At 44.8% G+C, this 54,559-nt stretch overlaps 2 protein-coding genes across 2 annotated transcripts; one reads left to right on the top strand and one right to left on the bottom strand.

The window, feature by feature from the left end:
* The first annotated feature begins 1,940 nt into the window (after positions 1-1,940).
* Positions 1,941-23,860, top strand: setd1ba (SET domain containing 1B, histone lysine methyltransferase a). The gene is made up of 18 exons (XM_076283845.1): positions 1,941-4,393; positions 4,551-4,702; positions 5,101-5,199; positions 5,683-5,953; positions 6,946-7,067; positions 8,762-9,862; positions 12,139-12,909; positions 14,627-14,806; positions 15,740-15,833; positions 16,145-16,350; positions 16,546-16,630; positions 17,533-17,991; positions 18,468-19,961; positions 20,443-20,615; positions 21,464-21,589; positions 22,210-22,329; positions 22,781-22,918; positions 23,156-23,860. The coding sequence occupies exons 1-18, from the start codon at positions 4,342-4,344 to the stop codon at positions 23,327-23,329; spliced, it is 5,817 nt and encodes a 1,938-aa protein (XP_076139960.1). The 5' UTR covers positions 1,941-4,341; the 3' UTR covers positions 23,330-23,860.
* Positions 23,861-28,011: 4,151 nt separating this feature from the next.
* Positions 28,012-44,130, bottom strand: car15 (carbonic anhydrase 15). Its single transcript, XM_076283195.1, has 8 exons — positions 43,998-44,130; positions 36,095-36,121; positions 35,637-35,813; positions 34,269-34,414; positions 32,653-32,745; positions 32,489-32,555; positions 29,029-29,189; positions 28,012-28,534 (listed from the first exon to the last, which is right to left on the bottom strand). Exons 1-8 carry the CDS (start codon positions 44,068-44,070, stop codon positions 28,307-28,309), a joined length of 972 nt encoding a protein of 323 aa, XP_076139310.1. The 5' UTR covers positions 44,071-44,130; the 3' UTR covers positions 28,012-28,306.
* Between the last annotated feature and the right edge of the window lie 10,429 nt (positions 44,131-54,559).

Consider the following 54,559-nt stretch of genomic DNA (forward strand, 5'->3'; position numbering starts at 1 on the left):
TTCCATCGGGTTATCTATTAACAATAAAGCTTTATTTCAAAAGAACCATTAATGCTTATTTTCCTATCAAAAAATAGTAATGGAACGTGAATACAAGTGATCATACAAAAAACACATATTGTAAGTTTATTTTGTACGGGGGATTCAGCTATTTACTCACGATTACCGACTGAAAAGGTTGTGACTAACACTGCAGCAATTCAATCTTGTTTCTTGACCAGAGAGATCCAGTTCCCCTTTTCTCCTGACAGCAGCAGCAGCACGTCTAGGCACACTAGTCTTTTCCTGTTAGACTTGCGCAGCGTGTTTGCCATGTCTCCGGCTCAGCTAGCTAAAAACAAGAGATACAGAAAAAGACTGCGTGGCGGTCACGATCCCAACCCCTTTCTGATGGATGAGTTAAGTTATCCCAGCAAAATATGTCGCCTATAAGTAACAGTTTCGCTCATAAAACAGTAGTTTACACTACGGCTCCACAAAAGCGGCCTTACGACCCGCTTCAAAGGCAGCGGGAGGCAGAGACGAGTCGCTCATTCTGCATGGAGAGAGTGGGGAAGTGGAAAAGGCAGGTAAACATGTCTGTGTGATACTGTTGGCACAGGTTTGAACCCAACTACACGTAGATTACACCGTCTGTTGGGTCCAATCATTACAATAGGACACGTTCACACTTTCCTTTGAGATATTCGCTGAAGAACGGGTTTTGGACCATGACCTTTTGTCCCATGCAGTTGTCTAGGTTAATATTTACCGGGAGCTACTGTGCGCCTAAGTCTGCACTGAACAAAGCTACAATGAATACATGATGGTTCTGGTCATTATGGCCTTGTGGAATGCTCTTACCCTTGCTTCTAATGGAGAGCTGGGAAGCCAAGGTCAGTTTAGCAGATCACAGTTGCCAATGTTTCACGTATGTACGGCAGGCAGCAATGAACACACCGGCCCTCCCTAATCTCAATGAATGAATTCTATTGCGTGCAAAAGAAACAGACAAACAAGCTGCTGGTATGAACACGACGCTGTCCACAACACACACACGGTAGCTGTCTAACAGTAACCAAGGGAGATCACCTGAGTGCTGTTTTACGTAAGCCCCACATTGCACAAGCCTCCATCCATCTGTCTCCTTTTTCCCTACAAAATGGATTTTCTTGCTTGTCAGATAACAATCTTCTGTACATGGCGAAAGCCTTGAATTACTGCACCGACTCATCTTGAAGGGGAAATGAGAAAACACAAGAGAAGCCCGTATCCCCTTTGTGTTAGCTGATTGAAATGCTGCACTGTGTTCGAAATTGTTTTCCCGACCTTATATGGCTACGTGGGTGCAGTCGTCTCCAACGCATGGCACGCAGCCAACCTCCCCAGCTCACAACGACTCTCCGCCAGAATGAATTTAGATCTGCCAGACCCATACAACTATGCAAGAGGATTCTGCCAGCCTATGGTTTCTCCTCCTATAACGTTTTCAGATATTACACACGAAGCCATCTTGATCTTCATTGACATATTTCCTTCTACTCTGAATGAAAGAGTCTGGGTAGGGGGTGAATTAGCTCTTGTTTTCGAACGTGTAAACCTCGCCCAGCCATGGCGCAGCATTATTTTCGAGCACATAATGATCTCCTTTGTGTATGTGTGTGTGAAGAAGCCATTTTGAAAAGAGAACAGCAGAGAAGCCATTTAACGACAGTTCATATCAAAGGTCGCTATGGACATGGGGCGACAGGGAGAAAATTCTAGAAGATTAACTTAGCCCTTAGTTGTTGTTGGGTTTTTTTATTTTTATTTTCTTCTTTATTTACATAACCTACTCATTCCCCACGAGGATTACAGTTATTTTAATTGCCAGTAAGTTTGAAAAACGGTGCTTTGCTTCATTCCAGATTATTATTATTTTTTTTTATTTCCTGACTGTTTTGTAATGTAGCCTGTTTTTCAAACGCCAACAACTACAAAAAACTAAACCACATGGATTGAACCTCACATAAAACATGTTTTAGTTAAACTTGTAAAAATAGTCAGTTGTGGAATCTATAAACTGTTACCTTAGAATTGTAAAGATTCCCGTGTCAGATGCTGAACAGTTTTCCTTCTTCTAAATGAAGAGCGTTCGCATTTTACAGCTGTCCTGTTTCCAGGAAGAGGGAGAGGGTTTGCATAATGTGCACTGAAACTGCTTCAAGATGCTCAGTATTTTGACTCGTTGGTCAGTGAGATCCTACGTACTTTAAATAACAAATTAATTCAAGAAATAGTTACACAGCACTTGTTTTCTTCCTTTTAGGCGTTGCATCCCCACCCCTTCATAAAAACAGTTAGAGGATCCGAAGATGGCAATGAAAACGTTCCTTTTCCATCAGCGTGTAGGCCTGATAAGTGTATTTCATCAAAATGTTAAGGTAAATATTTTATCAGAGTTCTTTTCAATGTATAGTTTTGTGTCAAGAGTGTCATGTGCACCCTTAAAAAAACAACTAAGAAGAAATGAGTAGGTTGTTGTTAAGCTGGAATTATTTAAAGAGAAAATGCCCTTGGTTCAAGGTCACAGAGCTTTACTTACATGTGATTAGAGGAAATGCCTCTGGAAGAAAAGAGTACATGTCAATATTTATTACAAAAAAAAAAAATCAAACAATTTCTTTTCTTTTTAAAAAAAACATTTCATCAGGTTAAGGGATACCATATGCTGTCCCTTATTATAACCTGACAGATGTCCAATGTGAAATGTGACTGGTAACAATGAAGCTATGTGAAAAACATTGATAGGGGGTTAAGGGTAGGCTATCTACAACCACATTAACCAGTCACACCAGTGATTCAGCATTTTCTGCCAGGGCCAATTGTTTCCTTCTGGCCTGCTTTGCCTGCTGCAATAGGAGAGGCAATATCGCCAAAGCCCCCAATGGATATTTTTAAACAAATGCATGCATCTGTCTAGAACATTTGAAATGCCAAGCATTCTAATTATTCAATCATATCAAAGTATGGCTCTCCAGCATATAAACTACCACATAAGACTGGCATTTTAACAATACACATTTAATGTAGCCTACTACATTTGAGCAGTAATCACTAAAACAACTCACTTAGCTGTATTCTTACTTGGCCATGTATTGTACAATACCTTTAAAAGCTTTAAAAGTGTTTTATATCAATGCACATTTAATAAAACTAAACTGTTTATTCACTATAACTTTCTTAAGAAAGAAAAAGGTTGTTGTATGGGTGTGCCATGACCTATAGGACAAAAATGGATTCCAGGAAGAGAGCAAAAAAGCTTTTAAAAATGTCAAAGGGATAACATCCAACCATTTTCTTCCATCTTCTCAGCTCCTGCAAACAGAAACATTGTAATATATTATGTAGTCCAACAAGAGTTGATGAAGTGAAGTATAAGATCCCCTTTGGAAACAAAGGAAACCCATTTGGCCATTGAGTTCCACTGCAGGAAAGATGGCTGCCGGAGCTCTCAGCCCCCTCTCGGCTCTCTGGTAGGGAAGTAGTCGACTGTGCTTCTAATAGCAGGAGCTAAAATGGTGCTTCAATCTGATTGGCCAGAACGGGTAGTGCTGTTAACCAGCCAATTGCCCAAGCACTGCAAAATCAAACTGTTCAATACTTTGCCTTTTCAAAAACGCGTAATTCAAGAGTCCTATTTGGAAATGTGAGAAGTGTCTAAGATACACTAGGATTTCAAACCACAAGTTTGTTATAAATCTGATAGACAACATTGTCCCTTCAGACATTTTGTATAAGGCAAGAACCATCAACATGCCTAAACCTCTGTTTTAGACTGTTCAAAAAAATCACATGAACATTATCCTAAATCAAACGTTGTCTAAATTAGGTCGGATTTTCCGAAATTATTGTTTTCAGCAATGTCACGGCGCATTTCAGTTCAGTCCTCCAGTACTCCTTTATCGGCTGCTTCCAATGTCCATCTTGTATTTGCTGCTACCGTAAATCCACGCGGCAGATTCAGCGCGTTTTTGAAAGCCTTGTTTATTCGCGCAAAGTCGCTGTTATTTTGAATTTGAGATTTGCGTAATAAATAATTGTAGCGTTAATGATTTAATATTGGGGTATTTTATAATTTGCTTGCCATCAGAGTTTTAATAAGGCCGAGTCAAACGAACTTCGTAACGAATGTGCTGGAGCAGGGGAAGGTTGGTGAAGCCTATAGTGGTGTATTGTGGGAGAGACAGAAACCCCAGACCAGAGGCACACAATATGTGTTGGCTCGCAAAAAGGAGGCAGTATCCTTTAAATCATGTAATGTAAGCAGTAAGAGGTTACATATCTCGTCGTTTGGTACTGAAATATTCGATCGGATACATCATGTCCAGACTCGGGGATATAAATGAAGATCACGGTAGAAGGCAGAGTTCAAGTAAGCTTGGTCTTTTTCTTCCTCTGAAATGTCTGTTTCGGTAACTGGGATCCGCGTCTAACCCCCCATTTCCCTCATTGTGCGATATGTATGCAGAAACATATGTGTTATGTCGATATAACATCGTTTAATACCCTTTCTCTTCTTAATCTCACAGGTTTGGCGAACGGCATGGAGAGAAACCATCCCGTTTGCAGTTCGGGGGAGAAACGAAGTCATTGGAGAAGTTACAAGTTGATTATTGACCCAGCGTTAAAAAAGGGACCGCACAAACTGTACCGCTATGATGGACAACATTTTAGCATGCCTGTGAGTAAAGTTACCAGCGCATTGTGAGCACTAATTATTATTGCAAGCAATCGATACATTTGTAGCAGACTGTAGCCTACAGTAACGCTGCATGTTACAATGTAGCATACACAGTAAACACGCTTGCCTCGTCGTCACAGCACCTGACACAGTACATCAAAGTGTCATTGTTGGACACCACTCTTAACAATGTCAGGATATTTTAAAATAATAGTAGTCTAACATTGAATGATCTCTTCGCCCTTTTGAGCGAAATCGAAGAATAATAGAAAGCACTCTGAAATGTTGTGAGCGACGCGCATGCCGCCGCTGTCTGTTTGGGCTACCGGAGCTCTGTCAGACTGGACTTTCTATGGATGTAGACTGACTCATTGTTGTTTTTCTTAACATTTTCTCAGGATTCCGGGATGCCACCCGTGGACATGGTCAGGGATCCGAGAATCGGACGCCACTGGGCCAAGTACAAGGAGACCGATCTCCCGGTTCCAATATTTAAGGTTGTCACACCCCCCTCATTGATCTGCACATAGGCTATATACCAGGGGTCGGTCAGATTCATTACACTTGAATGTGTTGGTAGGCTACAGTTTAATTTTTAGCGCAGCATGTGTATCTTGTAGGATAGGCTGTGCATATAATTTTATCTGTTGGCGAGTATCGACTTAAACAATTTGACAGTAGTTATAGCCTGTTTATTTCCATGCCGCATGCTTCCACAGCTTGCATAAGGATATATTAGTACTTGTCGATTTAGTAATATCATTAAGCCTGTATTTAGACGAGGCCTATAGGCTACTACTTTTTTCCACTCCAAACTTTTTTTTTTACAGATTTAGTAGAACTGCAACATGCGGTTCAATAGGCTAGGTCGTCACGACTTCGTGATAGCTCGAACCCTTCTTAGAATACCAAACATATCGACGATAATTTCGTGTGCATTAGCAATATTTTAAATAAAGGACGCTGTTTGTTTTCCTCAGATTGACGACTGCTACATTGGCCCTGTGCCTCCAAAGGAGGTGACATTCGCCAGGCTAAACGATAACATAAGGGAGGGTTTTCTGACCGACATGTGCAAGAAATTTGGAGACATTGAAGAAGTGGAAATATTGTACAATCCGAAGAACAAGAAACACTTGGGGATCGCTAAAGTCGTATTCGGAGCTGTAAAAGCAGCGAAGGATGCGGTACATAATCTCCATAACACGTCTGTGATGGGCAACATCATCCACGTGGAGCTAGACCCAAAAGGTAAACTGTTTTACGCAAATAGCCTATCTACATTAGGCTACATGTGCTTGTACTGTTCTTTGACTTTAGATATTTCTGTGACACGGTCTTCCTGAATAGTCAAGGACTGCTCCTTTGCACTGTTGCTATGATCTTGTTGGGGTTGTCGATTTAATGTCAAGACACGTGCTTTAATTTACATGGGTTGCTTAGTAACCGGGGTAATTGCATCCCCTTGTGAATTTTTCTTCTAGCTGAAGGTAGTAACCTTAACAACATTTAGAGATTTTATTAAGATGCTTTAAAACATGACTTCTTTAAGAAACGCTATTTAACTTTACACTGAATAAAATGTAGGCTATTCCGTTTTAGTTTCACAGTCTTGGCCTATGTTATGTTGCCTGTTATGTTAAAAAGAAGCATTGACCTTTGGGCAAATTGAAACATTTTTCACTTTTGGTGTGCAGTCGTCTACTTTGAGTATATTTCAGTTAGCTTGTATGTTAAACCAATTCTCTGTTTGATGAACGGAAAACCGCTTTATCATGGCTTTGGCTTGCTTGAATGGAATCGTATTTACAACCCCAACGCGCTTTCGTCTCTCTTAAAGAGACAGTGACAACACATCATGTATCGTGCGTGGGATGACAGTGGTCTGTCTAAAGATGCAACACACTTATTGTAAACATTACATTACGAACTGTTTTTAAGCGCCGATTAATTTAGTTTTAAGTAAGATTAGATTTGAAGCCTATTTCACATGTGATGTTCACTTTTATTTGTTGACCATTTTGTTCACCAAGTTGTGCAAACGTTTCTGAATGACCTTCTTATTTACTATTGTAGTAAGACCTAGTAAATCATAGTTTTGTCAGATGTCTTTGAAAGAACAGTTTCACCTGTGCACATCTTCACAATCCTCAGTCAAAGGCATGACGTGTTGTCCTTTGCAGAGTTGGCTACAACCTTTGCAAGCCTCTTGTATTTCTCTCTTACCCTTCTGTCTTGTCCAGGCGAGAATCGCCAGCGGTACCTCCAGCTCCTGATCAATGGCACTTACACTCCTCGGACTCTGCCCGTGGGTGGCGAGGAGGCTCGTGGGGTGTCCCCCCACACAATCGCAGAGGCGCTGCTGGTGAGTCCCGACACGTACGCTCCGCAGCAACATCACTCCAGGGTCAGAGACGGGTCACTAGGTGATATTGCTGTTGCCGCCGCAGCAGCAGCTGTAGCTGCTGCTGCCGCCGCCTCAGCATAGTAGTCTGGGCCGGTTGGAAGTCACTGGGGTTGTAAGACATTGTGATTTACAGCCAGTGATTTTGTGTGATGCAAAAGTAAAATGAATACTGGCAAATAGTCCCCACCCCACCCCATGGCTAGTCAAAACGAATTGCGTTCAATAGAAACAGTGCTGTGCATGTGAAGTGTTTCCTCAGTGTGCATAGGGCATTTAAGCTTATTGTTTTCAATTGCAATGTTTTTCCTGATTATAAATCAGCACGTTATGTACTATGATGATTATGATGATGATGATGATGGTGAAGTTTGTGATTCATTGGGAGGTCTAAGCCTCCAAGTCTAATGGCTCTCCATCTTGCCACTGAAATGCTATTCTGGATATTTTGCTCAAGACTTCCATATGAGTTTAGTTCACAGTAATGTAAAATCTCATATCCAATGATACAAACAATATATATATATACACAGTATATACATATATAAAGTATATATTATTGACCTAATCCCAATAGTTGTGCATGTCTTTGTCTGAGTTTGTCTGACCTGCATGTAGCAGAGGAGCAGAGGAGAGGTGGTGGGGTGTCTGTATTGTAGTGGGTAATTACTCTAGCTGTACTGTGTGTGTGTGTGTGTGTGTGTGTGTGTGTGTGTGTGTGTGTGTGTGTGTGTGTGGGGACAGTGTTCGTTAGTGAGTGAGCCAGCCGGGGAGAGCCTGAGCCCGTGTCCAGAGCCCTTATCTCTAATCCAGTTTATCAGTGCAGCAGGTGGCAATACCGGGCCCTGTGTGGAATGTGTCGCTCTGCTGTGGGACTCACTCACACACTCACTCACTCATTCACTCATTCACTCATTCACTCACACACTCAGTCACTCACTCACACACTCACTCAGTCATTCATTCATGCACTCACTCAGTCACTCACTCACACACACACTCACACACACACTCAGTCATTCATGCACTCACTCATTCACTCAAACACTCACTCACTCACTCACTCCACTGCTGCTAGTAGACACTCAGCGAACAAACTGTCGCAACCTGCCCTTTGCCTCACCCCCCCCCCCCCCCCCCCGACAGCTGCGGCTGTAAAGCCTATCTGGGCCACAGCTGGCCCAGACTTCCATGGCAGCATTCCGGGGCAGCCCTCTCCCAAAAGAGTGCTCTGTGTTTTTGTCCTGGGCACATAAAGCATGTGTTTGTGTAGCGCTGGTACAGGTGAACGTGATGAATAGTTTCTCATGTTGTGATGTTCACACTACTCCCCTGTGTATGTAGCAGTTAGAATGTCAGAGTGGTTCAAAGTTAAGATTCAAAGCTGTCACAACTCCACACATCAGGTTGTGATTGTGTGTGTGTGTGTGTGTGTGTGTGTGTGTGTTTAGTTTAATTGTCAGGTCTAATCTCATCAATTCAGTTTTGTGTGTGTGGTGTTACGTGTGACCTGTTGTAACTGCCATCGCTGATGCAGCAGATGAAATATGCTCTGGATACTAGTACTTAATGTGTGTGTGTGTGTGTGTGTGTGTGTGTGTGTGTGTGTGTGTGTGTGTGTGTGTGTGTGTGTGTGTGTGTGTGTGTGTGTGTAGGAGCCTATCAGGAGGCTGTCCGAGAGCAGTTCATCGGTGGTGGGCGGAACGTCCACACCAGGCACGGGCACCCCCCTCTCCCAGGACACGGCCTACTTCAGCCTGAGGCAGGAGACGCCGCAGTCGCAGAACACGCCCCTCGGCACGCCACGGCCCTCGGGCACGCCCTTCTCTCAGGACTCCTCCTACTCCAGCCGACAGGCCACGCCCACCCACCAGCCGGGCCGTGCCGACGGACCAGGGGCCGGCTACAAGCACCGGCGGCACGAGTCCAAGTTCCAGGACGCCTACAACCGGCGCACGGAGCGCCACTACGTGCACCAGCAGCCGCCCTTCCCCTTCAAGCAGCAGCACCAGCCGGCGCCGCCCGAGCCCCCCATGCCCTTCGCCCACACCCCCCCGCCCCCGGCCAGCGCCTTCAAGTCGGCCTTCTCGCCGTACCAGCAGGCGCCGCCCATGCCCCCCGCCTACCCTCCGGCCGAGCCGCCGTACCCCCAGCCCGTCCAGCGGGAAGGGGACTACCGGCGCGCCCCGCCGCTGCCCTCCACGCCCGAGTTCGCCGCGGGCCGCGACAGACCCGAGACCCCCCCGATGCCGGAGCCGCCGCCGGTGCCTACGGTCGGACCGACGACGCCCCCGCTGGCCCGCACCCCATCGCCCGGCGCCTCGCCCGGCGCCTCGCCGCCCCTGGAGTCGGAGCGCCACAGCCTGGACTCGCGCATCGAGATGCTGCTGAAGGAGAAGCGCACCAAGCTGCCCTTCCTGAACGAGCGCGGCGGCGGCGGCGGTGGTGGTGGCGGCGACTCGGAACCGGACGTGCGCATGGAGGGCAGCCCCATCTCCTCCTCATCCTCGCAGCTCTCGCCCATACCCCCCTCGTCCGCGCAGCTGTCCCGGCAGCCCTCGCGGCCGTCCAGCACGGGCCTGGAGGACATCAGCCCCACGCCCCTGCCCGACTCGGACGACGAGGAGCCCGTGCCGGGCACCGCCGCGCTGCTGCTTAACTCCAGGGCCAGCTCGCCCACCAGCTCCCTGGCCAAGAGTGCCTCTGCGGTGGACCTCAAGGACCGGCAGCACACGCCCACGGACAAAATGGACACGGTGAGAAGCACGCCTCTTAACTTTCCCTTATCGGTTGCAAAGGTAGACATCTCGGGTTCAGAAAGTAAAAGTCCTGCCATGCTGCAGATTAGTTAACCAGCCGATCTTAATTCCCACAATTCTTCAGCCAGGTAGGTCAGATAATTAGCTGTGATAAATCACCTGTGTCACAGGTAGAAGCAATACATGGCAGGACTTACTCTCTGAACCCGGGATGTCCACCTCTGGTCAGATGTCCGTCAGAGTTGACCAGAGATGCTTAAGAGTGAAGGTGTTCTGTGGCCTCAGCTCAAGACTGAATGGGTCTGTGTTTAGGGTTTTGGGTAATGCCCAAGCACTCCAGCATGTGCCAGAAGTGATGTCATTTCCTCTTTCACGTTAGGCCACTTGGATGTTATTTCACCTGGTCATGCACATCCTTATGGTGGGGGATAAGATGATTTTGTTGTCACTGTTGACCAAAGAGTGAACTATGCACATACTTGAATGATTTTTTTTGCCATGCTTGGATTACATGTGATCTCAGACTTCTTTACAGTTACCAGCAGTCTCAACTGGAGTGCTCTCTTTACTAGTCAGTAAAGACTGTTAAAAGAAATGGTCTGTGTAGTCGAAAGGGCTATGGATTTCTAGGCAGCCATCTCTGTTTTGGTATATCTATGTGTCTGTGTGTGGTCTGCCGTCTGAGATTGACTGACACGTACGTCTGTTTTGCTGTGAGCATGTCACCCACATGTTCCCTTAAGTCTGGTGGGCTGGAGGACCCAGGGGGAGCTGGCAGCACAGGAAGCTTGGCTGCACGGTGGCAGTGAAAGTGGGCCCCTGCTCAGGCTACTCTGACTTTCATGCCTCTCTCTTAACTCGTCTAACACAAAAGGAAATGGCGTATTCCGCTCTGACAAACTGTGTGTGTGTGTGTGTGTGTATAACCTAATGTCAGTGTAATTGGGCTGAATGTTGGCCTTGTACGCCATAGATTAATTTGACCATGTTGCTGTATCTGCTTACAAGAAAGTACCACCACAAGCATGAGTGATGATGCTTAAAACAATGAAAATAATTGGCCTGTAACTACTGCTGCTTCAATTCACAAAACCTACACTTCTGGTTGATTTCATGAATGGTACATTTATAATGAGTGCTAGGAAGTGTTATGTTACTCATTAGCCTTAAACCTGTTTGGTGAAGCCTCTGGGTGTGTTTTTGTTTTGTTTTTGTTGCCTCTGTGTGTGTGTGGTTGAATAGAGCTAGGCTTTGTAGGGCTTGTCTTTTGTTGGAGTAAATGGACCTTGAGCTAGGTTTCATTTACACGGTCAACGCCAAGCACAGAGAGGCGAGTCCTCAGCCCTGAGGGGTTGGGCCACCCCGAGCCTCACCGCGTCGCGGGGCACTTTCACTTCCTCCTGCTGCCTGTGCCAGCCTGGCCGTTACGACCTCACTTCCTGCTTCTGCAGGGCTGGAAGAACAACATTGTTGAGGGGCAACATTTTCTTTTTACACGACATGTTGTTATTACCTCATTAACCGTCAAATGTTTTCACCCCACATGTCACCATCTCATTAACTGTCAGCTGTAACTGAGTTTGTGTTGAGTACACACACACACACACACACACACACACACTTGCATTTACGGTCGGCAGCAGAGAGAGATTAATCTTGCCCACAGAGCTGTTTATAATAATACCAGGGCAAATATTTCCATACAGACTGCAGCAGCAGTGTGGCCAAATACACTTAACATTCATTTATAAACAAAGCAGCGAGAAGAAGAAGGCCCATCTGCTAACATGACTCACCCTGCTAACTTGCAGGCCCATGCTCTCTAGCATTGCAACAAGGCAGGCTCTTTCTCTCTCTCTCACACTCACACTCACACACACACACACACACACACACACACCATTACAGGGGCCCTCCTTAATGCCACTGTTAGTTAGTGTTGGTGTGGCCCAGTGCATTAGTGCGTATGGCTATGTACTGTATGTCTTAACATTACGAGCTCTGAAAAGAAATGATCTATGTAAGTGATGCAGATCCAAGCACATTTGGGGATTATTTGGTGATTTTAGAAAGCTATTAAGATTGCTGAAGCTACTGATATGAATAAATTGGAAAACTGCATGTTGCTGTTTTTATTGTAGCCTATCTGATAAAACCAGAGAGTAAGAATAAGGATAGGACTTAAAAGTGTTTCAGTAAGGTTGGGCATACAGACCGATCGGAAGAGGTGGAGAGATGAAGAGCGAAATAAACGGCTTTGTTTTTACTCTCAGGTCAACAACTCCTCGGGTGAGGACATGGAGATCTCGGACGACGAGATGCCTGGCACACCATCGTCCGGCGACAAGGGCATCGTTATCAACTCCTCTGTGTCCCCCATGCACCCGCAAACCATTTCTCTGGGCTATCCCCCTCTGCCCCCCCACCAGCCGGGCTTCCCCCTGCCTCCGCCTCCCCCCTTGCCCCCACACTCCACCGTGCCACACCTACCCGGCCCTCCTGGCGTGCCACCGCCCATGCTGCCCCCGATGCCCCCCTACCCGCCGGGCATGATGCATATGATGCCAGTGGACCTGGTGAGCTGCCTGCCGCAGTGGGGCAGCGTGAGCATGTCCTTCCAGATGCAGCAGCAGATGCTGAGCCGCATGGTGCAGAGCCAGCGGCACTACCCGTACCCCCACTACATGAGTGGCGCGGGGGCCGGGGCTGCCGCCGCTGCTGCTGCTGCCGCCGCCGCCGCCGGGACCATGGCGTTCGGGGGGCCCTACGCGCCCCTCTCCATGGCCAGCACGCCCTCGGGGAGCGTGAGCCACGGGCAGCCTTGGTCCTTCCCCAGCATGCCCAAGTTCAACCCGGCTGTGCCGCCGCCGGGGTATGAGCCCAAGAAGGAGGATCCGCACAAGGCCACGGTGGAGGGGGTGCTCATGGTGATCGTCAAGGAGCTGAAGGCCATCATGAAGAGGGACCTGAACCGCAAGATGGTGGAGGTGGTGGCCTTCAGGGCCTTTGACGAGTGGTGGGAGAGGAAGGAGCGCTCAGCTAAGGTGAGCCCTCCCCCTACTGGCAAGAATGGTTACTGCGGACGCCTGAAGGGATTTCAGAAAAACCTATTACATAGGAGATGAGGAGAATATTATATCTGTTCATTTCTTTGTTTGGATTATTATATATTTTAAATTATACATATTTTTTTAGATTTGGAGATAATTAACATGGTATTATTCGTATAGTTTCTCATTCATCTACAACAACGTAGTACTCTGTTATGGACATAACGTGTCTGTTACCAAGTTATGTCACTGTTGCGTTCGGAAAAATGCTACATTTGAATCAAAGCTCTGTTCTAGAATCTTTGATTTGAATCGTTTCAGTCTGCAATGGAATTTTGAAACTTTCAAGACATCATATAATTTAATTTAATTTCAGTATGGATGATAACAGTGACAATATGGTAAGATCAGTTGATAAAAATGGTATCTGATGACTAAGTAATTATTATAATTTCGCTAAATAATTTGATTTCCCTCATGTTAAATGTCAGGCTAACCGTTCTTCGTCAGTAAAATTAGCTAGCAGCACACTTCAATTAATGTCTCGATTAATTAGTTAAAGTAACTTAAAATGTAAAGTGACTTAAAATAACTAGTAAGTAAGCTTTTATTTCTAAATTGTCTCTCGTTTATAAATGCTTTTTAGGCCTATGTTAGCAAACGCAACCGGGTTTAGCTGAAGGTGTTCTGAACATTAGCAAGCTATCGCGAGTTGCCTGGTCCTTTGAATCGCGCACGACTTTTATCGTTGTCAGGGACCTGTGATGGGCAGTAGTTTAACTAGGCTACTTGTAGCGAAGCTTTCTATTCAATAAATCTGAAAAACGTGGCCCGTTTCTTCAATGAAAGCTGAAAATAGACGGGCATTGGTCCTTTATTGCACTGGGAAACATAAACTTCTGAAACTAATTTTTCATGGCAGAGCTGAAGCGAAGTGAAATTGTGCTTTGTTGGTGCCAGAGTGGTTGTAGTTGTAGCATTAGAATAACATTTAAGCATTTTAACATTTAATCTACAGAGCTAGTTGCAACATTAAAATAACATTAAGCATTTTAACATTTAATCTACAGAGCTAGTTGCAACATTAGAATAACAGTTAAGCATTTGAACAATTAAGCAACTACAGAAGGACAGCTACAGCAATAGAATAACATTTAAGGTACAGTGCAGAGGAGACTATTGCTAGGAATTACCACTGCATCTGTCAATACTAGTACTAGAGGATAGGAGTGACTACTAAGTACTAGTACTAGAGGATAGGAATGACTACTAAGTACTAGTACTAGAGGATGGAAGTGACTACATACTAAGTACTAGTACTAGAAGATGGGAGTGACTACATACTAAGTACTAGTCAAAGTATGGTAGAAGAGGAGCTAGAGGAGGGAAAAGTTTGGTAAGTGTGTATTAGACCTGTGTCCGAGGTTGTCAGAAACGCTAGGAGACGAGGTATTCTTGGAAGAGTTGTGTCTTAAAACGTTTTTTAAAGATAGAGAGGTCACTCCCGCTATGTGGAGCCTTTTTTCCAAAAAATGATTTTGGAGCAGTAACTAGTCGCTTAGCTAACTACATTTTCTAAGTAGCTTGCCCATCACTGTCAGGCACTGTCTGTTATTTGCTAAAAGCACAAAATGGACTCCGACCAGATGAGATATGCATACGCCTACAACTGAAGCGATGGCTAAACTGTTGTGTTTTTCCACGTCCCCAGGCCTCCCTTACGCCGGTGAAGGCAGGAGAAGGTAAAGAGGAGGAGAAGGAGAAGCCGAAGCCAAAAGAGACAATAGCGTCCAGCTTGCTGGAGAACTGGAACAAGGGCGAAGGCCTGGGCTACGAGGGCATGGGCTTGGGCATCGGCCTGCGTGGCGCCATACGCCTGCCCTCCTTCAAGGTAGGCCACTAACATCACTTCAAACGGTCATGTGATGGTGGAAACGTGTATAGGTAGGGACTTTCTAATGAGGAGACACAACACTCAAAGAATCCTCCGTTGAAATGCATGGGGTTAGTTTGTAACGCCAATATGGTACTCTCAGTACTCTCTACACATATCCCGCCCCTTCCTGTATTCCTCCCCATTCACTTGAATAGGAACATAGCTGCCCCATAACTGCCCAAAGAGCACTGCAAGATGGCCACAGAGTGGGGGGGACTTCAAACACAGTCACACAGAAACGTGTACAGGGGAAGTTTTTAGCGTTTGACTGTGAGTCACATGACACTTCTCTGGTGTGTGAGAACTCTGGTTCAGTGGCTCTTAAACTGGGAGTCGAGCCCCCCAGATTTGCAGTCTGAATTTAGACCAACATGTTTTAAAAACTGGGGTATTCAGTAGCCCTAGATATGTAGGCTTACAATTCACAGTGTTTGCGTAATACTCCTTCAAAAGTGGATGCTCTGTTTATGCAAATTTCAAATCTCTACTTGTGCCTCTTGCAATGATGAGCTCAAAGATGCTGTACGTAAGCTTACCAGAGACTGAACACTATCAGCCTTTTTTTCCACAGGAGTGCCAGTTATACATTGGATGAGTGCTAGTTATCCTTTGGAAAATAATATATCAGATTGTCAAAGGCTGCCATTTACATTAATGCCTTTGGTGTTGACATAGCCTACCTAAGAGAGATTCTCTGAGAGAAGACCGTTTCTGCCTCTGCCTTCAGTGCATATTTCTAAAGTGAAACCAAATTTCATCTGTTGAAGAGAAGGGGGTCGTGAGACTTGGCCAATGTTTTTGGGGGGTCGCCAGACAAAAAGTTTGTGTGTGTGTGTGTGAGAAGTGCAGGTAAAAGCATCACTAATGTGATGCTCCTTGTGTGTTCAGGTGAAGAGGAAGGAGCCGCCTGATGCTGCTTCCACCGCAGACTCCAAGAGAGTACGGCCGTCGACGCCAGTCGATGACGAGATGGAGGATGAAGGTGAGGTTATGACTCACTCTATCTCTGTCTCTCTCTGTCTCACACACACACACACACACACACACAATACTGCTGCAAGGCAGAGTCCTAACAATCCTAACTCAGATGCTCTACTGTCGTAATGTGAAATCCTCATGGCCCGATATGCTGTCCACAAATGACTTCTCCCGTATGTCCACACACAGTATACAGAACAGAGCTTTTGTCACTTCCATCTGTAAACAGTTTTACAGAGAACGACATCTGTCAACCATCTTGTTTGGTCCAGTGTGCAGAGTCTGGGGATCCCAACTGACTCATGTGTGTTTCAGAGTCCGAGCGGGCCGATCTCCCGTCGGACGGTTCCAGGCAGGACGGAGATGGGTCTTCAGCCCGGCGACGTCCGGTTCGGCCACTGGACAGCGAGGGAGAGGAGGAGGAGGAAGAGGAAGAGGAGACTTCTGGGAAGGATGGAGAGTCGTCGGACAGAGAGGAGGACCGGGACGAAGAGGTCTCTGAGAGGCTCTCGTCAGAAAAGGTGAGAAAGGTGTTGTGGGGTTGTGTCCATCTGACCGCGTTCCTCATATACGAAGACTTGAGGCAAACAGATGCCTTTCCATTATAGGTCCATGCAGTGGCATGTCTAAACCCTGATTTGCGTGTGTGAATATAGTTCTTAGCAGACCCTTAGCTTTGTAACTGTAAGCTGATCAAATGTTGTTGTTTTCTTTAGGAGGTTGATGATGAGGAAGAGGAGGATGAGGAGGACAGAGAATCTGACTCCAGCGACAGTGAATCCTCTGATTCTTCTGATGAAGGTAAAATCAAATCAAATAAATGCAATGTCTTGTACACCTGGGCTGTTTTTTTTTGATGACGGTGTCACGTGACCGCGGTAATGCGGTTACCATCCCAGCCCTATGTACACCCTCATGCACATCGCCGCTATGCATTCAGTGGCACTGGCACGCTGTATTCTGTTACATACCTGCACTTCCCAAACCCTCACATATTGGAAATGTACTCTTAAGATGTAGATTTTGAAACCTTCAGATGCATCTGATGAGGGCAAATGCCTTATAAGTAAGGCTGCAGGATTTGGGGAAAATATCTATATTGCGATTTAGGATATGATTTTTGAATGTCAGTGAATTGTCAGTGAATCTCTTACATTTGTGCCACCCCTGATTGGTGAGCACGCCCAGTGCACAAGAGGCACAGCACCCGCGACCGACCGTAAAGCTCACCAATCAGAATTTCTGTGCCACAAATGGCATAGTCAGTGAGGATGAAATTAATATAAAAGTCATATTCATATTACGATTATGATTGTGATTGGGTAACAGTGTTGGTTCATATTACGATTATGATTGCGATTGGGTAATGGCGTTGGTTTATATCGTCATTATGATTGCGATTGGGTAACAGCGTTGGTTAATTTTGCGATTATGATTGGAATTGTGATAATTGTGCAACCCTACGTAAGCATGCATTAATCTCTTCCTCGTTTGTTTAAAATGTCTCATGCTCTGGCGCAGCATACTCAAGCCTGCACTAAGCACTAGGCAGGGATACAGGAATGGGCAGGGCTGATTCCATTGGAAATGAATATAAATATATGATACCTTAGAGCATGTGTGGTGACTATCTTCCTTGCTTGAATCCCTGCTGAAGAAGTGTGAACTCTGAGGTCTCTGAAACTGTTGCATTGTGTTTGTAGAAGCTGCCAGCTCTGCTTCGTCCAAAGCTTCGTCAGACTCCTCGTCCGGCAGCGACTCTTCATCCGACTACGAGTCCAGCTCAGAGGAAGAGGAAGACGAGGAGAAGGACGCTCAGGTGGAGGTGGAGGAGGACGAGGACAAGGTTCGCAGCTCGTCCTCCTCCTCGTCTTCGTCGTCGTCCTCTGAGGAGGAGGGGGAGGCGGTGGAGGAGGAGGAAGAGGAGGACGCGGCGGCGGCGGCCGTGGCGGCCGTGCTGGAGCCCAAGGGGCCGCGTTCGCCCCCCCTGCCGCAGGACGAGCCGAGGGACGAGGCCCTGGAGCTGGCCACGCTGGAGAAGCAGAGGCTACGCATGGACCCCGAGGCCCAGCAGAGGGCCATCCGCGAGGCCGAGGAGGCCGTGGGGTCACTCCGGTCCGGCATGGACGACCTGCGGCCGCCCTCGCCCAAAGGAGTGCCAGGTACACACACACATGCATGTACACACCCAAGCGTACACACATACGCATTACACACGCTCACACACACTTCAGGTCAGCGGTGGACGTGTTCTCTCATGTGTGTGTTCTCTCATGTGTGTGTTTTCTCTGTGTGTGTTCTCTCGTGTGTGTGTTCTCTCATGTGTGTGTTCTCTCATGTGTGTGTTCTCTCATGTGTGTGTTTTCTCTGTGTGTGTTTTCTCTGTGTGTGTTTTCTCTGTGTGTGTTTTCTCTGTGTGTGTTTTCTCTGTGTGTGTTTTCTCTGTGTGTTTTCTCATGTGTGTGTTTTCTCATGTGTGTGTTTTATCATGTGTGTGTTTGCTGATCATGTGTGTGTTTTATCATGTGTGTGTTTGCTGATCATGTGTGTGTGTTCCAGATGTTCTTGAATTTCCCCTTGGGGATCAATAATATCTATCTATCTATCTATCTATCTATCTATCTATCTATCTATCCAGATGAGGAGCCAGAGAGTGACCTTGAGGTCCCGCTGCCGAAGGAGCCCATGGAGGAGGAGGGAGTCCTGCGACCCCCGACGCCCACCGGCTCTCTGGCCGACAGCGACCACGAGGTACGCCCCAAGATCCGCCCCGAGCCCGAGGAGGTGCCCCGCACGCCTGGACGTGAGCATCATCACCACCATCATCATCATCCTGCTGCCCTGGACTCGGACGGTAGCGGCCCCCCACTGCCCGCGCTGCATCTCCTGCTGCCCCCGCTCCCTCCGCTCCCGCCTGGACCGGACGCGCGCTCCTCTCTGCAGCCGCCCGCCCCTCCCTCCTCCCTTCCCGAGCTCGTCCTGCCCGCGCGCCCGAGGCTGCCCACCGACGAGGAGCTGCCCCGCACGCCGGGCCGAGACCTCCCGGAGCGCCCGCGCGGGCATCTGGGCAAGAGCCAGAGCGCTGACGGGGTTCCGGTGACGCCGGGCAGCGAGGCGTCGCTAGCGGGCGGCATCGGCGGCCTGGTCCTGGGCTCTCCGCACGTGCCCGGCAGCCCCTTCTCCTACCCGGCGCAGTCGCCCGTGCTCTCAGCGGGCATCCCGCGCACGCCCGGCCGCGACCTCAGCTTCGGCCCGGTGTTCGGGACCGTCGTGGACCCGGCGGCGCTCGCTGCCGCCGGCGGCTCCCTCGTCCATCGCAAGACGTCGGCCTCGTCGGACACCTCGGGAGGAGAGGAGAGGGGAGTCTTCAAGGAGCCCGTCGTCTCCCTGCCTGACCGACTCGCACCATCGCCCTTTCCAGGCGCGCCACAAGATGGCGCTCTCGCCCACGCGCCAGCCCTCGGCTCCTACCCCACGCCTGCCGACGCCGCCCTCGCCGGACTGCCCAAAGACGCGCCGGCGGTGCCCGTACCGCCGGACGCAACGCCGCCCAAGAGGAAGCCAGGCCGGCCCAAGTCCAAAAAGACACCACAGACGCCGCTTCCTCCTGACCAGCAGCTGCCTCCCCACGAGCCTGCGCCGGCCGCCTTGACCGCAGCATCGTTGCCCCCAGAGCCCCCTCTGCCCGTGGCGTGCCCTGAGGCAGCGGCAGCCACAGACCTGCCACCCAGCAGCATAAGCGTGTCCAGGGACCCGTCTGTGGTGGCGCTGGACTTCAGGGACGAGGAGGCGCCGCCGCCACCGCCGCCCGAAGACGCTGCGCCACAGCAGACCGCTCTGTCGGACATGGAGCGCATCTTCCGTGAGGAAGGGCACCTGACGAAGACGCGGGGTCGACGCCGGGGATGGGAGGAGCTGCTGCTGTCCATGCACTCGCCGGTCAGCTCGCCGCCCAAGCCCGTCTTCATGCCGCGCTCCGACTTCGAGGAGATGACCATCCTCTACGACATCTGGAACGACGGCATCGACGAGGAGGACATCAAGCACCTGCAGGTCACCTACGACCGCATGCTGCAGCAGGACAACGGCGGCAACGACTGGCTCAACGACACACTCTGGGTGCACCATCCGCATATCCTTTCCAGAGACCAATTGGGTTGCACAAGTTGGAGTGTGTGTGTATACTAGAGTAGGTGTGTGTCTCTTGGTGTGTGTGTACAGTGTAGGTGAATGTCTCTGTGTGTGTGTGTGTGTATATATACACACACACACACACACGTGTGTGTGTGTATATATATATATATATATTAATATATATATATATATATATATATATATATATATATATATACACATGTGTGTTTATAGATGTGTGTGTATAGGTGTATGTAGGTGTATGTCTCTTTGTGTGTGTGTGTGTGTGTGTGTGTGAGTGCGCGTGCGCAGTGTATTCCTGTATGTCTTTTTGTGTGAGTGCGCGCGCAGTCTATTCCTGTGTTTGTGTGCTTGAGTCTGCACTGTGTCTGAACTCTGTGTGTGTGTACGTGTGGCACATTATTCCTCTCATGTATATGTGTGTGTGTGTGTGTGTGTGCACCTTAACTCCTGTGCACCCACCAACCAGAACATCCCGGGGGTGAAGCGCAAGCGGCGTGAGGACTGCATGCGTGACCACGTGACGGGTTGCGCCCGCAGCGAGGGCTACTACAAGATCGACAAGAAGGACAAGCTCAAGTATCTTGAGTCTCGCCTGCCCTCTGACGAGCCCATGGAGGAGGAGACCCAGGTGAAAACACGCACGCACACACACACACGTGTCTGCTCATTGTCATAAACGTTTCCATACACACACTAGGGATACATCGGTCCAGTATGCAAGATGATTTATGAGCCATGGTATATTTGAGACACCAGCCTGAGTAGTAGACTGCAGTAACAAAGTGAGATGACCGCTTGCAGACGCTGCTCGCTTGGTTTACAGTCTGTTCACCTTCGTCATCGTAGGCTACTGAAATTGCAAATGCTCGGTCAGAGTGGCTATGAAGGATGGTACTGCCTATTCAGACATGTGCTTCTCACCGTTCCACTGTCAATCACGTTGGAGCTGCCAGCTGTGTTAGTTTGCTTAGTGTGTTACATCTCAAACTCCTACTTGCATACAGAGTGCTGACAGACTCCAGAGGCGTTCTGTGAATGCGCAATGTGCGTGCGTCTTGCCTGCAGTGCAGTGAGCAAGTTTTGGAAATGATAGCGTTTACGTACCATATCTCTGTGTGTGGACCCGCAGGGCTGTACCAATCATGTGCAGCGTGTACAGCGTTCCATGGCATTCCTAATGCACACACACACACACACACACACAGCGTTCCGTGGCATTCCTAATGCACACACACATACACACAGCGTTCCGTGGCATTCCTAATGCACACACACATACACAGAGCAAGTCAAGTCCAAGCCCCCCTCCTGTGGGGACCAGTGTAGGTCTGGAGACACTGGCATTAATCATATTTTTTGTATGTGTGTGTATGCATGTCTGTGTGTGGTTTGGTTGCAATGGTGTGTGTGTGTTTGGGGTTGCAATGGTGTGTGTGTGTGTGTGTGTGTGTGTGTGTGTGTGTGTCCACTCTGCAGGGTGTCCACAAGCCAGCTCAGCCTCACGCGTCCACCAGAGCCGGCTCAGAGAGGCGATCGGAACAGCGCCGCCTGCTGTCCTCCTTCAGCTGTGACAGCGACCTGCTCAAGTTCAACCAGCTCAAGGTGCCCACACTCAACCTCTCTGTCCATCCATCTCTCTCTCATGCTCTCTTAACCTCTCTGTCCATCTCTCTCTCTCTCTCTCTCTCTCTCTCTCATGCTCTCTTAACCTCTCTGTCCATCTCTCTCTCTCTCTCTCTCATGCTCTCTTAATCTCTCTCTCTCTCTCTCTCTCTCTCTCTCTGTCCATCTCTCTCTCTCTCTCTCTCTCTCATGCTCTCTTAACCTCTCTGTCCATCTTTCTCTCTCTCTCTCTCTCATGCTCTCTTAACCTCTCTGTCCATCTCTCTCTCTCTCTCTCTCTCTCATGCTCTCTTAACCTCTCTGTCCATCTCTCTCTCTCTCTCTCTCTCTCTCTCTCAGGCTCTCTTAATCTCTCCATCCATTTGACATTCCTTGATTATTAGCTGCAACAAAAACTCTGCAGAATAACTACACCCCCCCCCCCCCTTAATAGTGTTGAGTGTACGAATGAGTGTGGAGGTTCTGCGTTAAGTAGTAGAGAACGTAGGTTCTGCGTTAAGTAGTAGAGAACGTAGGTTCTGCGTTAAGTAGTAGAGAACGTGCTCCGTCACACGGGTCTCATTGCCCATTCTCTGGCCTCTGCTCCTGTTCTGCTGCAGTTCCGTAAGAAGAAGATCCGCTTCTGCAGGTCGTCCATCCACGACTGGGGTCTGTTTGCCATGGAGCCCATTGCTGCAGACGAGATGGTCATCGAGTACGTGGGCCAGAACATCCGACAGGTGAGCCCATGTCCTCCAGCTGCCACACACACACACACACACACACACACACACACACAAACAATTACCAAGTTTAATACACCTGGATGGACTCAAAGCTTTGCCTGTCCTAATTTGTTTCTTTGTCCCCCCTCTCTATCTCTTTCTCTCTCTCTCTCTCTTTCTGTCTTTCTCTTTTCTTCTCCCACTCTCTCTTCTCCCTCACTCTCTCTCCATCCCTCTCTTCTCCCTCACTCTCTCTCCCTCACTCTCCCTCTCCATCACTCTCTCCTCTCCCTCTCTCTCCTCCCTCTCTCTCTCTCTCCATCACTCTCTCCTCTCCCTCACTGTCTCTCCCTCACTCTCCCTCTCCATCACTCTCTCCTCTCCCTCTCTCTCCTCCCTCTCTCTCTCTCTCCATCACTCTCTCCTCTCCCTCTCTCCTCCCTCTCTCTCTCTCTCCACCTCACAGGTGATTGCTGACATGCGAGAGAAGCGATATGAGGAAGAGGGCATCGGCAGCAGCTACATGTTCCGTGTGGACCACGACACCATCATCGACGCCACCAAGTGTGGCAACTTCGCTCGCTTCATCAACCACAGTTGCAACGTAAGTGGCTCGTGCAAGCCGTTCCCTAGTCAATAGAATTGAAGAGCTTATGTGTTTAACATGGACGTAGCAGTAGCCATGAACATCACAATGTCTAACACATGTAAAAGTTACAAATGGATAAAATAGTTTAATTAAAACGTTTGTGTGTGTGTGTGTGTGTGTGTGTGTGTGTGTGTGTGTGTGTGTGTGTGTGTGTGTGTGTGTGTGTGTGTGTGTGTGTTTTCCACTGTGCAGCCCAACTGCTATGCCAAGGTCATCACTGTAGAGTCACAGAAGAAGATTGTCATCTACTCGAAACAGCCCATTAGTGTCAATGAGGAGATCACCTACGACTACAAGTTCCCCATCGAGGACGTCAAGATCCCATGTCTCTGTGGAGCCGAGAACTGCCGAGGAACCCTTAACTAGGACCGTCAGCCCTCCTCTACAACTGAATCGGGAAAGGGGGTAGAACCCCTGCCAAAAAACGGTTGCGAAGAACCAGAGGTTCCGTTTGGAGGAACAGTGGCTGCGGAGCAGAGCAGAACCTGGTCTTGTCCGACGTAGCGGATAACGTGCAGCTAGGTGTCGAGAACTCTTTTGGAGAGAAACAAACAAAAAGGAACTTAAAAACTAAACACATTATGATTGTTTACGATTCCAGGTGCTTTTTCAGTGTATGCATTCAGACCTGAAACAGATGACTCTTTACCCTGACTCCCAACCCCCCCCCCCCCCCTGTCTGTGTCCGTCTGTCCCAGTGCGCTGGGTTGGAGCGTCCCCACTCTGTCTGTGCTCTGTGTGTCTGTTGCTCTGTGTGTCTGTTGCTCTTGTCACTGTGGAACACCCTCAAGCTGCTCGTTCTCTTAACTCTTTCACACGCACAACGTTCCCAGTGCTAGTTAGTGTGTGTGTGTGTGTGTGTGTGTGTGTGTGTGTGTGTGTGTGTGTGTGTGTGTGTTTGTGTGTGTGTGGCGGGGGGGGTGGGTTGGGTTGGGGTGGGGTTGTTACGTTTTGGTCCTTTGCCTTCTCCAGGACGCTGTGTTCCCTCTGATGTGTAAGATAGGCGGCCCCAACTTTGCAACACACACACACACACACACACAGACAGACAACCTTGTGGCTCAGACACACCTGCTGGCATCATTAAACAAATGTGCAGCATACGATCCAAGAGCCCAGGCAAATGTACCCAAAGTGAGTTGAGGTGTGTGTGTGTGTGTGTGTGTGTGTGTGTGTGTGTGTGTGTGTGTGTGTGTGTGTGTGTGTGTGTGTGTGTGTGTGTGTGTGTGTGTGTGTGTGTGTGTGTGTGTGTGTGTGTGTGTGTGTGTGTGTGTGTGTGTGTGTGTGTGTGTGTGTGTGTGTGTGTGTGTGTGTGTGTGTGTGTGTGGCAAGACTGATTACCATAAGCTCTACCATGAGGCTGCCTTCTCCAGCTGCACTACACTACTCCAGTATTCTCTCTCTCTCTCTCTCTCTCTCTCTCTCTCTCTCTCTCTCGTTAACACACACACACGCACTTAGGACAGGTGTCTGTCTCTCTATCCACAGGTGTTTGTCTCTCTATCCACACGGTTTCCTTTGTGTTCCTGACTGAAGCCTCATTCTGTGTGTGTTTCCGTTTCCCCCTACTGGCTGCCTGTAGTAATGACAAAGACGAGTGCCACCTATAGGAGCACCAGAGTAATGGCCCCTGGAGACCCCCCCCCCCCCCCCCCAACCCAGCAGCACATAAACAGCCCCTCCTCTCATACTGGACCTGTTGGGAACCAGGGGGAGGGCCTGTGTTCACTGACCACTTAAGCTGCTAAAAGAGTGTGTGTGTGTGTGTGGTGGGTTAACAGCATGGCCTGCTCTGTCCCTCTGTGTCCTGTACTCTCCTGCCCCAAAGTCAGAAGCTCATTTAGTGTTCATTTAGTGCTGTGTGTCACTTTTTCTCCTTACCTGCCCCCAACCCCCCACCCACCCACCCATTCAGGCCTCTGTGCTCTCTAGCCAATCAGGAGCGACGGATGGTGATGTTCAGTTTCCGTAGTGATGGCGTCTGCTGCTGACTGGATATTTGTTTGGGTAGTATTGATGTCGTGCCCCTCGGCTCACTTGCTCTACCTGCCCTGCCACAGAGGGGCAGCATCACCCTCTGACTTGCCTAGAAACAGGTGCTTTAAAGCCTCAAGTGTTACAGTGACTCGCTCTGTCAGAGTGTGCTTCAGGTGGTGAGGGTCACGGCAGTCTCATCTCACAAGCCTCAGTATGAGTCCATAAGAATTGGCTGACTTTCTATTATAAAAGGGTCCCATTCTGTGTGTGTGTGTGTGTGTGTTTTGAGTTAAGCTCACAGTACATTTGTGTAGCAGGGATTGCCAAATATGCCCCGTGAAGACAGTACAGTCACTGAGTCTCACCTGTGTGTGTGTGTGTGTGTGTGTATCCTGTTCATGATTAGCAGTGTTCTTGTGGGTTCTCCCACTATCTTACATTCAACCGCACATTCAGAGGTTGTGTGTGTGTGTGTGTGAAACTCCCAGCCCTCTGCCACCTCCACACACTTACTTCCTGTGCTTGTTGCCACTCAGAGTGTTTGCTTATTGCCCTTATGCCCCCCCCCCTTTATGATTGCACTAGAGGCCCGTATGGCACTTGTGTCCCAGTCAGCCCCAGTCAATCCAGAGTCCACTTATAACCCCCCTCCTTCCCTCTCACAGGGTAGGGTCCACTTATAACCCCCCTCCTCCTACCCTCTCACAGGGTAGGGTCCACTTATAACCCCCCTCCTCCTACCCTCTCACAGGGTAGGGTCCACTTATAACCCCCTCCTTCCCTCTCACAGGGTAGGGTTGGAGGGTTGCTAAGTTCACACAAAAAAGACCAGTAATGTTTATATTGTACAGGATAGGAATGTTTGTATAGAAGACATGAGGCTTTTTTTTCTTTCTTTTTAACCTGACGGAGGGACTGCAGGTGATGACGACATAGCCTTCCTTTTTTTATGAAGAAAATCAAAAAAGAGATGGTGTATTTAAAAAAAGAAACAAAACAAAAAAAAATCTAAATAAATAAATCATATTTTCAGGGATCATTAAGAGAAGAAGACAAAGAGGGGTGGATTCACTGAACGTTTGAAGAAGACAAAACAAAAGGTTCATCTTGTACAGAACACCAGATCTGGAAACCTTCCCTCTGAAAGATTGTTTCTTGTAGAAACGTCTTCTTTCGGCCCCATTTGTTGTTTTGTTTTTGTTTTCTTTCTAATCTTAAAGTGTAAATACTTTAACTGTGAATATAAATATATATATTTTTTTGTTCTTGAGGATGTGCTGCAGAGATACAGCTCAGAGACGTGTTGGTGTGTGTGAGTGTGTATATGTATGTGTGTGTGTGTGTGTGTGTGTGTGTGTGTGAGGGAGAGACAGCGAAGGAACAGCACAGAGCTGCAGGCAGTCATTTCAGCTTGTGTCAAGCTTTATTTTTTATTTTGGGTTGTAAATTCTATGAAGACTTGTTTGCAGTGTGGGAAACCAGAGCATTATGATGCAGAATTGGCCAGGGGGACTGGGCGGCTTCCCCTCCTATCCCCTGGTCTATTTATTACACCATCAAGTTTATCGCCAGAAAAAAAATCATGAAAAATAAAGTCATTTTTTCCAGAAGAATGGGTGTGTCTATGTTTCTTCCTGTATGCAACAATTTGCCACCTCTTTGAGTTCAGCTTTTAGAAGTGACCTATTTGCCACCTCTTTGAGTTCAGCTTTTAGAAGTGACCAGCTAGTTTAGGTATCCTCAGGGTGTACCGTCACACTGGTGTGATGAGAATGTTGGAAAATGAACGTTTTAAAGAATATCTGGGTTCATTGAATTCAACATAGAATTTTAGAACCTTCAATTGTTGCGGAACAGAATCTTATGTAAAACCCACACCTTTAAGGGGTAAGGTAAATAGATGGTTATGTAAATAACAGATGGACACACATTTCATTGCCACTGTGTAGTTCTGGTTTGGGATGGACCAACTCACTCAAATAAGGGACCTTTTCACAAAAGAACACCACAAACTAGATTTCCAAAAGTCACCAGTTCTCTACCAACTGTGAGGGTTGTCCTGTGTGTCAGGTAGTTATTGCTAGATTTGAGAGCACAAACAGGGCTTACTATTAGTGCTGATTTGACTTTATTTTGTGCATTTGTATCACATGAAGGTGTCATGCCAAGGAGGAGTTAACTAGCTCATTTACACAATGCATCTCTGCCAGGTCACGTGTGTCCAGCACAATGGAGCTCTTCAGCTCGGCCTTGCCGTAGAGGACAAAAGCAGACACTGCGCCTTGCTCTAACGAGCGTGTGACCAGAGGGAGGGGGGATGGGGGGGGGGTGATCGATGCTGAAAAGAAAGAGTGAGAGACAGGAAAAGAGGGATGGGAGAGAGAGAGAGAGAGAGAAATGCTGTGGGTGAGTGTCCTCTGTAGACTCCTGTGTGAGCTCAGCCAGGGTGAAGCCTTAATGGCCTGCACAGGAGACAAACAGCGCTTTGTTAAAGAGAGAGTGCGTGTGTGTATGAGAGAGATAGACTTTGTCAGTGACAGGACATGAGTGGCATTGCCGTCATGGAGATGCCTGTTCTGTGTGTGTGTGTGTGTGTGTGTAGTGGGGAGGGGAGAGAAAGATAACAAGATAAGAAAGTTGATTGCACACTCCCCACTACAGTTATGAATAAATTGGTCTTTCCTCCCCCTGTAATTCCTTTTGGAATGGCTCAAAGGTTCATGTCTGATGCAAACTGCACAAATTTAATGATTGAAATGATTCTGCCATCAACCACAATTTGTGAAACTAGGACTCATTGTGTTACCTTCATCATTTGTTTATTCAAGTTTGTTCATTCTAAACAAAGCCGACCTAAAATCAAGCAGCTAAGTTATGTCATGCTTCTTGTAAGGGTTCTGTGGTCTTTACTCTGGCGTCACAGTCATCCTGGCTTCACGGTCACCCTGACTCCACGGTCATCCTGGCTTCACGGTCACCCTGGCCGTGACGGTTTATGTACCAATGGGCTTCTTTGTCTCCAGACCCATGCACTCCAGAGAGAAGCTGACTCAGATCAGGTAGAGAACACAACCAAATTACAACCAGATCGGGACCAGGTCTGGCCTAGTTTATGTAATGGATCAGGACTAGATCGGAACCAGATCATGTAAATATCAGGATCCAGATCAGATTTAGATCAAAACCAGATGCATTCCAGTGTCAGCTGCTTGTGCGTGATGTGTATGGTATCCATGGAAACAACCCCTTTGTCACAGTTCAGTCATAGCCCTGCCCCCTCACTGCCTTCAAGGTGATGTGTGTCCGGTCCAAACCCGGTACGGAGTTGGCCTGCGTCTGGGGAGCCTCTCTGTGGCCCAGGGCTGGTCAGGAGGTAGGCTCTAGGTGGCTGAGGAGCAGAGGCAGGAGGGGAAGCAGGAGAACCCCAGAGTGAGGAGGTGCTGCTGGGCAGGCCGCCCCGAGGAGATGGGCCTCCCTGGAGGCGAGGACCCGGCGACTGTAGGTGGGGTGCACGTGCCTGAAGTTGTTCTGGAGAAGGACGTCCTGGTCGGCCTCCTCTTCTGTGGAGAAAACTCCAACCGCAAACTGCTCGTACTGAGGAAACAAAAATTGCCAGAGAGATGAGCTTCATCACAGTGACTGAAGACCATCAACTAACACACATGGTTATGTAGGACTACAGACATAGTTCCTATGTGTGCCCTAGTACATCACCACACCGAGCAGATCAAGGAGCCACCAACTGACAAAACCAAGACAGAACTGAATACATGTTTCAAAAATGAACCCATGGTCATTATTTGCAGAGCTGTGAGCACCATTTTTTTTTATTGAATGCAACTAATAAGATGTGTAATTATTACATCAGAATGAGGTGTATAGCTCTGTATAACATTATTTGATGAGACTATTATATTGTATCATATCATATATCACCATTTCTCTTCAGCATATCGAGATCAAACACCCAGACCTACTGACCGCTATAGGGAGTGTGTGTGTCTGTGTGTGTGTGTTTGTTTGTTGTTTGTGCATGTATATATGTGTGTGTGTGTGAGTGTTTGTTTGTTTCTATGTGGAGGCACTACCTGAGACCAAGAGATGATAATTGGAACCTCATATACGGTCCACAGCACCACCTGTAAGCAGGGCGGGGTGGTCAGGCTGCCATGGTAACGGTAGTAGAGGCCCAGGTGGTCCTGAGGGAGCAGATTGGCCAGAGGGAACGGTCTGACAACGGCACTCTGACCTGAGGAGAGAGACCAACCTATCACCAATCACAACTCTGACCTGAGGAGAGAGACCAACCCATCACCAATCACGACTCTGACCTGAGGAGAGAGACCAACCTATCACCAATTACAACTCTGACCTGAGGAGAGAGACCAACCTATAACCAATCATGACTCTGACCTGAGGAGAGAGTCCAACCAATCACCAATCACGACTCTGACCTGAGGAGAGAGACCAACCTATCACCAATTACAACTCTGACCTGAGGAGAGAGTCCAACCTATAACCAATCATGACTCTGGCCTGAGGAGAGAGACCAACCTATCACCAATCACGACTCTAACCTGAGGAGAGAGTCCAACCTATCACCAATCACGACTCTGACCTGAGTAAAATGTACCTTTTCTTCCCTTATTGCTGTACTGTACTTTTACATTACATTACATTACATTTGGCTGATGCATTTTTAACCAAAGCGACTAACAACATGGTGAACAGTTTAAGTTTTAAAGCAATTCTCTCAACAATTTTAGGACAATTTAAAAACGGTAGAGTACAGTAAGAATAAGTGCATCAGTGAGTGCTGTTTTTAAACAGTTGAGCGTCAGTTCAAGACGGCTGGTGAGTGCTAGGATCAGCAACACTTGTTGTAAGTGTTGCTATGAGAGGAGATGTTCTCTAAAGAGCTGGGTCTTCAGGAGTGTTTTGAAGATGGAGAGGGATGTCCCTGTCCTTGTGGGAACTGGCAGTGTGTTCCACCAACGAGGAACAACAGAACTAACTACTTTCAAGGTCGTCAAAGTCATGTGTGTAGTGTAGGGCCAAAAACAAACCCTATCCTTATCCTGTGGAGGAGACCAACCAGCTTTCAATTCCCATCAAGCACTGCTTTGCTACTGTTCTAGCCGTTCTGCTCATAGATATGAGCATGGGCGGATTATGAACTTTTGGGCCCCTGGGCCCAGATGTATTAAGGGCCCCCCACTAATTGTCACATATGTGGGGAGGGGGGTTTGGGGGTCCTCCCCAAGAACATTTTTAATTTGTTTGATGTGATTTCCTGTATTCTGGTGCATTTTGGGGATGGCCAATACTAAATTCAATCAGATTCATAGCCTGCATCCTGATTTGTTGATATTGAGGCAGTGATTCCATGCAAAGGCTTGGGCTTCAGGGCCCCCTGACCCCTTGGGCCCCCGGGCAGTAATCCATCCCTGGATATAAGAAAGCTAGATACCGCATTGGGCTCCAGAACGTACGTAAACAGCGCCGCTATCTTGGTGGGGGCAACGATCACTGGACGCCAATGCAGGAGCATGTGACTCACAGGTGTCTGTGATTGCCCATAGACAGTAACGGTGTTTGCCTCCAGCAATATGGCGGCCGCGTTCACGTATGCCAGCTAATAGAACTCGACGGACATTGCGGTATCTAGCTATCTAATATCTATGTTTCTACTCTACTCTCAAGGTCACTAAGGTCATCAAGGTCGAACATTCTCCCCTGTAACATAGCCTTAGCATGGTTAGCATCACCATTTTACGCGTGGTCAGCCAAAACACAGCTTAGTTTCTTTGGATGAAAGCGTCTGCCAAATACTTGTTGTTTTTACCTACCTCTATACTAGAGAAGAGATTGAGGGACAAAAAAACTGCCATTTTCTACCACTCATCGCTCTAACACTACGACTCCACTTACTGGGTCAATAAGGCCACCCAGGTGTGACCCTAACCCTGCCCAACAGAAGAGGGAGCCCAGCAAATGAGCCTTCAATTTCTATGAGTCTCAATTCTACTATGTCAGCATGGCCAAACAGGTGGAATAAGAACCTTAAAGGCACTCCTAAAAGTTTTTTGACCTTAGAGGCACTCTTAACAGATTGTTGACCTTAACATAACGTTTCCAAAATCATTTTGATGGTACATAACTTCATATCATTACATACGGAACTTCTGCCATTGTCTGACCGGCCCTCTGTAGGCGATGACAGACCTAGCAACTTCCTAGTTTCGGGTGGGAAACTGCCCCCCCAACTCCAGAATCGAAATGCAAATAAGCTGCTATGCTACAGAAATTCAGAGCTCTTTTCTACAGACTGCTGTCAGTGCAGTCCTTCTATATCATGCATACTTTGTTGCAAAAGAGGCATATTAAAGGAGAATTCCGGTGTGATTTTGACCTAAAGTGTTTTGAAACATGATACCGAGTGTGAACGTATGTCTCATAGCCCATCTCGGCTTGTCCCCTGCACTCCGAAATCTGGCGCTAGTTAGCCGATGCTACCAACAAGGCGGTCAATGGTTGTGCCTCGGCATCGGCATAGCCATGCAAATAAATCACTGTTTTACACCATTTACGAGGCTCAATGTATCTCCACACTTCATTGGTAGACTTCCAAGGGCCCTGAGATTTAAAACGAGACATTGAGAACTTTGAAAAAGCACTGGTAGTTTACTTACAAGACGATTTATACAGACAGTATCTTCTCGAAGTTTAGCGTTTGCAGCCATCTTGAATTTAGTCACGATAAGTCGAGCGACGAGTAAGAATGAACAGGTATGATAAGGGATCAGATTCCAAAAATAATTCTGTGGAAATGCATGGATTACAGTTTCTTCCAGTAGCAGCAACTGGAATCCATGCATTTCCACGGAATTATTTTTGGAATCTGATCCCTTATCATACCTGTTCATTCTTACTCGTCGCTCGACTTATCGTGACTAAATTCAAGATGGCTGCAAACGCTAAACTTCGAGAAGATACTGTCTGTATATATCGTCTTGTAAGTAAACTACCAGTGCTTTTTCAAAGTTCTCAATGTCTCGTTTTAAATGTCAGGGCCCTTGGAAGTCTGCCAATGAAGTGTGGAGATACATTGAGCCTCGTAAATGGTGTAAAACAGTGATTTATTTGCATGGCTATGCCGATGCCGAGGCACAACCATTGACCGCCTTGTTGGTAGCATCGGCTAACTAGCGCCAGATTTCGGAGTGCAGGGGACAAGCCGAGATGGGCTATGAGACATACGTTCACACTCGGTATCATGTTTCAAAACACTTTAGGTCAAAATCACACCGGAATTCTCCTTTAAGTTTGTTTGTTATTGCACTTCTCAACCAGAGGGGGACCCTGAGAGCAAATCTTGTTAAGGGTGCCTTTACTTGAAATCTGCTACAGGATCTGCTATTGAATCAACTGGCATTCAGTTCCAACATATCGCCATGTTGCCACAACTACTACTGGGTCCACTTCCCAACTACCACCATTGTACCCTTGAGCTGATGGTCACGCACGCACGCACGCACCTCTACCCACCTTTATGTGCCACTGATGTCAAGGCCTTGGTGATGGGGCTGAAGCTCACACTCTCAGCGTAGGACACCTGAAATGGTCACAGCACAGCGATGCTAAAGAGGCCATCTGCGCTCTCGGCCTGTACTGAATGTGCGTTCCATTGTGTTGGACACACACACACTCACATCAATAAACACAGCTAGGACTGCAAGGCCTGTTGGGTCCTCCATGGCAGAGGTCAGATTTGGATGAGTGGACTTCATATTTACTATGTGCATCTGTGGACATGAATAGGACATTAAGCAGAAGTCATAGAAACACATCTCACTCTCACTGTGAGTATATGGTGTGTGTGTGTGTGTGTTATCCTCACCTCCATGGGGAATCTGTGTGAGTGTATGGTGTGTGTGTATGGTGTGTGTGTGTGTGTGTGTGTATGGTGTGTGTGTATGGTGCGTGTGTGTGTTTGTGTTATTCTTACCTACATGGCGAATCTGTGTGAGTGTATGGTGTGAGTGTATGGTGTGTGTGTATGGTGCGTGCGTGTGTGTGTGTGTTATTCTTATCTCCATGGGGAATCTGTGTGAGTGTATGGTGTGAGTGTATGGTGTGTGTGTGTGGTGTGTGTGTGTGTGTGTGTGTGTGTGTGTTATCCTCACCTTCATGGGGAATCTGTGTGTGTGTATAGTGTGTGCGTATGGTGTGTGTGTGTGTGTGTGTGTGTGTGTGTGTGTGTGTTATCCTCACCTTCATGGGGAATCTGTGTGTGTGTATAGTGTGTGCGTATGGTGTGTGTGTGTGTGTGTGTGTGTGTGTGTGTGTTATCCTCACCTCCATGGGGAATCTGTGTGAGTGCATGGTGTGTGTGTATGGTGTGTGTGTGTGTATGGTGTGTGTGTGTGTGTGTGTGTGTGTTATCCTCACCTCCATGGGGAATCTGTGTGAGTGTATGGTGTGAGTATATGGTGTGTGTGTGTGGTGTGTGTGTGTGTGTGTGTGTGTGTGTTATCCTCACCTTCATGGGGAATCTGTGTGAGTGTATGGTGTGTGTGTATGGTGTGTGTGTGTGTGTGTGTGTGTGTATGGTGTGTGTGTGTGTGTGTGTGTGTTATCCTCACCTCCATGGGGAATCTGTGTGAGTGTATGGTGTGAGTGTGTGTGTGTGTGTATCCTCACCTCCATGCAGAATCGGTGTGAGTGTATGGTGTGTGTGTGTATGGTGTGTGTGTGTGTGTATGGTGTATGTGTGTGTGTATGTGTGTGTGTGTTATCCTCACCTCCATGGGGAATCTGTGTGAGTGTATGGTGTGTGTGTATGTGTGTATGGTGTGTGTGTGTGTATGGTGTATGTGTGTGTGTATGTGTGTGTGTGTTATCCTCACCTCCATGGGGAATCTGTGTGAGTGTATGGTGTGTGTGTGTGAGTGTATGGTGTGTGTGTATGGTGCGTGCGTGTGTGTGTGTGTGTGTTATTCTTACCTCCATGGGGAATCTGTGTGAGTGTATGGTGTGTGTGTATGTTGTGTGTGTGTGTGTGTGTTATCCTCACCTCCATGGGGAATCGGTGTGAGTGTATGGTGTGTGTGTGTGTATGATGTGTGAGTGTATGGTGTGTGTGTATGGTGTGTGTGTGTATGGTGTGTGTGTGTGTGTGTGTGTGTGTGTGTTATCCTCACCTCCATGGGGAATCTGTGTGAGTGTATGGTGTGTGTGTGTGTATGATGTGTGAGTGTATGGTGTGTGTGTATGGTGTGTGTGTGTATGGTGTGTGTGTGTGTGTGTGTGTGTGTGTTATCCTCACCTCCATGGGGAATCTGTGTGAGTGTATGGTGTGCTCTGAGCCGTTGGTGGCCAGGCTGCCCCAGTGGAAGTGCAGCTGGAGGGTGCTGTACGTGCCGGGGAGTCCCCCCCCACTTACCGTCATCCCACTGCCCACCTCCAGGACCACTACGCAACGCAACCACACAACACACATACATATAAGACAACACACCACACACACACACACACACACACACACACACACACACACACACACCACACAACACAATATGAGACAACAACGCACACACACACACAACACAACACACACCACACAATATAAGACAACACACAACAACACCACACACACACACACCACACAACACAATATAAGACAACAACACACACACACACACCACACAACAACACAACATGAGACAACAACACACACACACACACCACACAACACACACCACACAATATAAGTCAACACACAACACCACATACCACACAACACAATATAAGATAACACAACAACAACAACAACAACAACACAACACAACAACACACAACACAACATAATATAAGACAACACAACACAACAACACACAACACAACATAATATAAGACAACACAACACAACACAACATAATATAAGACAACACAACACAACAACACACAACACAACACAACACACAACACAATATAAGACAACAACACACAACAAACACACAACAACACAACACAACACACAACACAATATAAGACAACACACCACACAACACAATATAAGACAACAACACAAAACAACTCACACCACACACACACACACACCACACAACACAACACAATATAAGACAACACAACACCACACAACACAATATAAGACAACACAACACACAACACCACACAGCACAATATAAGACAACAACACACAACACCACACACAATACAATACCACACAGCAAAACACTGCACAGGACACAATATGACACAACAGGGCAGGACAAGAAAGAACATCACACAAAAAAAAATACAATAACACAGCAACACTATAGACAAAATTAGTGACAAGAGAGAGAAAGAGAGAGAGAGAAAGAGAGAGAGAGAGAGAGAGAGAGACAGAGCTGCCCACTGAGTGGACTGTCCCCTCCTCTCTGCCGTGCCAGTCACCACTGTCCTCTCACCTGTGTGTGTGTGTGTGTGTGTGTGTGTTTCCTGTCCTCTCACCTGTGTGTGTGTGTGTGTGTGTGTGTGTGTTTCCTGTCCTCTCACCTGTGTGTGTGTGTGTGTGTGTGTGTGTGTGTGTGTGTGTTTCCTGTCCTCTCACCTGTGTGTGTGTGTGTGTGTGTGTTTCCTGTCCTCTCACCTGTGTGTGTATGTGTGTGTGTATGTCCTGTCCCCTCACCTGTGTGTCCATCATTGCGTAGCCTCCACTGCCCTTTCTGTACTGAGTCAAAGCCCTCCAGATGCAGCGGTTCCAGAGCATCGTCTCTGGTCACATCGTAGTTCAGGTCAATGGGCGAGTGGTGAGACTCCAACAGAGGGTGACAGGTAGGGAAGAAGTCTCCCCATGCATACGGGTCTCATGGGATATGGACACAGTAAAGACTCATAAACTAGTTTCCCACACGTCTGCATTTCACTGCACATACAGTACTCAATTCATAACAACAAGCTACATTTGATTTATAATAGCACCTTTCAGTACTTTACAATAGTACATCATACTAAATCACAACATAAGCATTATGCCTACAAACTAAATACTTGAAACGACCTGGTAGAATTGATGATGGTAACACTGTAATCATTCGGGCCTCCTCACTCAAAGGAAGCATGCCTTTTGTCAGGTCAGCTACTTACCACAGTATCCCTCGTCATAGCAAAAATCTAAGGATGGGACAGTATATAAAATCAATGTATGACAGTATATACAATATGACTGATTAATTGTTTTAACTCAGTGTGTTATTAAAAACTAAAACAAATAAATAAAACGTTTTCATCCAACAATGCGTTACCTGAATAGGCTACATACAATTATGAATAAGACCAGATTTGCATCAATAAGTGTTATTATTCATCACTCACCGGTAGACGTTGCTAGACGAATGATTGAAAAGGCAATGACTGGAAAAATCATCATATTCAAGGACTATTAGCTTACACTCTCCCTCATTCGTACTGAGCAGATGAACGTATAAGTACAGGAGGCAAACGTGTTTAAATAGCGGTCCAGTTGCAGGGAGAGAGGGATGGGGAGGGGGGGGGGGTGTTCTGTGCGTACTTGTTCGTGTTGGTGGCAGCAGCTCCAACAGACACAAAGACGTGTCACTCCAACTCGGAACGCTTAGCATCATTGCATGTCATTCACACTGCCGTTTTCAAGTGGACATGATAGACCAGTCACAAAGAGTAGCCTATCTCAAGCATGATGTGACTGGCTAGGCCATGGAAAAAATCGAACACAATAAAACTTTAAAGCGCTTACTGACCCACACACACCTAATCTTACCAGCTCATTATAGTCCTTAGATTTCAAGAAATAATATAGACTAACAGGCATACTTTTTAAAGAGGATTAAAGTTACGGCTGTGATTGTAATCTAAACCTCCGACTGAATTGAAGTCCTTCAGGACCAGGGCTCGAATTACGTGGGAGCCAGAGGGAGCCGAGCTCCCATAGGACTGGCTCCCATGAAAGCAACAAAGTCAACTAGAAAATGTAATTTCGAGGAAATTTTTTGTGACTGATTTTTTAGGAAAACTTTTATTTTGAAACAGTTGGCAGGAGTCATAGTTGATAACAACTGACAGTTGAAATGGCTGAACAGTTAAATAGTTGAGTAGTTTAAATAGTTAAATTATTTAATAGTGAATTATTGTAGTGAGGACATTTATTTTGAAACAGTTGGGCAGAGGAAATAGTAGTCTTAAGAGAGCCAGATTGTATGCTTAAAGCCTGAGACAATAGTTTACAAGTTGAATGTAGATAGTGTAATGGATGTTGATAGACAGAAAGTTGAATGGATGTTGCTAGGCAGATTGTTTAATGGATGTTGATGGATAGTTTAATGGGTGGATGAGTGAATGGTTTGAAGAGGATGAATGGATAGAAAGTTGGATGGAATGTGCCTTATATCCTTGTAGAATGGAGAGACACAGAGAGTTGGCCTAGTTAAGCAGAAAGCAGTTGATACAGGTGCAATCAGTTTAACTGGCCCTTTGATGGGTCCTAGTTGAGCAGCTGGAAGTTGATACAGGTGCAAATCAAGTTAATTAGTCCATTGTGATGTCATAGTGCTAATATAAAGTCTATGGGGAAAAATAATCTTGTTTTTTGTTAATATCTCAAAAAGTATAAAGTTTACAAAAGTGAAAAATACATTCCTCAAGTGTCCTTTTCAAGACCTACGTTACAAAGTTTGAACGAAGTTTCTACGTTAAACGGTTTAAGCTGAATTGGACGCAGAAATTTGGTGGGAAGAAGAAGAAGAAGAAGAAGAAGAAGACTTCGGATAACAGAACAGTGCATTTTCATGCACTGTAAATATAGGCTAGCCTACTACGGGACGTAGACCTATACCAGGGGTGGGCAACTAATTTCCCCAAGGGGCCACATGACAAACTGGGACTGTTGAGGAGGGCCGGACCCAAAATACCGAACTCAAGTCTGAACTTAATTCTGTCCAATTCTATTCTGTTCTTGTATAACATTAAGTAAATCATATGGTTTTGTTTACTACTCGTAAGAACAGATGAAAATGTGAGGGAGACAAAGGAAAAACAGCAATAGGCTATTTAATCTATGTCCAGTATTTAATCCTCATTCTCGAAAATTATTTTTTCGACATCAACATTTTTTTTTCAGTTTTCAAAGACTGATATAAAAAAGTACTACAATATCTAGATATAACTAGAAAAGCATTTCCTGAAGGAAATACAGTGCATGAAAATGCACAAAATATGATGTAAAATATCATACAGAGTAAAAACAAACTATATTGGTTGCTAGGTAGATGAGGTTTAATATAGTTGGAATGACTGAACAGTTAAATAGGTGGATAGTTTATATAGTTAAATGATTTGCTTGGTAGATAAGGTTTAATATAGTTGGAATGATTGAACGGTTAAATAGGTGGATAATTTAAATGGTTAAATTATTTAGGTAGATAATTGACGATAACTGACAGTTGGAATGGCTCTAATGTTTGCTAGCAGTTATGCTAACTATGTTATCAAAGATAATAATGTTAACCAAGTTACTTAACTTAGTTAACTTAGCTAATGTTTTCATATTTAGTAGTTATGCTAACTAACATGTTAGCAATGCTAACATGCTAACTATGTTAACCATGTGACTTAGCTTACCTAGCTAATCATTTTTAGTAGGTATGCTAACTATGCTAAATAGCATGTTAACATGTTAAGTATACTAACCATGTGATTTAGCTTACCTAGCTAATCATTTTAGTAGGTATGCTAACTATGCTAAATAGCATGTTAACATGTTAAGTATGCTAACCATGTGATTTAGCTAACTTAGCTAATCATTTTTAGTAGGTATGCTAACTATTCTAACTAGCATGCTAACATGCTAACTATGTTAACCATGTTACTTAGCTAACCCAGCTAATCATTTTTAGCAGTTATGCTAACTCTGCTAACTAGCATGGTAACATGCTAACTATGCTAACCATGTTACTTAGCTAACTTAGCTAATCATTTTTAGCAGTTTTGTTAAAAATGCTAACTAGCATGCTAACATGCTAGCATGCTAACTATGCTAACCATGTTACTTAGCTAACTTAGCTAATCATTTTTAGTAGTTTTGCTAAAAATGCTAACTAGCATGCTAACATGCTAACTATGTTAACCATGACTCTGTCTCAAATTGCGTACTTCTGCACTTACAATACCTCATTTGAGTGCATGAGGGTGTTCACACTGACAATTCCAACAAAACGAAGAGCGCTGCAAGTTCCTGGATGGTGCACTCATAACGGTCAAAAAGCTGAGTGTGCAACGCTGGACACTTTTTGCCCTTAACGGCAGGGCCAGGCTCATCTGGGGCCCGGGGCAGAGGCCTCCCCTTCAATATATATTACTATTATTATTATTATTAATATACATAAGACAGAGAGAGAGAGAGGCAATTAAATTATGACAGACATAATGTAAAAATTAAATTTGCATTTATATTGTGGAACCGTATAACCAACATACAATTGTACCAACATACAAAAAACAAGTAGCCTACAAACATGGGGCAATGCACACACAAAAATCAACCATGAAATATTACATTATTACCATCAATTACTTCAACTAAGGCTTGAAAACTGCCAGTGGTACCCTGGTCAGACTAAAATGTGCAACTCCCGAACTCTGAACTCATGAAACATTGTAGCCTAGAGTTTTGCGCGCACGCACACAGCCACATCATGATGCATTGTAACACGCTGTCTGTAATACACTGTAACACGCAGCCCTAGTATAGCCAGCCACGACGTCAAATAGGCTACATTGAAACATGCAGTCTAGCGCACACACACAGCCCAACCACATAAAATACAAACAAGGGGGGTGTCGCAGCCGATAACGGTAACGTTGTCAGGGACAGCGATAGTATGCCTAGACGTGGACTTAACCCTATTTTGATCCTCGTTTTGAAAAAAGTGGACAGGTCACCTGCAGGAATGAATGCGATGGTACGCACACACCCACCTAACTTTCAACGCTTTGATAATATTTGTCCCGGTTAGGTTCCTGCATTGGTCAGTTAAAAAGTAGCCTACATACTGTAGTAGGCTAATAACATCCACATGCAATATCTTTATAACAACAACGCCTAACAACGACCTATTTATTTGGACAACTTTGTAAAGCCCTATAAAGGCTAAAGTTACCTAGTTTTGTTCTAGCGAAGGCTACGTTCACGTATGGCTTTAAACAGTGGTAATGCTAGCCTAACGTTTTGACAAGCAATAATCTTGCCTACCTTGTGCTTGCGGCTTGCCCATTTGAAATAACTCCTCTCGCTTTGCTGTCGCCATCCTTTCTGTTTTCGTTGTTTAAAAAACTTGTTATATCCATGATGAGTCTTGAGTTAATGAATTAGCTTATACCATTGTGTGTGCTGATAGAAAACAACAAGCTAGCCTACAACTTCTGTAGCATGCCTGTATATCTCTCCTGCTCAAACAAAAGGTGCGCGCGTGCATAGTTCTGCATTAAGTTGATTTTGATAACGTTACAAACTTTACTTTACAGAAAATTGTATAGCCTACTGGCATGCAGTTAATGGAATAGGCTACTGTGCAGAGTTGAGAAGTTATGGTAGCCTAGGCCAATTTGGTGTGAATACACGCACACAGGGGAAATTCTGTCTCGTTGTTGAGTAGCCTGGCTGATACGCACAGCGCGTACGGCCATGGTTTTGGCGCGCCTTACTGAGAACGTCTGGCTGAAGCTCTCTCTTTTTTCGAGATCCGCTTTCATATTTACTAATTGTCTCATGCGAACCCATTGTTGTCTGTGATAGCATGCATTGATACGGGCAAAGACAGGTGACGATAAGACACTTGTTTTCTTTTTTAAATGTCCCGCGCCGGGGCCCCCTAGTGGCCGGGGCCCGGGGCAGCAGCCCCTTTGCCCAATGCCCAAACGCGGCCCTGCTTAACGGACGCCATAGATATATACACTGATGTCGCCTTCTGCTTCTCAGCATGCGTCAACACCGCCGCCATCTTTGTACAGGGATCTGAAGCGCTAAACTAGTTCCCCTGTATTGTCAGCGTTACCTATTTAGCGACGTTTGGCCATCCCCAGCGATAGAAAACCTTTTTAGTAATTAGCGACAAATTTGGGAACTTCTCACAATGATGGCAGATCGGCTTCTTTGTTGTTGAAATGTAAGAAAATCACCTTTCTCATGGCTTTGTCATTTATGAATTCAGCTACATCTCGTTTGCCCATGGCACTGACCCATGATTATAAAAGTAACGACTGGCGTAGCCTATGTAGTAGCAGAGGTAAATGTTTTACAGATCTACAGCAACTTCTGGTGAGATTACAACTTACATGAGTAAACGAGACGAGGGGTATGTGGCCTCAACCAGAGCCTGTCTAGAAGAGCCTGTTTACTTTCATTGTATCGAACCTGGTTGCAGTTTACTCATTGTTCCTCTAGGGGCCGCCGCTAGCTATTGCAGAATGAATGGGAGTCTATGGGGCTAGATGGGTAAAATGTATCTTTATTATCGTCTTAAGCTTAGTTTTCTCTAGACTCAACCATAAATACATGCCTGTCAGTTGGAACAACCCAAAAAACTAGATAATTGCTTGAGATTTTGACGATTTATGGTGATTTTATTTTCGCTAGATCTTTGCCCAGATTGACGCTAATGCATTATAGAGGAGTGGATCACTGAAGCAAGATGGCGTCTCGATTGACGCATTCGTTCCAATGAACAGCAGTAGTCAAGGCGACATCTAGTGTCTATGAACGGACGCCATCTTGGCCAAATAGCGGAAGGGGAGGGAGCGTTTTCAAACTCGTGGAAATCGCGGTTAAGAAAGCTGAAACAGCAGCAGTGGAAAACAGACTTTACGGAGGTACAAGCAAGTTATAACATAAACGGTTCATGTTTTGACACAGTATGATCATGTCACTGTCGAGTTGAGGACGCCAATAAAGTTATGTTAAAATGTTTGCGATCGTCATTTCCGTGAAGTGCACGGAGTTAGTGTTTAATATGAGAAAATACTATTTTGTTAAAATTTGCGAACTCCGCCAGTAAGCACACAGTGCACATAGCAGCTAGTGTACTACACGAAAGTGTACTCACGTAAGTACACCATTTGAGACAGACTCCATGTTACTTAGCTAACTTAGCTAACTAGCTACAGTGGGTAGGAGTCACAGTTGATGACAAGTAACAGTTACAATGGCTGAACAGTTAAAAAGTTCAGTAGTTTAAAGGCTTACATTGTTTAGCAGTGAAATATTGTAGTGAGGACTTTTATTTTGAAACAGTTTTTGGCAGAGGAAGCAGTTGAACAGGATGTGTAGTCTTAATAGGGCCAGTTTGTATGCTTAAAGCCTGAGACTGGCAGTTGAGATCCAGGTGGCCCGAACACCTGCCATAGGGAGGGAAAGTAATCTCATCGCCATCTAGTGGTTGCGTTCCTAGAGTTTAGCGGAGGGGATGGGATTTTTTTTTTAGAAAAATATATCGGCAAATATATTTTGAAACAGTTTTGGGCAGAGGAAACAGTTGAATAGGATGTGTAGTCTTAATTCGGATTATGCGCAACATTCTTGGGTTCTACAAAACGGAATCAACTACTCCGGCCGTCAGATACTGTAGCAGCTACCGGTAAAGCGTAGTTATGGCCACCTTTTATAGCCGGTGTTTACAGGAGCTACCTCAAATTACCATATCGGATGTACACCGTATAGCCAAACGGACGTCCAGAGCCCCGAGTACTCTGCTAGACAAGGGGTTTAAGTTTTACGCCTCCTCTTTTATTCATAATTATGAAGGTATGTAGCCAGGTATATGTAGCTTTTTCTAATGCCACCCAGCGATAACGTTACGTTAGCTGCGTTAACGTTAACTATCAGTAACTTTAGCCTAGTTAGTTTAGACTTGTATGCTATCAGTATTTTAGCCTGTTATTTTTGCGTGCAGACGATTAAAACAATGAAATGAAGACTGCATTTTAGCGATGTTGTTATAGTACCAACAGTATAATTACTACGATGTCCTATGTGATATGCTGGTCAACCTATCCATCTGACTTTAGGTCTAATGTGTCGACTAATGTCAACTGCTGTTCTTAGGTGTTTCACAATACTAAAACATTGTTGGAATAATGACAAATGTGATGCATGAATGCTGTATCTTCTTGTCCACCAGTTTCAAACAAAGACAGGTTGACCGGTACTCTCAGTGTCAGAGCAGCTTGTCACAGGTCCATGCAGAAGAGTAGGCTAATGTTTAGGGAGGGGTTTGGGTATTCTGTTCAATTGTGCAGTCTGTTCCAGTTCAATGACTGCATAGCATGCGTTCATCAAGCCTCTCAGAATGAAAATAGTTACACTACAACTGCTTTCATTTGGCCATGAGCATGTTCGTGACTATGTAAACACCATGTTCACAGAGACAATGGTAACCTACACACATTCTTCTGAGACACTTGATAAATGGCTGTAGTCTCCCTGTTAATTGGGGCAAAGTTGTTTGACAGTAAATCTTTCTATTGCAACATACTTATTGTTTTGTAGTATTGTAGTAGACTTGTTGGAAACCCCTTGTCAACAAAATTATCCCAGCAACCTTACTAGAACAAATCTTAATTCAGTGGTATTTGTTCTGACGACTGTTTAAGTTACAAAATTCACTTCAAAAACACTTCAAAGGATACATCAGTGACAATCTTTGTCCAATTGTCAACAGGTCATCAGTTTAAAATACCTGGGACTCAGACAACAAACTCCACTTCAAGGAACATGTCACTGCCATCCAGACACGCACACAACAAAGACTACATGTCATATGCAAACTCAAAAGCCCTCTCTGCTGCCCCCCACCTCTTGCTCCTACTCTACAAAAGCATCATCCAACCTCACACGCCTAGCACATACAATAGCAGCTGACACAGACCATCCCCTGAACCAATTGTTTACACTACTTCCATCCGGCCGCAGATACAGAGCACTAAACTGACTAATGCCAGTTTTAAAAATTGTCCCCACCGCCATCACATTGTTGAACAAGCAGTAATATTGTCACCACCACCTCAGTTGCTTGTAGTTTCATGCATGCATACATGTTATATGTGTTTTTATGTTGCTGTGCTATGGAACATGATGGAATGTTGTGTGGAAATCATTATCCCTATGGGACAATAAATACTATCTATCTATCTATCTATCTATCTGTCTATCTATCTATCCATCTCTCTTTATGTATTCTACACAGATAGTGCTTCGTGATTCAAACCCTGTCGTCATGACCTCCAGTCAGTGTTCGTGCAAAGCTGGCACAGCAGTGTGTAATCACACTGCTGCACTGCTCTTTCAGACAGCACATTATTCAGAGCTCAATATCCAGGTTGTGCCCCCTGTTCATGCCTGCACAGAGACTGAACAACAGTGGCACAAGCCCAGAACTGCAGTAAGGGTTGAGACAAACATACTGTATGTAAGAGTTAGGTTATGTATGTAGCAATAAATTAGTAAATTGCTAATAGAAAGTATAGTGATCCAAAGTCAGAAGTAATAGAGGTGCAGCATAATATAGTGGCGACTGTTTATTTTCTTTACTTCATAAGGGAGTGAAACCTGGGCCGATAAGCAGTATGATTGTCACAAGACCCAGACTTAACAGGCATATGGAAGGAGGAATCAGGTGAGGTGCTGTACTGCAGTCACTGAGCTCATACACTTAAACATGGGGCACAGCATGTCACAAGGGTAGAAACTTTTCTGAAAACCCACACTGAGAGTGAAAAATGGTTCTTACTTTCAGGTCATCCTCATCTCAAATGAGGACTGTATTCAGTGCAAACAACTCAATGACACTAGACTGACTTTATGGACTTCGCTTTAAATGCAGTTACTAAAGCCAGCAGACCATAAATACAACATTGTCACTGTAGGATATTAGCTGAACTGTACTGGCTCCCTGTTTCCTATAGAATTGATTTTAAGGTTATGTTAATTACATTACATTTAGCAGACACTTCTTGACCAAAGTGACTTACATATGTCAGCTATATTACAAGGGATCACATTGTTCCCGGAGCAACTTGGGGTTAAGTGCCTTGCTCAAGGGCACAACGGTGGAAGCCGGGAATTGAACCGACAACTTTCAGGCTACTGCACGCTAGCCCAGCTCCTTAACCACTACACTACCACCGCCCTTAATTACTTACAAATTACTTACAAAGCTCTGAATGGCATAGCCCCTTCATACATCTATGAGCTTTTAATGCATTATCAACCACAAAGGAAACTTAGATCCTCTAATGTGGAGAAGCTGCTTTTATCCACTATGCCCCAAAGCTATGGCTGCATTCTGTGTATGAAAGATGCCATACTATTATTAGGGGTCCGAGCAGCGTAGCTGCAGGAACCCTATTGTTTCTGTACCGTTCATTTTTTGGCCAAAATTCTGTAAAAATCATACTGCAGCCTAAACCGTAACTCCAAAACTCTTGAAATTTTCAGGTATGGTTACCAGTACCCCCCTCTACCCATAACCCAAAATTTGGGGTACTGCACCCAAAGGTGGCGCTATTGAAAAAAAAAGTTAATTATGCTTATTTCTCCTTACCAGATTCACCTAGACTCAAAATTCTTTCAGAATATTAATCTCTAAACTCAGATGCATCTTTTTGGCCCTGGTCTTATGGTCTACAAATGTTTACTTTTTCCACAATTTCATGGAAAAGCCAAACATTATAAAAAGTTTCACACTCTTCAAAAATAATCGAATCTTCACCAAAATTCTCACAGACAATGTTTAGACCAAGCCTCACAAAAGTTATCGCTCAGAATTTTGATATTTTGTTCCATTTCAGAGATATAGGCCAATAAAGTTAGACCACTTAGGCCTTTTTTCCTAGATCACCTATATTCCTATAAACCGTAAGTCCTAGAAACTTGACATTTTCAAGTATTGTTACCAGTACCCCCCACTACCCATAACCCAAATTTGGGGTACTGCACCCAAAGGTGGCGCTCTTGTCAAAAACGCTTATTTCTCCTTACCAGATTCACCTAGACTCAAAATTCTTTCATCATATTAATCTCTACATTCAGATGCATCTTTTTCACCCTGGTCTTATGCTCTAAAAATGTTTACTTTTGCCACAATTTCAGAGAAAAGCCAAACATCATAAAAAGTTTCACAGGCTTCAAAAATTATCAAATCTTCACCAAAATTCTCACAGACAATGTTTAGACAAAGCCTCACAAAAGCTATCAAAAGAATTTGGATACGTTGTTCCATTTCAGAGATATAGGCCAATAAAGTTCGACCACTCAGCCCATTTCTCCTATATCACCTATATTCCTATATGAGTAATTTTTTTTCTTGGATAACAACCATACAACCATCATTAGGTGGATACCATTAACAGTGCACATTTTCAGATATGTACTCTTTTTTATAAAGCCCTTAATTCTATTGTCAAATGTATGCTAGGAATTTTCTTGATGTTGTGTGTTTGCCAACACACATTTTCACCATTTGAATGTGACTGCTCAATGTGTATGATTGTCAGTGGCTGAGTGGGATAATGCCTAGTGCTGGTGTTTGTTAGGTTGAGAGTTTGAATCCTGCTAGAGCTTTAGGCTCAAGATGCACATGCTATTGGTTATTGAAGATTCACACTATTGAACAGCACCTAAATGACATCAGACAATTAACATTCACACTCATTAGTTGCCAAGAATCAGAATGCCGACACACTCTATGACATATAGGGGAACTTCTTTGTTTACTATTTTTCCTTCATCATTAAGTCTATCATATTTATATTTCATCCATTACTGTTCTTCTCTATAAATGTCTAATTGCCCCAGAATATCCAAAAGTTTTCAGGTGTACTCTTTCAGGAAAGCCCTTCATTTTATTGTCAAATGTGTACTTGGAGTTTTTCTTGTGTGTTTACCAACACACATTTTCACCATTTGAATGTGACTGCTGAATGTGTATGATTGTCAGTGGCAGAGTGGGATAATGCCTAGTGCTGGTGTTTGTTAGGTTGAGAGTTCGAATCCTGCTAGAGCTTTAGGCTCAAGATGCACATACTATTGGTTATTGAAGATTCACACTATTGAACAGCACCTGAATGACATCAGACAATTAACATTCACACTCATTAGTTGCCAAGAATCAGAATGCCGACACACTCTATGACATATAGGGGAACTTATTTGTTTACTATTTTTCCTTCATCATTAAGTCTATCATATTTATATTTCATCCATTACTGTTCTTCTCTATAAATGTCTATTTGCCCCAGAATATCCAAAAGTTTTCAGGTGTACTCTTTCAGGAAAGCCCTTCATTTTATTGTCAAATGTGTACTTGGAGTTTTTCTTGTGTGTTTACCAACACACATTTTCACCATTTGAATGTGACTGCTGAATGTGTATGATTGTCAGTGGCAGAGTGGGATAATGCCTAGTGCTGGTGTTTGTTAGGTTGAGAGTTCGAATCCTGCTAGAGCTTTAGGCTCAAGATGCACATGCTATTGGTTATTGAAGATTCACACTATTGAACAGCACCTGAATGACATCAGACAATTAACATTCACACTCATTAGTTGCCAAGAATCAGAATGCCGACACACTCTATGACATATAGGGGAACTTCTTTGTTTACTATTTTTCCTTCATCATTAAGTCTATCATATTTATATTTCATCCATTACTGTTCTTCTCTATAAATGTCTATTTGCCCCAGAATATCCAAAAGTTTTCAGGTGTATTTTTTCAGGAAAGCCCTTCATTTTATTGTCAAATATATACTTGGAGTTTTTCTTGTGTGTTTACCAACACACATTTTCACCATGTGAATGTGACTACCCAATATGTAGGATTGTCAGTGGCTCAGTGGGATAATGCCTAGTGCTGGTGTTTGTTAGGTTGAGGGTTCGAATCCCCGGTAGTGCTTTAGGCTCTAGCTCGAATACTATTGGTTATTGAAGATTCACACCATTGAACAGCACCTGAATGACATCAGGCAATCAACATTCACACTCATCAGTTGCCAAGAATCAGAATGCCGAGACACTCTATGACATTCAGTGGAACTTCTTTGTTTACTATTTTTCCTTCATCATTAAGTCTATCATATTTATATTTAATCTATTAGTGTTCATCTCTACAAATGTCTAATCGCCCCTCCATGCTTGGAGTTTTTCTTGTGTGTTTACCAATACACATTTTCACCATGTGAATGTGACTGGCCAACATGTAGGATTGACAGTGGCTCAGTGGGATAATGCCTTGTACTGGTGATCCTTAGGTTGAGAGTTCAAATCCCACTTGAAGCATTAGTGGGTTGTGGATGTTAGCATACTACAATAGAATGCTGTTGGGTTGTGGAGGATAACACACTATAACATTACAGCTACTTGTCAATATGGACTTGTAGTGCAAGGCAAGTATTACTGTATAATTATAAGCTGTAGCCTATAATTATTTGTTATTCTTATAATATTTGTCATTTCTTATACATATTTAGTCGGCTCTTCCACTTGACAGAACAAAACTATATCGGTTAAGGATGTCACGCATGAAACAATGCTGCAGAAACATGAAAATACGACTTTGAGTTTAGTAGGCTATAATTTTCAGTTCCTGTTTATCTATTGCACAATGGGTAATAATTTAAAGGAATCATGTTGCAGTCTTGTAAATAGTGACCCTGCAAGATCCCTAGTCATTGCAAAATCATAGTCTGTGACTTAAAACTCTACTACTTGTCTTTAGATGTGAGAGGGTCTGAGACTGTAGTCTTTCAAAAATCTTTTCCAAATCTTTGCAAATCTTTCCAAAGTTTACCCGCTGGGAAACCCTGTAGCTCCGGAGCAGGGGCTCAGACCAGGATAAATTGTTTGCTCGCCCTCAGTTCGCTCTTTTGTTCATCTCAACCCAGCACTCCAGTGTGTCCTGCTCTGTGTGCGTCTTTGAGTTAACGTAAGTCATCACTTTAATCACCTTCACTATGACTTTTGTGATGTTTATCAGTTTGTAGAGTAGCTCTGCCATCATGTGTAAAGGTCTTTGTTTGTTGGTTTGGTGTGTTGGAGTCCCATGTGAGAGATGATTAGGTGATGTTGGTTGACTTGGGATGTCAAGTATTGTTTAGTTGTACCTTATATAGCCTTATGATTTCAGTTTATTGTTCAAATGTCAATTGGTTTGTTTGTGAGTTGGGATCTGTACTGATTTACCCCATTTCACTGATTACTCCATTTTCTGTTTGTTTCCTCTTTGATGCAGCACACATACAAGTAAAGAACAAAAGAACAGATGAATTGAAACTCAAATAAAGTTAACTTGTGTTGCACCGAAACCTGCCATTTTCGTGTCATCACTCCATACCATTGAGCCTTCTGAGTCACACCATTGAACAGCACCTGAATGACATCAGGCAATTAACATTCACACTCATTAGTTGCCAAGAATCAGAATGCCGACACACTCTAAGACATATAGGGGAACTTCTTTGTTTACTATTTTTCCTTCATCATTAAGTCTATCGTATTTATATTTCATCCATTACTGTTCTTCTCTATAAATGTCTAATTGCCCCAAAATGTCCAAAAGTTTTCAGGTGTACTCTTTCAGGAAAGCCCTTCATTTTATTGTCAAATGTATACTTGGAGTTTTTCTTGTGTGTTTACCAACACACATTTTCACCATGTGAATGTGACTGCCTAATATGTCGGATTGTTAGTGGCTCAGAGGGATAATGCCTAGTGCTGGTGTTTGTTAGGTTGAGAGTTCGAATCCTGCTAGAGCTTTAGGCTCAAAATGCACATGCTATTTGTTATTGAAGAGTCACACCATTGAACAGCACCTGAATGACATCAGGCAATCAACATTCACACTCATTAGTTGCCAAGAATCAGAATGCCAACACACTCGAAGACATATAGGGGAACTTCTTTGTTTACTATTTTTCCTTCATCATTAAGTCTATCATATTTATATTTCATCCATTACTGTTCTTCTCTACAAATGTCTAATTGTCCCAGAATTTCCAAACGTTTTCAGGTGTTCTCTTTCAGGAAAGCCCTTCATTTTATTGTCAAATGTATACTTGGAGTTTTTCTTGTGTGTTTACCAATACACATTTTCAGCATGTGAATGTGACTGGCAAAGATGTAGGATTGACAGTGGCTTAGTGGGATAATGCCTTGTACTGGTCATCCTTATGTTGAGTGTTCAAATCCCACCTGAAGCATTAGTGTTAAAATACTGTTGGGTTGTGGAGGTTAGCATACTAGAATAGAATGCTGTTGGGTTGTGGAGGTTAGCACACTATAACATTACAGCATTACAGCTACTTGTCAATATGGACTTGTAGTGCAAGGCAAGTATAACTGTATAATTATACGCTGTTTATCTTATTGACTCCGACACAGAACCCACCACCACAAATACAATTCAATTCTGTGGGAAACACTGCCTTCCATTATCAAACCCTTCATCTTATCCACAACAAATAAATAGTCCTGTAGAATCAAGTATTGTTAGAATACTGTTGGGTTGTGGAGGTTAGCACACTATAATGTTACAGCACAGGGTAATCCTAATTTTATGCATCAAATTTATTCCAATCCAACTCAAAAGTGTTGAACGACACAAAGTGAAGGTTTTATCCAGATCAAAACCAAGAATAGATTATGTGATCTAATCCAATTTCAGGATCCTTGTTTCCCTTTGAACAACCCATTTTCAAGATTTGATCCAATCCGATAGCTGAAATCCGGTAACTGAAATCCGATAACCGAAATCCGATCACGTTTCTTTTGAACAATTGTGCCCAAACAATCAAAGCATATGTAAAACTAAAAAGCTATGCCATCATGTTCGTTTTGCTCGGACCCCGTAAATCACCGCTTGCGGTTATATTTATTATTATTACTTTGTCACACAGAAGTACACTCTACAAGGGTGTGAATGGGAATCCATGTGATATTGGGCTGCTATTTATTGAGGACCCTTACAGAGACTTCGCAATCGAAGAGAGGCCCCTCATAGCAACAATGGCCATCAGTGATGAGAGAACACTGGTGGAGACATCGCTTGGTTTAGCCCAAAAGGGAAGTGTGCATTCATACCAGCAGCCCATAATACCTACTAAGGTAATAAATAACCATTTGGATGCTCCACCTTTTCCAGAGCTTCCAACAAATGACTACCGGCTTGCCCCAACAGACTGGGTGCATGGGCTAACTGAGGAACAGCACTTCCATTTGAAAAGTTTGAATGTGACATTTGAAATGGCAAGAATGATTGAGGTGGCAACCAGAGAACAGGCTGGAAGTTTAGAGTGGCATCAGCTGCGCAGGCCTCGCATAACCTCCTCTCATTTCAGAGGTGTGCTTTGTCAGGGGAGATGGCTCAGCACAGTCTCTGGCTGAACGCATCCTCAAAGGAACGAGGCAGACAGCTGAAATGAAAAGAGGTACACACATAACTGTCTGTTTCTAAGTTAACTGTTACCCCACCTTGCAATGGCATTCATTTGCTAATTACAATACTTTGCATATGCTCACTGTATTGCGACCATTCAACTCAAATTTAGAAACATCTTTTACTCAAACAGGTGCAGATATGGAATTTACAGCAGCACAAGAATACTGCAAAATAAGGAACGTGAACTACATGCCCTGTGGCCTAATTGTTCACACTGACGCCCCATGGCTTGGCACCTCACCAGATGGCCTAGTATTTGACCCTCTTGCACAGCCACCATTTGGCCTAGTTGAGATCAAGTGCCCCAATGTTACCAGCTACGTTGACTGCAAATACCTTAACATGCAAGAAGGAACACTGCTGTTAAAAGAAAGCCACATATACTACTGGCAGGTGCAGGGGCAACTTATGCTGACAGGAATGACATGGTGTGACTTTGTCGTTTTTGCCCAAGAAGACATGCTAGTCCAACGTATAGAAGTTAACCAAGAGATTCTAAAAGTAATTCGAAAGAAGGCAGACAACTATTATTTCAATTTTTATATGCCCAAGTACCTGACTTTTAACAGGCGTTAGGTACTGGGCACAACATTTATTTGACAGAATAAAAAAATGTCTGCAAACTTTTGTTAATCTTGCTTTATGTACAAATGTATTTACAATAGGTACCTTAGATGATCTATTTGGCCCAAGCCTTGACCAGTGGCTTGTTCTGGTAATTTGATAGAAGGCAGGCTACTGCAAAAAGCTGGTTGATACTACCAGCTATAGTCAGAGGGATGATGGAATCGAACAATTTATTTTCTTTGATGCGCCTAATCACTCTCTCCACATGTATTCTAAGCCGTGCAATGTCCTGAGTAGCTAAAACCTCTTCACGAGACAGCTGAGAGTTCTTTCCCAGAAATGGTGGCCTGTGTACTTTACCTGGTAATAAATCATAAATTGTAAAGCCTTTGTCCCCCATTACAGCCATGTCTTTGTCCAGTAAAGGGATTATTCCAGACTGCTTAAACAGTTCTTTATCACTGATAGAACCCGAGTACAGTGCTGACACAAAGGTGACAGCACCGTGTGGGGACACACCAATCATTCCCTTTACTGTGGTGTGAGATTTGTATTGGGAGTACATCTCACTCTGCAAAAGCAGTGAAGAAGGAGTTTGACATTTTAGTTCAGTGCAGTCTACTATCACCTGTGTGTCAGAGTACCTTTCGAACACACTAGGCATCATGGCACGTACTGCATCAGGAGACATCCAAATGCCCACAGCACCCAAAACTGTGAACATAAAATTAGCCCAGGTTCTAATTGTTCTACTAACAGTTGACTGATGTACATTGAAGCGGTCCGCTAGATCCTTCTCCTTCAGACCCAGAGACAGATAGACCAAAAAGAGGAACAACTCATCAACCAGCGGTAGACAACGGCTCTGTAGGTAGACAAATAGTAATTGACAAGTTGCACATTGTGCAAGACAAAAGTCTTTGTAACAGCATAGCACTACATCCGAAAATATTAAAATGTAATGTTCAAATTCTTGTATTTATCTTTTATTTCCACAACATAAAAACAGACAATCAGATGCCTACTGGTCTACGTGGTGGGTCAGCAGTCGTATCAGGAACTTTGGTCGATGATTGTCCAACGCGTACAATTCGCCTAGTGGCAGGTTCAATCTGCTGCCAAAATGCATGAAAATGGCGGTAGCTGGCAAATCTATGAAAAAGACCATGTTGGATAGTAACCATACAGCATGAGCAGCACATAGATAGATAGATAGATAGATACTTTATTGATCCCCAAGGGAAGTTCAAGTAACAATTCAAGTAAAAACTTTCAAAATGTCTCCCATGAAGTGCATGGTGCCACATGCATTACATATGTGCTTCAACTTAAGCATCTTTGATAAGCAGTATACAGCAGTGTTGGGGAAGTTACTTTTAAAAAGTAGTGTTTGCTCGTTACTCGTTACTTCTCAAAAAAGTAACCCGTTACTTTACTTAGTTACCCTCTATGGAAAGTAACTTTTTACGTTACTTGTTACTTTTACGTTATTTTTATGTTGCTCGATTTTGGGCAGAACCCAGTATCTGTTCCTAAATGTGTAGGCCTACATAAAGTTCTACTATGGAGAACATAACAGGTATTTCTTTTGTGCTCTTTATTATAAAAAATGCCACAAACAGAGCACTTGACAAGAAAACATTGGGCTTATAGGCTTCAACACCACCTCTAAAGCCCTATGAAACAATATCAAATAAAATAGCCTCGATACATCTTGGGCATATAGGTGAACACAAAATATATGAGGGCTTATTTTATAGCCTTATACTCTTTCAGGCGCTCCTCCGAAATTGGTGCAATGCTAGTGCAAATCGTATCAATAGGCTAGCAGTTGAGTTAACGGCAGTGGACAAAATCAGGGCACAGTGTACTCACTCACATTCCTCCCCTTAGTTTCAACCAGAGCCATAGAAAAAGAGAGTTGCGACACTCCCATAGACTTCCATAGGAAACAATGGCGGCGCTTTTTCCACGCTACTTCCGCTTTATGCTGAGCTCAACAGTTCCAAACTTTGACATTCACGGCTGTAGCCTAGGCCTGTCAAACTCGATTCCTTTTAAGGATCCGGGTTATTCTGAGTCACTCACTAAACTGATCCGGGTTGAACCACTGACAATATCAGGCAGAAAGCAATGGAAGTCAATGGGGCTACAGCCGTGAATGTCAAAGTTTGGAACTGTTGAGCTCAGCATAAAGCGGAAGTAGCGTGGAAAAAGCACCGCCATTGTTTCCTATGGAAGTCTATGGGAGTGTCGCAACTCTCTTTTTCTATGGCTCTGGCTTTATCAACCGTCTCTGCTTAAAGCCTGAGGCTGCAGGTGGCCTGAACACCTGCCATAGGATTCTAATTGCTTGATGGCCGTATTATGATGTCATAATCGGCAATGTTAAGTCTATGGGGATTTTTAAAAAGTTTTTCTTTAATAGTTTAAAAAGTATAAAGTATATATATATAAGTTTGAATGAAGTTTCTAAGTTAAACTGTTCAAGAGAAAAAAGCGGAATAATAATAAGAAGTTCCTAGGAA

Source organism: Alosa pseudoharengus, unplaced genomic scaffold (genome assembly GCF_046254945.1).
Source record: "Alosa pseudoharengus isolate Yale_2024_CS ecotype anadromous, Long Island Sound unplaced genomic scaffold, YU_APseudo_1.1 YU_APseudo_1.1_scf_14, whole genome shotgun sequence".
In the NCBI taxonomy this organism is placed as follows: Eukaryota; Metazoa; Chordata; class Actinopteri; order Clupeiformes; family Clupeidae; genus Alosa; species Alosa pseudoharengus.

Excerpts from the sequence above, each read along its gene's own strand:
- setd1ba (XM_076283845.1), top strand. The coding sequence starts at position 4,342 with ATGTCCAGACTCGGGGATATAAATGAAGATCACGGTAGAAGGCAGAGT. Across the intron at positions 5,954-6,945 it reads CGTGGAGCTAGACCCAAAAG|GCGAGAATCGCCAGCGGTAC; the intron begins GTAAACTGTTTT and ends TGTCTTGTCCAG. Across the intron at positions 15,834-16,144 it reads TGACGAGATGGAGGATGAAG|AGTCCGAGCGGGCCGATCTC; the intron begins GTGAGGTTATGA and ends TGTGTGTTTCAG.
- car15 (XM_076283195.1), bottom strand. The coding sequence starts at position 44,070 with ATGTATGCATGCATGAAACTACAAGCAACTGAGGTGGTGGTGACAATA. Across the intron at positions 35,814-36,094 it reads CTATGACGAGGGATACTGTG|ACCCGTATGCATGGGGAGAC; the intron begins GTAAGTAGCTGA and ends ATATCCCATGAG. Across the intron at positions 28,535-29,028 it reads TTATCATCTCTTGGTCTCAG|TACGAGCAGTTTGCGGTTGG; the intron begins GTAGTGCCTCCA and ends TTGTTTCCTCAG.